The sequence below is a fragment of the Somniosus microcephalus genome, chromosome 16 (assembly GCF_052327205.1).
Source record: "Somniosus microcephalus isolate GS21.2 chromosome 16, FLI_Smic_1.0, whole genome shotgun sequence".
Taxonomy (NCBI): Eukaryota; Metazoa; Chordata; class Chondrichthyes; order Squaliformes; family Somniosidae; genus Somniosus; species Somniosus microcephalus.
In genome coordinates, this window is record NC_141002.1 from 23,419,310 (window position 1) to 23,491,398 (window position 72,089).

Sequence of the window (72,089 nt, forward strand, 5' to 3'; positions counted from 1 at the left end):
GTTTGGAGGGTCAAATCCGGAGCTTACTATTTCCAAAGTACCGTTTTGTGCGCTTTCGGTGGCTTCGCTCAACGAGCCCTCCTTGTTTGCCAATCTTTCCCCCCGATGTAAGCCCATAGTCACTAAATCACGACGTTTCAGCCAAGATGATTGATCCTTTATCGAGGCGGAAATCTCTCGCCTTTTAGCTGACGGTATCATTGAAACATGTTCATCTCCCTGGCGGGCTCAAGTCGTCGTTGTTAAAAATCCTTTGAAGCAACACAAGAAACGTCTTTGCATCGATTACTCGCAAACTATTAACCAGTATACCGACCTGGATGCCTACCCACTACCACGCATCGATGACATGGTCAATAACCTTGCCAACTACAAGGTATTTTCAACTTTTGATTTAAAGAGCACATACATCAAGTACCGTTAAAGGACTCTGAGAAAAAGTATACGGCCTTTGAGGCCAATGGTCGGCTTTACCAGTTTTGTCGCCTTCCATTTGGGGTCACCAATGGGGTGGCCGTCTTTCAACGGGCAATGGATAGCCTAGTCAAACAAGAGAACTTAACGGACACTTTTCCATATCTAGATAATATCACCATTGCTGGTCATGACCAAAAGGAGCATGATGCCAACTTCCAGAAATTTTTTGACGTTCTCCGTCGTCGCAACTTAACCTTAAATGAGTCCAAATCTGTGAAATCAGTACCATCAGTCAACATCCTTGGCTACTGGGTGGGCAACGATGTCATCAAACCGGACCCAGAGCGACTTCGTCCGCTTCAGGAGCTCCCTCCCCCTACGAATCTCGGCTCTCTTCGTCGGGCACGCGGCATGTTCGCCCATTATGCGAAGTGGATACCCCACTTCTCCGACAAGATCCAGCCCCTGTTTCACGTGAAGTCATTTCCGTTGGAGGCAACGGCTATTTCAGCTTTCAACCTCCTCAAGCGGCAACTGGAAAAAGCCACGCTTTGTTCCATTGATGAAAATCTCCCTTTCGTGGTCGAGTGCGATGCATCGGAGGTGGTGATCTCGGCTACCTTGAATCAAGGTAGTCGACCCGTTGCATTTCTGTCCAGAACTTTGCAGGGTAGCGAGCTCCATTATCCTCCTGTCGAGAAGGAGGCTATGGCCATCATTGAAGCTGTACGTCAATGGAGTCATTTTCTCGCTCGTCGCCATTTCACACTTATAACCGATCAGCGCTCCGTGGCCTTTATGCTGGATAACCGGAAATGCACTAAGATCAAGAATAACAAAATACAACTCTGGAGGATGGAATTGGCTGCCTTTGGATACACCATACATTATCGACCCGGCAAAGAGAATGTGGCCCCGGATACCCTCACGCGGGCATTCTGCTCTTCTATGTCAACTTCAACTCTTGCGGATCTTCACACTGACTTATGCCATCCTGGCGTTACCCGTATGCTGTACTTTGTGCGATCTAAAAATCTCCCATTTTCTACAGAAGATGTGAAAAGAACATGCTCCTCCTGAAGAATTTGTGCGGAATTAAAACCGCAATTCTTCCGTCCATCGGATGGCTCGCTCATACACGCTATGCAGCCTATGCAGCGACTCAGCATTGGCTTTGAAGGGCCATTGCCTTCTTCAACGCGATACACCTACTTACTTACTATGGTGGACGAATATTCATGCTTTCCCTTTGCTTTCCCCTGTCCCAATATGCTTACTTCCACAGTGATCAAATGCCTCGATCAAGTCTTTTCCCTTTGCGGTACGGCCAATTTCATCCACTCTGATCGGGGTCCCTCCTTCATGTCAAGCAAACTCAAAAGTTATCTTTCCCAATGGGGAATCGCCACAAGTAAAATGACACTGTATCATCCCATCGGTAATGGACAGGTTGAGAGATACAACGCTATCATTTGGAACGCTGTTCATCTTGCACTGAGGTTACGCAACCTACCAGACCAGCAGTGGGAAACTGTACTCCCTGACGTGTTGCATTCCATCAGGTCTCTTCTTTCCACGTCCACCAATATCACGCCTCACGAGCGATTCTTCAGGTTCCAGCGTCGCTCCACACATGGGACGTCCCTACCATCATGGTTGGCGGCTCCCAGCCCCGTGCTGCTCCAAAGATTCGTCTGATCTGCCAAAAGCGATCCCCTCGTCGACGAGGTGGAGTTAACGGATGTTAATCCCACTTACGCGCACGTGCGGTACCCTGATGGCCGGGAGTCCACCGTTTCACTCAGAGATCTGGCTCCCTGTCCAACCAGTCCCAGGGACCCAAATGATAGAGGGTCCCACGGTAATGATGCCGACACTCTGCGCTCATTTGAAGATGACGCCCTACCTGGGACATCAAGAGATCTGCCGCCTACTCCACCGGATCAACTCAGGGAGCCGAGCGCTCCCCATGGGATGGCCACCCGAAGACAGGACGCCAGTCAATCCCTGACTACCAAACAAAATGAAGCCAGCTCTGCGCCTGTGGGGACCCACACCTGGAGTCATGATCTCCCCAGTCTCCCTCAGGTCGATTAAGGCGACGCGGGCCCTGTCGACCTACCAGTACGGATCAAGCGACCCAGAGACCCAGACACGGTCCGGGGAGACGTGCCTTCCAGCCACAAGCGAAGAGCTAAAAGACTGCGGCTATTCGTGGTCCGGCTAATCCATTAAAAGGAAGTCATCGGACTTCCAAATCTTTAGGGAGGAAGAATGTTATGAATCTTATGATCCATGAAGAAAGACTCATGAAATAATACTGGACGGCCAGCTGGTGGCACCGTCCAAGGAGTAGAAATACTCGGGCGTGGGCCCAGCTTGCCCAGGACATTTTGTAAACAGGAACTAGTGAAAGATAACTAGACCTCCATGTTTTGAAGCCTTGCTTTATACTCGAATCAAGTGCGTACTGAGTTTTATTACGTCACACAGTATTCCATCACACTCCTGATTTGTGCCTTACAGATGGTGGAAAGGATTTGGAAAGTCAGGAGGTGAGACACTCGCCGCAGAATACCCAGCTTCTGACCTGCTCTTGTAGCCACAGTACTTATGTGGCTGGTCCAGTTAAGGTTCTGGTCAATGATAACCCCCAGGATGTTGATGGTGGGGGATTCAGCAATGGTAATGCTGTTGAATGTCAAGGGCCGGTGGTTAGACTCTTTCTTGTTGGAGTTAGTCATTGCCTGGCACTTGTGTGGCATGAATTTTATCAGCCCAAGTCTAAATATTGTCCAGGTCTTGCTGCATTCGGGCATGGACTGCTTCATTATCTGAGGAGTTGCGAATGGAACTCAACATTTTGTAGTCATCAGCCAACATCCCCACTTCTGACCTTATGATGAAGGGAAGGTATGATGGAGCAGCTAAAGATGGTAGGGCCTAGGCCACTTCCCCGAGGAACTCCTGCAGCGATGTCCTGGGGCTGAGAGGATTGACTTCCAACAACCACAACCATCTTACTTTGTACTAGGTATGACTCCAGCCAGTGGCAAGTTTTCCCCCTGATTCCCATTGATTTCAGTTTTACTAGGGCTCCTTGATGCCACACTTGGTCAAATGCTGCATTGATGTCAAGGGCAGTCACTCTCACTTCACCTCTGGAATTCAGCTCTTTTGTCCATGTTTGGACCAAGACTGTAATGAGGTCTGGAGCTGAGTGGTCCTGGCGGAACCCAAACTGAGCATTGGTGAGCAGGTTATTGGTGAGTAAGTGCCGTTTGATAGCATTGTCGACGATACTTTCCATCACTTTGCTGATGATTAAGAGTAGACTAATGAGGTGGTAATTGGCCGGGTTGGATTTGTCCTGCTTTTTGTGGACAGGATATACCTGGGCAGTTTTCCACATTGTCGGGTAGATGCCAGTGTTGTAGCTGTACTGGAACAGCTTGGCTAAAGGCATGGCTAGTTCTGGAGCACAAGTCTTCAGCACGATAACCGGAATGTTGTTGGGGCCCATAGCCTTTGCTGTATCCAGTACGCTGAGCCGTTTCTTGATATCACGTGGAGTGAATCGAATTGGCTGAAGACTGGCTTATGTGATGGTGGGGTCCACAGGAGGAGGGCGATATGGATCATCCACTTGGCACTTCTAGCTGAAGATGGTTGCAAACGCTTCAGCCTTTTCTTCTGCACTCGCTTGCTGGGCTTCGCCATCATTGAGGATGGGGATATTCATGGAGCCTCCTCCTCCCATTAGTTATTTAATTGTCCATCACCATTCACAACTGGATGTGGCAGGACTGCAGAGCTTTGATCTAATCTGTTGATTGTGGGATCGCTTAGCTCTGTCTATAGCATGCTGCTTCCGCTGTTTAGCATGCATGTAGTCCTGTGTTGCAGCTTCCCCAGGTTGGCACCTCATTTTTAAGTACGCCTGGTGCTACTCCTGGCATGCTCTTCTGCACTCCTCATTGAACCAGGGTTGGTCCCCTGGCTTAATGGTAATGGTAAAGTGAGGGATATGCCGGGCCATGAGGTTACAGATTGTGATGGAATACAATTCTGCTGCTGCTGATGGCCCACAGCGTCTCATGGATGCCCAGTTTTGAGCTGCTAGGTCTGTTCTGAATCTATCCCATTTAGCACAGTGGTAGTGCCACACAACATGATGGAGGGTGTCCTCAGTGTGAAGACAGGATTTCGTCTCCAAGGACTGTGGGGTGGACACTGCTACCAATGCTCTCATGGACAGATGCATCTGCGACAGGTAGATTGGTGAGGATGAGATCAAGTAGGTTTTTCCCCTCGTGTTGGTTCTCTCACCACCTGCCGCAGTCCTAGTCTGGCAGCTGCGTCCTTCAGGGCTCGGTCAGTAATGGTGCTACCAAGCCACTCTTGGTGATGGACATTGAAGTCCCCCACCCAAAGTACATTCTCTGCCCTTGCTACCCTCAGTGCTTCTTCCAAGTGGTGTTCAACATGGAGGAGTGCTGATTCATGAACTGAGGGAGGGTGGTAGGTGGTAATCAGCAGGAGGTTTCCTTGCCGTGCTTGACCTGAAGCCATGAGACTTCATGGGGTCCGGAGTCAATGTTGAGGACTCCCAGGGCCACTCCCTCCCAACTGTACACCACTGTGCTGCCACCTCTGGTGGGTCTGTCCTGCCAGTGGGCAATGACATACCCGGGGATGGTGATGGAGGAATCTGGGACATTGGCTGAAAGGTACAGAAACATAGAAGATAGGAGGAGTATGCCACTCAGCCTCTCCGCCATTTAATGAGATCATGGCTGATCATCCAAATTCAGTACCCTGTCCCTGCTTTCTCCCCATATCTCTTGATCCCTTTAGCCTTAAGAAATATATCTAACTCCTTCTTGAATGTATTTAATGAATTGGCCTCAACTGCCTTTTGTGGTAGAGAATTCCACAGGTTCACCACTCTTTGGGTGAAGAAATTCCTCCTCACCTCTGTCCTAAATGACTTACCCCTTATCTTTAGACTGTGACCCCTGGTTCTGGACTCCCCCACCATCGGGAACATCCTTCCTGCGTCTAGCCTGTCTCATTCTTCTAAACTCCAGCGAATATAAGCCCAGTCGACCCAATCTCTCTTCATACGTCATTCCTGCCATCCCAGGTATCAGTCTGGTGAATCTTCGCTGCACTCCCTCCATGGCAAAAACATCCTTCCTCAGATAAGGCGACCAAAACTGCACACAATACTCAAGGTGTGGACTCACCAGGGCCCTGTACAACTGCAGCAAGACATCCTTGTTCTTGTACTCAAACCCTCTCGCTATGAAGGCCAACATACCATTTGCCTTATTAACCGCCTGCTGCACCTGCATGCTTACCTTCAGGGATTGGTGCACAAGGACACCCAGGTCTCATTGCACTTCCCCTTTTCCCAATCTATTGCCGTTCAGATAATAATCTGCCTTCCTGTTTTTGCCACCAAAGTGGATAACCTCGCATTTATCCACATTATACTGCATCTGACCAATCACCCAACCTGTCCAAATCATCCTGGAGTTTCTCGACATCCTCCTCACAGCACACACGCCCACCCAGCTTTGTGTCATCTGCAAACTTGGAGACATTACATCTTCCCTCGTCTAGATCATTAATATATATTGTGAATAGCTGGGGTCCTAGCACCGATCCCTACGGTACCCCACTAGTCACTGCCTGCCACTCGGAAAAAGACCCGTTTATTCCAACTGTTTGCTTCCTGTCTGCCAACCAGTTCTCTATCCAAGTCAATACCTTACCCCCAATCCCATGTGCTTTAACTTTACACACTAATCTCTTATGCGGGACCTTATCGAAAGCCTTCTGAAAGTCCAAATACACCACATCCACTGGTTCTCCCTTATCCATTCTACCAGTTACATCCTCAAAAAATTCCAGTAGATTAGTCAAGCACAATTTACCTTTTGTAAATCCATGTTGACTTTGTCCGATCCTATCACTGTTTTCCAAGTGCTCTGCTATTACATCTTTTATAATGGACTCTAGCATTTTCCCCACTTCCGATGTCAGGCTTACCGGTCTATAATTCCCCATTTTCTCTCTACCACCTTTTTTGAATAGTGGGGTAACATTAGCTACCCTCCAATCTGTATGATTCTGTGAGTATGACTGTCAGGCTGTTGTTTGACTAGTCTAGGGGCAGCTCTCCCAATTTTGGCACACGTCCCCAGATGTTATTGAGGAGGACTTTGCAGGGTCGACTGGGCTGGGTGTACCGAGGTTGATGCCAGATGGTACATCCGGTTTTATTCTTATTATTGTTTTTCATAGCGGCTTGTTACAACTGAGTGGCTTACTAGGCCATTTCAGAGGGCAGTTAAGAGTGAACCACATTACTGTGGGACTGGAGTCACATATAGGCCAGACCGGGTAAGGTCGACAGATTTCCTTCCCTAAACGACACCTGAGTATGTGCTTTTTATGACTGAGGCGTTTTCTCAACACTTCTGTAGCAATAAGATCATTTCAATAAACAGACTTAGTTTTCTATGAACTAAACCTGAACCCTATATACCTCCTGTGGGTAGGATAGTGTCCTCTCAGAAAGAACTATCCACTCAGTACTATTATGTTGTTCTTTCCCCATGCCATTTGTAAGTTTGCTTTTTCAAATATTTATCCACTTCCCTTTCCAAAGCTTTCATTGATTCTGCTTCCATCATTGCGTAAAAAATAATCTTGTAGGACATTTCCACTGTGTAAAAGAAATTCTCTTAATTTCTCCTTTCTGTTACATTGTGGCACAACCACTGAATGATTCTGGCTAACTGTACATAATTCTCTTTAACGATGTTCTAACACCAGCCTAAACCTGTACCATTGTGTTAGGCATTACTGTGTTTTGTATATAAAGTTTGCATGTATGGGGCGTGGCCCCTTTAAGAGCGCGGGAAAACGCGGGCAAACGCGATGACGTCACGTCGCAAACCACAGGACTGCCCAGGCAGTCCTCGTGGCATCTCCGTTGAGTAAAGACCTGTTTAGTTGTTCTCTTGTGTCGATCTCTGTTATTCGTTGGAATTCGTTAATTCCTACAACATCATAGTTGATCTGTCACTGAAACCCTGATATAAGCCTTGTCACCTCAAGACTTGATTACACCAATACTCTCCTGGATGGCCTCCCATTTTCTTCCCTCCATAAACTTCATCTCATCTAAAACTATGCTGCTTGCATCCTATCCCACACCAAGCTCTGCAGCCCCATTCCTCATTGGCTCCTGGTCTCCAATTCATTAAATTTTAAGTTCTCATCCCAGTGTTTCAGTCCCTCTAATGGCCTCACCCCTGCTAATCTCTGCAGCCTCCTCCAGCACCATATCCCCCATCAAAACTCCTCATAGCATCATAGAAATTTATGGCACAGAAGGAGGTCAGTCCTCTAACTGTGGCCTTTTGCGCATCTTCCCTCCCTTCGCCCCATCACTGGCTGCCATAGATCCCACTTGGCAGAATTCAATCTCCAAACCTTTCCACCTCTTCATTTAAGACCACCCCTTAAAACCCATGACTTTGACCAACCCCTTCTAATTACGGAACTTATCTCTTCCTATCTCGACTCTATTTTTTCTCCCCTTGTCCAGTCTCTTCCCACCTACATCCGCGACTCTTCCGACGCCCTCCACCACTTTAACAGTTTCCAGTTTCCCGGCCCCAACCGCCTCCTTTTCACCATGGACGTACAATCCCTCTACACTCCCATCCCCCACCAGGATGGCTTGAGGGCGCTCCGCTTCTTCCTTGAACAGAGTCCCAACCAGTCCCCATCCACCACCACCCTCCTCCGCCTGGCTGAACTGGTTCTCACATTGAACAACTTCTTCTTTGACGCCACTCATTTCCTCCAAATCAAAGGTGTTGCTATAGGTACTCGCATGGGTCCTAGCTATGCCTGCCTTTTCGTGGGATATGTGGAACACTCTTTGTTCCAGTCCTACTCGGGTCCTCTCCCTCAGCTCTTTTTCCGGTACATTGATGACTGTATCGGTGCCGTCTCCTGCTCTCGCCCTGAACTAGAAAATTTCATTCACCTTGCTTCCAATTTCCACCCTTCCCTCACCTTCACATGGTCCATCTCCGACTCTTCCCTTCCCTCCCTCGACTTCGCCGTCTCCATCTCTGGGGATAGGTTATTAACCAACATTCACTACAAGCCCACTGACTCCCACAGCTACCTGGACTACACTTCCTCCCACCCCGCCTCCTGTAAGAACTCTATTCCATTCTCCCAGTTTCTCCGTTTCCGCCGCATCTGCTCCGATGATGCCACCTTCCACGCCAGTGCTTCCGACATGTCTTCCTTTTTCCTCAACCGAGGATTCCCCTCTACTGTGGTTAACACAGCCCTTGACCGTGTCTGTTCTATCTCCCGCACTTCTGCTCTCACCCCTTCCCCTCCCTCCCAGAACCACGATAGAGTTCCCCTTGTCCTCACCTTTCACCCCACCAGCCTCCACATTCAACGGATCATCCTCTGCCATTTCCGCCACCTCCAGCGTGATCCCACCACCTAATGCATCATCCCCTCACCTCCCCTTTTGGCATTCCATAGGGACCGCTCCCTCCGAGACACCCTGGTCCACTCCTCAATCACCCCCAGCACCCCTTCCCCTTCACCCGGCACCTTCCCGTGCAAGTGCAGGAGATGCAACACATGCCCTTATACTGCCCCCATTCCCACTATCCAAGGCCCCAAACACTCTTCCAGGTGAAACAGCGATTTACTTGTACTTCTCACAATTTAGTATACTATATTCGCTGCTCACGATGTGGTCTCCTCTACATTGGGGAGACCAAACGCAGATTGGGTGACCGCTTTGCAGAACACCTCCGTTCAGTCCGTAAGGGCGACCCCGAGCTCCCGGTGGCCTGTCACTTTAATTCACCGCCCCATTCCCACTCAGACCTCACCATCCTCGGCCTCTTGCATTGTTCCATGGAAGCTCAGCGTAAGCTCGAGGAACAACACCTCATCTTTCGATTAGGCACTCTACAGCCCTCTGGACTCAAGATAGAGTTCAACAATTTCAGATCATAACCTCGGCCCCTATCACATATATATATTTTCTTCTTTTTTTTTTATCCACACTTTTTGTTTGGCCCCCCGTTTTTTTTTCTTCCCTCCCACATGGCAGCTGTCCTTCATTCTGCCAGTGCAATTCACACCCCATCTAGAGCCATCCTTTGTTCCTTAACCTGTCCCATTACCACCTCCCCTTGCCTTGAATATCTCTTAATGTCTCTCAATGTCTCTTAATCTCTCCTGATTTCTATCCTATCACTGACATTCCCTTTTGTCCTTTCATCCCTTCTCCCTTTTCCCAGCCCCTAAACTTGCATTCCATTTCCTGCTTTTTTCCAGTTCTGACGAAAGGTCATCGAGCTGAAACGTTAACTCTGTTTCTCTCTCCACGGATGCTGCCTGGCCTGCTGAGTTTTTCCAGCGTTTTCTGTTGTTATTTCCCTTCTAATAACTCCTTTGGCTCTGTGTTCATTTTCCATTCGCCTCTGTGAAGCACCTTGGAATGTTATTCTGGATTAATGGCACTATATAAATGCAAATTGTTGTTGTCTGTTCTTTTGATGATGATCTTAAATTTATGCCCCTGGTTTCCTTCCAGTTTTTGGAAATAATTTCTTCCCAATTTACCTTAACTTGTAATTTTAAACAGCTCTTTCAGATCTCCTCTTAACCTCCTCTGCTCTAATGAAAAGAGCCCCAGTTTCCCTAGTCCCTCCTCACAACTAAAACCTGTCCAATATTACAGATACAACCTGTCCGATATCACAGGTAAAATGTGCATGCTTCTCCTGACCTGGGACAAGCTGGAGCGGGGCATCTTGCAGCATACGCCATTAGTTAGACTATTTTCTGCACCCTTCAGCTCAAAAATGTTTTGCACTGTAACTTGCTGGAAGTGCGAGCTGATAACAGTGCAGCAGGGGCTACAGGGCATCTGGGGCCTTAGTGAACGGTCGGAACAACAGTCCCTCTCCTTAACCAATGAAATTAAAGGATTGAGAAAGAAACAGAGGAACGATGGAGAAGGAGGGTGAATTAGAGTGTCTGAATTAGAGTCAAATCAGGTACCAAAAGAGAAATAAAGAGAGGGATAGAAAGATTGGATTAAGAGAGAACAAAATGAGACAGAAAGGAAAAGTAAGAATTTTTTTTTAAAAATTTCAAATTTGACTTTCCTAAAATCTTCAACAACAATTCACTAATGATGCTCCACAGTTTAAATTGTGCACTTTCTGGGTGGTCATTAACAATTACCACATTGTTAAAAGGGTTCTTACTGTATTAATTACTAGATTTAACTTTCTGTGGTGAGTTTAATGGGAAATTAATGTGCAAATGCTGCAAGTTCTTAAAAATAACGGGGAGGCTAAGGGTGAGATGTCATTTGTGTGAAGCAAATGGCAAACGACGTAACTCGACCAGCTAGTTCTGAAGATTCACAACTCATGCCTTATCTCGTAATCCCTCGCACTTGCTGGCCGACTTGCACATTAATAACGGCATGCAGCATTTACACGCTGTTATTTTTCCAGTAAGTTCCGGCCTCTGATGTTTAGTAAAAAACAATAGGAAATCTTGATTTTATTCCCCCCCCCCCCACTCCCTGAAATTCAGTTAATACTGATTCACCAGCAAAACAAATGCAGGGATTTATTGGTGGAAATTGGTGATTTTGAAGGCGCCTAGACATAGGCAATGTGAACGACCACTGCAGTATATAACCTAGACATCGTCTGTGGATGTGGGGTGGCTTTACTTGTAATGGGCAATTCTAGAAAACAAATGTCAACACTGTGTAACTTAAAGCAAACTGCCCACTGGGGACCAGGCTGAATTTTTATAAAGAGATTAATTTTGTCTTGATGTGGGTGGGAGTTCAGCTAATGGTCCCACATGAAAATCATGAATAGAAAACTTAAAAAAATATATTTTTTAACTTGGTGAGCACATTACATTAATGACCACAATGGGACTGATTTAAATTAACTGATTTATAGTGTGCGATGCATACAAGGCCAGAATAAATTTCTACCACTGCAGCAAGCCATCGAATGTTCAGTGACAGAGTGAAAATTACACCCAAGGAATAATGTACTTTTATAGGCCTTGAAAAAGACTCAGATTCTGCTATAGTAAGTGCAACTTTAAAGATATTAAATGGAACTATTTGCAAAAGTCAACCAATAATTCAACTGTCACTTTAAGGAAAATAATCTGATTTAGAAGCACAGAAACAATGCAATATAATGGGAACAAGTCACTTTTTGTTTCTTTTTCATTTTAATAAAACACAGTGATAAATAGCTGTAGAAAGTGATTTGGCCCTTGGGCTAATACAGGTAGCCCTCACCAGCTGGTGCGAGAGTTTTTGCACAACTTGCCTTGGATCGGAGCCAACACACATGCTGCGCTGGGTCTACAAGCTTAGAAAGTCTGCTTCCTGCACAGTCTGAGGCTTTCAGGAATGAGAAACGCCCTGGACCTTGACATACTGTTTATGTTTTACATACTCAAGGTTATTCTACAGGATAACAGTTGTATCAAAATAATACAGTCAAATCCTATTACCATTGCTCACAGAATTATAGAAATAAACTGAGAATTTAACACTAATCTCTGACAGCTGATCAAACTCACAACAAACTCAAACGAACACAGGAATAGCTTCAGGTTCAGCAAGGCAAGTAAAATTAAGAAAGAAAGAGAGAAAGAGAGATAGAAAGAGAGAAAGAGAGAAAGAAAGAAAGAAAGAATGAATGAATGTAGGAAACGTGTAGTCACTGTTGTAATGCAGAAAATGGGGTTGTTTAGAAGAATCACATAATATTGGACTCTGCAGATTTAGGATTTTTAGACTAAAAACTTGCATTTATATAGCACCTTCAATGCAGTAAGACGTCCCAAGGCACTTCACAGGAGTCTAACCAGACAAAAATTGACACCGAACCAAGGGAGGCGATATTAGGACAGGTCACCAAAGGCTTGGTCAAAGAGGCAGGTTTTGAGGAGCGTCTTAAAAGGAGGTGAGAGAGCTGGAGAGGCGAAGAGGTTTAGGTAGGGAATTCCAGAGCTTAGGGCCTAGACGGCTGAAGGCCGCTTGGGCAAAGAAACTGGGAGTTGCACAAGGGGCCAGAGTTGGAGGAATGCAGAGATCTCGGAGGGTTGTAAGCCCAGAGGAGGTTACAGAGATAGGGAGGGGCGAGACCATAGAGCGATTTGAATTCAAGGATGAGATTTTAAAATTGAGGTGTTGGTGAACCAGGAGTAAATGTAGGTAAGTGAGCGCAGGGGTGATGGATAAACTGTACTTGGTGCGAGTTAGGATACAGGCAGCCGAGTTTTAGATGAGCTCAAGTATATGTAGGGTGAAAGATGGGAGAACATTGGACTGGTCGAGTCTGGAGGTAATAAAAACATGGACGAGGGTTTCGGCAGCAGATAGGCTTGTGGCAGGAGCGGAGAGGGGCAATATTATAGAGGTGGAAATATGCGGCCTTTGTGATGGAGAAGTTACAGAGTCGGAAGCTCAGCTCAGGTTCAAATAGGACGGTGAGGTTGCAAACAGTCTAGTTTAGCCTGAGACATTGGCCAAGGAGGGGGTTGGAGTTGGTGGCTGGGGATACTGTGGTCATTTTGTGGAAATGAATGCCAACAAGAAGGCTGTACCATTCCCTTGGACACAAAAAGACAATGGCCGAAATTTTCTGTACCTGGACTGGTCGGGTGCGGGCGGTCGTTCGGCGTGGTGGGTCGTGATCCTGTTGCTGCTTCCATCCTGCTGCAGAAAATGACTTTCCGATAATGGGCCCTATTAAACCCGCACTGCGCGTTACCTGGCCCAATTAAATGGTGCGGGTCCGATGTCATCATCCATGATGCGTTTTCAGCCGGTACATTTAAAGGGGCCATTGCTACATTGCATTTGAAGGTTCATCTAGGAGTGTGCAGGCAGCACACTGGAGGTTTTCATTGCTCCAAACAGTTGGAGTGATAGCTGCACAGAGGCAGAGGGCTGCACCCAGGTTCTCCGATGACTCCCTCCATATCCTTGTGGAGGGAGTCAGAGCACGCAGGGAGGTCCTCTTCCCATCCAATGGGCTGAAGAGACCTCCCAGGTGATAAAAAGAGCCTGTCTCCAAATTGCAGAGGAGGTCAACAGCAGGGATGTGTTAAGGAGGACCTGGGTGCAGTGCCGCAAATGTTTCAATGATCTCATTAGATCTGGAAATGTGAGTACAAAGCCATACTCAACTTCATCCTGCTGTGCCTCTCATCACATCACCTTCCCAGCCCTACTCCTGCACATCCTCACTCACACCAACATACCTCGCACGTCCACCCATCCCTCTCTATCTACATTATCACATCCCCATCTTACTAGCCATCCTTCACACTCATCCTAATGCCATCATACCAACAACACACAAGGAGCCCACTTGGCATTGCCACCCCAATCCTTCATAGTCTCCCTCTATAGATGTAACCCATCCATTCCTTATACAACAACAACTTGTATTTATATAGCACCTTTAACATAGTAAAACATCCCAAGGCGCTGCAAAGGAGTATTTTAAGACAACAAATTTGACACCGAGCCACATAGGCATAAATTAGGGCAGGTGACCAAAAGCTTGGTCAAAGAGGTAGGTTTTAAGGAGCGTCTTAAAGGAGGAAACAGAGGTAGTGAGGCGGACAGGTTTAGGCAGGGAATTCCAGAGCTTAGGCAACAGAAGGCACGGCCACCAAAGGTTGAGCGATTATAATCAGGGATGCTCAAGAGGGCAGATATAGAGGAGCGCAGATATTTCGGGGAATTGTGGGGCTGAAGGAGATTACAGAGATAGGGAGGGGCGAGGCCATGGAGGGATTTGAAAACAAGGATGAGAATTTTGAAATCGAGGCGCTGCTTAACCGGGAGCCAATATAGGTCAGCGAGCACAGGGGTGGTGGGCGAACGGGACTTGGTGCGAGTTAGAACACGGCCAGCCGAGTTTAGGATGACCTCAAGTTTACATAGGGTAGAATGTGGGAGGCCAGCTAGGATTGTGTTGGAATAGTCAAGTCTAGAGGTAACACTCATTCCATCACTCTCACTCAACCTTCTTCTCTTTCCCTCCTTGCAGGAGAAGACAGCACACAATAAGAGGGAGAGGGAGAGAACTGGAGGTGGGCCTCCATCATTTGCGACCCTCACAACAGCAGAGGAGGCTGTGTTGGAAGTATCGGGAGTGGCCGAGCAGCTGGGAGTGGGAGACGGAGAGAGGAGGACATCTCAGCAACCTGGTGACAGAATTACTTATCATACAGCTACATGGCATACATCAGTCACTCATATGGGGACTGATGTCATCAGCAACTGAATGGTCATCATATGCATAATGGTATGTGCACCCATTCTTCATATGGCATATCTAACTCTTCTCTTAACTCTCCCACAGGTCCATCTGTCCAGGAAGAAGAGCAAGATGACTCCTCAGAGGAGCCTCCAGCCTCTGTGGGCGCAGCGTCACCAGACATGAGCGCACCCAGCACCAGCACAGAGACGTATACCTCGGTGGGTCCAATGCGAGATAGAGACAGGGACAGCAGTGGAGACTCCTCGCCGGAGGACGCAGGACACTTCCAGCTCTGCACAGCTGCATGCAGACGCTGAGCCTCGGGGGCCATCGAGAAAGAGGGTGATCCTGGAGGTGCAGCAAGAAGTGCAGGAGGCTCTGACAGGTTTTGCGAGCGTGTTGTCTGCAAATGTTCAGAGAATGGAGGAGTCCATCTCCAACATGAGCACCACCATGTCACAGGCGATGGGGACTGTAGGCACTTCCATGGAAAGGATGGCCACCTGCATGGAACAGCTAATGCACCACTCACAGGAGCATATGCTATCTATGGAGAATAGATGGCTATCTATAGAGCATAGATGGCAGAGGCTCATAGACCTCCTCTCTAAGAGGTATGTCAGCGTAGACATGGGTCCTCATAGCCCCACTGATGTGCAGCAAGGTGCTCTTCAGCTCCTTGCTAGCAGGGAAGTGCGGGTGGCCCATGAGAGGGATGATAGTGAGAAGGGAGATGGAAGTGTGGGCTCTTCTCAAAGAAACATAGAAACATGGAAACATAGAAGATAGGAGCAGGAGTCGGCCATTCGGCCCCTCGAGCCTGCTCCGCCATTCAATGCGATCATGGCTGATCATCCAAATTCAGTACCCGGTCCCTGCTTTCGCCCCATACCCCTTGATCCCTTTAGCCTTAAGAAATATATCCAACTCCTTCTTGAATATATTTAATGTATTGGCCTCTACTGCCTTCTGTGGCAGAGAATTCCACAGGTTCACCACTCTCTGGGTGAAGAAATTCCTCCTCATTTCTGTCCTAAATGGCTTACCCCTTATCCTTAGACTGTGACCCCTGGTTCTGGACTCCCCGACCATCGGAAACATCCTTCATGCATCTAGTCTGTCCAGTCCTGTCAGAATTTTATAAGTTTCAATGAGATCCCCTCTATTCTTCTAAACTCCAGCAAGTACAAGCCCAATCGTCCCAATCTCTCCTCATACATCATTCCTGCCATCCCAGGTATCAGCCTGGTGAATCTTCACTGAGCTCCTTCCATGGCAAGAACATTCTTTCTCAGATAAGGTGACCAAAACTGCACACAATACTCAAGGTGTGGTCTCACCAAGGCCCTGTACAACTGCAGCAAGATATCCTTGTTCCTGTACTCAAACCCTCTCGCTACGAAGGCCAACATACCATTTGCCTTCTTAACCGCCTGCTGCACCTGCATGCTTACCTTCAGTGACTGGTGCACAAGGACACCCAGGTCTCGTTGCACTTCCCATTCTCCCAATCTATTGCCATTCAGATAATAATCTGCCTTCCTGTTTTTGCCACCCAAGTGGATAACCTCACATTTATCCACGTTATATTGCATCTGCCATGCTTTTGCCCAATCGCCCAACCTGTCCAAATCATCCTGGAGTTTCTCGGCATCCTCCTCACAGCACACATGCCCACCCAGCTTTGTGTCGTCTGCAAATTTGGAGATATTACATCTAGTTCCCTTGTCTAGATCATTAATATATATTTGTGAATATCTGGGGTCCAAGGACCGATCCCTGCGGTACCCCACTAGTCACTGCCTGCCACTCGGAAAAAGACCCGTTTATTCCAACTCTTTGCTTTCTCTCTGCCAACCAGTTCTCTATCCAAGTCAATACCTTGCCCCCAATCCCATGTGCCTTAACTTTACACGCTAATCTCTTATGTGGGACCTTATCAAAAGCCTTCTGAAAGTGCAAATACACCACATCCACTGGTTCTCCCTTATCTATTACTAGCTGGAGTGCCCGGCGGTGCCGAGGGTTTTTTGAGGGCATGTTGTTGTTGGAAGAGAGAGAGAGAGAGACTGGGGGGAGAAGAGAGAGACTGGGGGGGAGAGAGCGACTGGGGGGAAGAGAGAGAGAGAGACTGGGGGGGAGAGAGAGAGAGGGAAAGAGAGAGGGGGAGGGAGAGAGAGAGAGAGAGAGACTGGGGGGAGAAGAGAGAGATGGGGGGAAGAGAGAGAGAGAGACTGCTGGATTTAGTTCGGGATTAGCCTGGAGAGAGAGGGGGGGAAGGAACGCCTCAGGCCTGGCCCAATGGACCCCTGTGAAGGAAGGAAGGAAGGAAAGAAGAAGGCGAGCTCTCTCTCCCTCTCCCACCCCTCAATCTTTCCCTCCCTCACCCTCTTTCTCTCCCTCCCCCTGTCTCTCCCTGCTTTACTCTCTCTCCCTCCCTCCCCTCTCCTCTCCCTCCCTGCCCCTCTCCTCGCCCTCCCTCCCCCTCTCCTCACCCTCCCTCCCCCGCTCCTCACCCTCCCTCCCCCTCTCCTCACCCTCCCTCTCTCCTCACCCTCCCTCCCCCTCTCCTCACCCTCCCTCCCCCTCTCCTCTCCCTCCCTCCCCCTCTTCTCTCCCTCCCCCTGTCCTCTCCTCTCCCTCCCCCTCTCCTCTCCCTCCCCCTCCTCCTCTCCTTCCCCCTCCCCCTGTCCTCTCCCTCCCCCTGTCTCTCCCTGATTTCCTCTCTCTAGCTCCCTCCCCCTCTCTCTCTCCCTCCCTCCCCCTCTCTCTCTCCCTCCCTCCCCTTCCTCCGAGCCCGGACGCGGTGAGCTGAAGCCCCCGTGTGCGGATCAGCACCTCAGGGCCGGCCGGTGCGCGGCCGAGTGCGTGAGGCCCGGCCTGACTCTCAGGTCCCGCTTTGGGCCGCCGCCGACGTTCACGCGCTCGCTGTCTCCCACCCCGCCAGCCTTTACCAAGATGGCGGCGATGGCTACGCTCAGCTCAGTGCCGCCGCGCCAGCCTTTACCAAGATGGTGGCGATCGCGGGCCGCTGGTTTGGAATCGGGCCCAGCGGGACGGGCGGTGCCTAGCTCGGGCGTGGCTGGCGAGGAGAGGCCGAGGCTTCGAGGCCTGAGGCCTGCAGGCAGCTCATCCACCGCCGAGGGGGGGAAAGCCCGAGTCCCCTTTGCAAAAGGATTTTTTTTTCTTTTAAAACCAACTTTTTTTTTGCTAGAAATCTGTATTTTAAAATAAACACACAGAAAGTGGGAAAAATAAATCAATAGTTAGGAATCAAGATGGCGGCCACTCACCTCAGCTCAGAAGGATTAGGCCCACCCACACCCGCAATGAAACGCCCCCCGTGATGCACCGATTGGTCAACCATCAGGTCACTCAACTGTAGGATTGGTCAACCATCACATCACTCAACGCTATCCCCTGTAGGATGGCCCGCCCACACACACAATGAACCCCCCCGTGATGCACTGATTGGTCAACCATCACATCACTCAACGCTATCCCCTGTACGATTGGTCAACCATCACGTCACTCAACGCTAATGAGCGGAATTTTGCCATTTTTTGAAGCTTTTTTGTATACTGCCCGAACAATTTTTGTCTGACCAAAAAGTAAATATGCCTATTAGACTCCCCTAATGAGAAGCTTTCTTTTGATATAACATATGTGTAGGTACGCTCTAGAACTTTTGATTGTATAGCCGGACAGACAGACAGACAAACAGACAAACAGACAAACTCTTTTATATATATAGATAATACCAGTTACATCCTCAAAAAATTCCAGTAGATTAGTCAAGCAAGATTTACCTTTTATAAATCCATGTTGAATTTGTCCAATCCTGTCACTGTTTTCCAAGTGCTCTGCTATTACATCTTTTATAATGGACTCTAGCATTTTCCCCACTACCGATGTCAGGCTTACCTGTAATTCCCCGTTTTCTCTCTACCACCTTTTTTGAATAGTCGGGTAACATTAGCTACCCTCCAATCCATGGGTACTGTTCCAGATTCCATTGAATGTTGGAAGATGATCAGCAATGCATCTAGTATTTCTAGGGCCACTTCGTTAAGTACCCTAGGATGTAGATTATCAGGCCCCAGGGATTTATTGGCCTTCAGTCCCATCAATTTCCCTAACACCATTTCCCTACAAATACTGATTTCTTTCAGTTCCTCCCTTTCATCAGACCCTATGTTGCCCGACATCTCTGGGAGGTTATTTGTGTCCTCCTTTGTGAAGACAGAACCAAAATATGTATTTAATTGGTACGCCATTTCTTTGTTCCCCATTATAAATTCCCCAGATTCCGACTGCAAGGGACCTACACTTGACTTCACCAATCTTTTTCTCTTCACATATCTATAAAAGCTTTTACAGTCAGTTTTTATGTTCCCTGATAGCTTACTCTCATATTCTATTTTCCACTTCTTAATTAATCCCTTTGTCCTCCTTTGTTGAATCCTAAACTGCTTCCAATCCTCAGGTTTACTGCTTTTTCTGGCCAATTTATATGTCCTCTCCTTGGATCTTAGGCTATCCCTAATTTCCCTTGTTAGCCACGGTTGAGTCAACTTTTTTGTTTTATTTTTATGCCAAACTGGGATGAACAAATTCTGTAGTTTATCCATGCGGTCTTTGAATGTTTGCCATTGCCTAGCCACCATCAACCCTTTGAGTGACATTACCCAATCAATCCTACCCAACTCATGCCTCAGACCATCGTAGTTTCCTTCATTTAAATTCAGGGCCCTAGTCTCTGAGTCAACTACTTCATTCTCCATCTTAATGAAGAATTCGATCATATTATGATCGCTCTGACCCAAGGGGCCTCGTACAACAAGATTGCTAATTAATCCTTTCTCGTTACATAATACCCAGTCTAAGATGGCCTGATCTCTGGTTGGTTCCTCGACATATTGGTCCAGGAAACCATCCCGTAAACACTCCAGGAATTCCTCCTCCACAGTATTGTTACTAATTTGGTTAGCCCAATCTATATGTAGATTAAAGTCACCCATGATGACTACTGTGCCCTTATTGCACGCTTCTCTAATTTCCCTTTTAATGCCATCCCCAACCTCCGCATTACTGTTTGGAGGTCTATATACCACTCCCACTAACGTTTTCTGCCCCTTGGTATTTCTCAGTTCTACCCATACAGATTCCACATCATCAGAGCTAATATCCTTCGTTACAATTGTGTTAATCCCTTCTTTAACCAGCAATGCTACCCCACCTCCCTTTCCTTTTTGCCTATCTTTCCTGAATATTGTATACCCCTGGATGTTGAGTTCCCAGCCTTGGCCACCCTGGAGCCATGTTTCCGTAATCCCAATCAAGTCATATTCATTTACCTCTATTTGCGCAGCAAATTCATCCACCTTATTCTGAATGCTCCTCGCATTAAGACACAAAGCCTTCAGGCTTGTTTTTTTAACGCTCTTAGACCTATTAGAATTATTATTTACAGTGTACCATGTTTGATTTAAACCGTTGATTTCTCTGACTGCCACTTTTGTTTTTCTCCTTCCTTTCCTTGTTTCCCTTTCCCCCTGCTCAGTTTCCCAACCCCTTGCCATTTTAGTTGCAACCCTCCCCCAGAGCAGTAGCAAACACTCCCCCTAGGACATCGGTCCCGGCCCTGCCCAGGTGCAAACCGTCCGGTTTGAACTGGTCCCACCTCCCCCAGAACCGGTTCCAATGTCCCAGGAATTTGAATCCCTCCCCCTCGCACCATTCCTCTAGCCACTGTGAGCTATGGGGGCGGTTTGTGGCGGATGGACGGTATGTGGCCACCAGATGGAGACAAAGTCCCCCTCTCACTCCAATTCAGGTGAAGGCCACACCCACCTCCAACACACCTGAGGCAAATCTACCCATTAGCTCAGGAGTTCAAAAGGCAAACTAGTGCATCTCTTCAGGGCCAGTACCTGAGGAGAAAGCCAGAACAAGGCCAGTACCTGAGGAGAAAGCCAGGACGAGGAGGAGGAGGAGGAGGAGGAGGAGGAGGACGAGGACGAGGACGAGGACGAGGACGAGGACAAGGACAAGGACAAGAACAAGGACAATGACAAGGCCAGGGCCTGAGGAGAGGGCCAGGACAGGGCCAGTACCTGAGGAGAAAGCCAGGACAAGGCCAAGGCTGCTGTTGGGGCCCAGCTTGCAGCTGCCACAGAGAGGTCTGCTGTTGAACCCGGGTAGAATATTGTTTAGCTCTGAGAGCCTGATGTGATCCCTGAACCGGCTGAGAAAGATCCAGTGGTAAAGTAACCCTGGCTTATAGTTTTTTTTGAGAAAACTGATTTAAGGACTGCCTTCCTAACCACCCGGGGCGGGTGATGGTTTTGTTCTTCATTTTTCTTTTTTGAACGTCATGTGTTTTTTGGATTTTGCCAGACGTGAACCTTTTTTTCCCCGTTTTCTAAAAATAAAACACAGCTAACTGCTGTTTTTCATTTACCAATCTTGTGAGTGTGCTTGTGTCCTCCACCACCTCCCGCCCCCCCCGCATCAACACACCCTTCGGTCTTGGTGGTGGTTGATTACACCACGTATTCATCTGAAATATCCTTCTATTTCTACTCTGACTAGCACGTGGCACTGGTAGCAATCCTGAGATTACCACCTTTGAGGTCCTATTTTTAAATTTAACTCCTAACTCACTATATTCAGCTTTTAGGACCTCATCCTGTTTTTACCTATATCGTTGATACCTACATGCACCACGACAACTGGCTGTACACCCTCCCCTTCCAAAATGTTCTGCAGCCGCTCTGAGACATCCTTGGCCCTTGTACCAGGGAGGCAACACACCATCCTGGAGTCTCATTTGCGGCCGCAGAAACGCTTATCTATTCCCCTTACAATAGAATCTCCTATTACTATAGCTCTACCCCTCTTTTTCCTCCCGTCCTGTGCAGCAGAGCCACCCCTGGTGCCAGGAAGTTGGCTGCTGCTGCCTTCCTCTGATAAGCCATCCCCCCCAACAGTACTTAAAGTGGTGTATCTGTTTGAGAGGGGGATGTCCACAGGGGACCCCTGCACTACCTGCCTGTGCCTAGTACTCTGTCTGTTGGTCACCCCTTCCCTTTCTGCCTGTCCAACATTTGCCTGCGGTGCGACCAATTGCTTATAAGTGTTATCCACGACCTCCTCAGCATCATGAATGGTCCAGTATGTATCCAATCGCAGCTCCAGCGCTGCAATTCGGTCTGCCAGTAGCTGCAGCTGGACACACTTCCTGCACACATAGTTGTCAGGGACACAGGAAGTATCCCTGAGTTCCCACATAGCGCAGGAGGAGCATGCCACGGGGCCGGGCTCTCCTGTCATGACTTACCCTTCAATTGAAATTAAATTAAATCAAATCAATCCCACCAATTACACGACAGTTAAATGGTATATTTAAGGGCCCTGGTTTACCAACTGTCCCCGCTACACCACAGAGACTTTAGAAACTATAAACCACAGAGTTAAAGTTTAAAAAGAGAGAAAAAAACATACTCACCTGCTTTCTGGTGACGTCACACTTCGGTTACTTTTTACTTCTCTCCCTCCCTCTGAGTTCGGAGATTGGAGATTAGTACGCTCTGAGTCCTACCTGGTTTCTGGCGCCTCTTTTAAACTCGCCGCTCCGCCTAGATTCCCGTCGCCGCCGCTCTGGCCACTCTGAGCACTCACACTTCTCCCCTGTTGCCGCCCCCTCAGTCAGAGCCCCAGATGGCTCCTCGGCTCGTGATGTCATGAGTCTGCCCCTGCACAGTTGCAGGAGCAGCAGACTTTGGCCGGGCCATCACAGGCTCCAAAGCCCAGAGGACGTCCGCCAAGAGTGTCTAAGCAGTCACAGCAGGGAAGTGAGAAGACTGCCTCTACCTCTGCTGAAGCCACAGGGGTAGCACCTTGTAGAAAGACGCGGAAGAGAAAGATGACACATAAGTAGATTCGCAAGGGTAGCCACTTGAGTGTTTTAGTCAATGTTAATGGCAAGATTCTGTTAATGTATTGTCAACCATTAAAATCTTTATTTTCACCACTTTGCCATCTTGGACACATTTGTGTGCACCATTGGAAGTGGTTTAGTGAGTTGCAGTGAATAGTGAGACATAACGGAACCTCCAGCAATGATGGTCAGTGTGAAAGGAATGGCTTGGTTATTGTAGGATTCCTTTATGGTGTTGCTGTGGGGTGGTGCCAACCTGGCGCAGCATGTGGCAGCCATATGTGTGTACAACGTAAAGTTAAGTAAATCTGCACATGATGAGGCCATCTCTGGCCTCCTAGGCAGCAAAGTGCTTGGGTGCTGATGCCCTCTGTCCTGTGCAACATCAGGTGGTTGCAGAGAAGGTTGGTGGTGTTGTTGGTGCTGTTGATGTGCCTGGGGCTGCTGGTGTTGGGGCTCATTGTGGTCCAATTCTAAGGACCAAGGTGAGACAGTTGAAATGGCACCCATGCTGATGGAATAGATGGCAGGTCAGGTAGAGTTGACAGAAGTAATTTGTCAATGGTGAGAGAGGCTCTTCCAATGAGGTAACACTGGATAGAGACTTTGCTGGAAACACTTGCAGCCTGCAGAAAGTTAAATCTGTGCTGGCAATATATTCAACAACAGTTTCTGCCTGAGGAAAGTGATCAGCTATGAGGTCGGAGCTTTTATAGTATACTAGCTGGGGAGCCCCGCGTTGCGAGGGCAATTTTGGGGCGCTTGGTCTCCCTGCCCCTGTGTGCCCCCCCTCTCCCTCTCATGTCCTCTCCCTGTCCTATCCCTCCCTCCCCTCCCCTCTCTCCCTCCTCTCCTCTCCCTCCCCTCCCCTCCCCTGTCTCCCTCCCCCACCCCCACACCTACCCTCCCCCACCCCCTCCCCTCGCCCACCCCCTCCCCTCCCCTCCCCCCCCGCGATTTCCCGAGGCTCTCCCCCCCCCCGCGATTTCCCGAGGCTCTCTCCCCCCCCGCGATTTCCCGAGGCTCGCCCCCCCCGCGATCTCCCGAGGCTGTGTGCTGGCGTCACGGGGGCCGTGCGCATGCGTGCCGGCGTCAAGGCGGCTGTGGAACTGGCGTGACGGGGTGGCGGGCCGTGCGCATGCGTGGTTTCAAGACCGCCGGCGTGCCCCGTTGCCGGGGTAACGGGGGCCGTGCGAATGCGTGCCGTCGTCAAGGCGGCCGCGCAACTGGCGGCCTCTTCTTTTTTTAAAACTCATCAGCTCTCCACCCCCCGCGATTTCCCGAGGCTCTCCCCCCACCCCCCGCGATTTCCCGAGGCTCTCCCCCACCCCCCCCCCGCGATTTCCCGAGGCTCTTCCCCCCCCCGCGATTTCCCGAGGCTCGCCCCCCCCGCGATCTCCCGAGGCTGTGTGCTGGCGTCACGGGGGCCGTGCGCATGCGTGCCGGCGTCAAGGCGGCTGCGGAACTGGCCTGATGGGGTGGCGGGCCGTGCGCATGCGTGGTTTGAAGACCGCCGGCGTGCCCCGTTGCCGGGGTAACGGGGGCCGTGCGAATGCGTGCCGTCGTCAAGGCGGCCGCGCAACTGGTGGCCTCTTCTTTTTTTTAAACTCATCAGCTCTCCCCCCCCGTGATTTCCCGAGGCTCTCCCCGCCCCCCGCGATTTCCCGAGGCTCTCCCCCACCCCCCCCGCGATTTCCCGAGGCTCTCCCCCCCCGCGATTTCCCGAGGCTCTCCCCCCCCGCGATTTCCCGAGGCTCTCTCCCCCCCCGCGATTTCCCGAGGCTCTCCCCCCCCGCGATTTCCCGAGGCTCTCCCCCCCCGCGATTTCCCGAGGCTCTCCCCCCCCCGCGATTTCCCGAGGCTCTCCCCCCCCCTATTAAATTGTTATTGAATTCCCTAACACATCATTAAAATATTTACCTTAGTTCCCTAACACACAGAAAGTGTGGGGGAAAAAATCGTGAAAAATCAAGATGGCGGCCACTCACCTCGGTTCAGAAGGATAAGGCCCGCCCACACACACACCGATTGGTCGACCGGTCAGGTCACCGAAGCGTAGGATTGGTCAATCGTCGAGTCACTCGACACTCAACTGTAGGATGGCACGCGCCCGTCCGATTGGTCGACCTCGACATCACACGGTCGCTAATGAGATGCTAATGAGCGGAACGCTGAACGTTTTTCGGATACCGCGGGCGCGGTTTTTGTCCGGCCGAAACGTAAATACGCCTATGACCGTCCAGAATTGCAAGCTTTCCTTTGAGGTGACGCGCGCGTCGGTACGCTCTGTAACTTTCAAACATATAGAGAACGGACAGACAGACATCGGGACAGACAGACAGAAGAGCCGCTTTATATATATAGATTTGAAGCTGTCAAGTAATCAGCTGGAGCAATGTAGAGGGAAAAAGGCTCCTAAGTGTCTGACAACAAGCTTATAATGATTTCAATTAGGTTGCCCGCCTCTGCCGATCAGGTCACTGCCGCACCGGCAAACATGCCCGAGGGAAAGGCGCATGGGGACGGGATGACGGCAGGTTCCCGATCCGCTGACTTTTTTCAAATTTCCTATCCGACCCGCCTCTGATTGTGCCCGCACGTTCCCCAGAAAATTCCGGCCAATGTTCTTTCACAATAGGAATGATCAGAAATTTTCACTTTTACATGACATGGATTATTTTGCTTTTGGGTGATTTTTATATACTACTGTGGTCAATTTTATTTTTGAACATAAAAATGGCGACATTAAAAAGTGCCTAGAAATTCAGTGGCTGCTAGAGTAGGTCAGAGGCTGGGTTGTCTGTGGTGAGTGACTCTCCTGCTGACTCTCCAAAGTCATCCTCACATATTTCAGACTGCACCTTGCCATGCTGCAGTACTGAATCAGCACATTTAATCCCAGCCCACATGTGGTTTGTTTACCTCCAGTTCGAGGCTTCCCCTCTCAGCTAATAATGTTCCACCAGCCATAATGGCTCTTACTAGAGTGATTAAGAGTCAATGGAGCTCTTAACGAGACATTGGAACAGCAGGGATAAAGCTTATGTGAAATTCTCATGACAAATTCTAGCATTAATTTCTTGTGGTGTTAAAACCAAATTAAAACCAGTTTTAATGAAGAACCACTGCTAAAGTGCTCACAGAAGCATATTCCATTCAAATAGCTCATGCAATAGAGTCTCCCACCAACAAAACACTGAGATGGGGAGAAAGTAGCAAACAATAAAATCTGTGTGAAGAAGGAGAAACTGTTTCCACTGTCCCGAGGGTCAATAACCAAAGCACACAAATTGAAGATAATTGGCTAAAGAATCAAAAGGTGAGGAGAAATGATTTTTACGCAGTGAGTTGTGATGATCTGGAATGCACTTGCTGAAAGGGTAATGGAAGCAGATTCAATACAGGTTGAGCGTCCTGAATCCGGCAACCTCGGGACCGAGGCTGAGTCGGTTTTCATGTTTTTCCGGACTTCGGAACGTGTTTCTGATGTCCGAAGTCCAGAAATATTGCAACCTGGGCTTGGGCGTTTCTGGACTTCGGACATCAGAAACACATTCCGAGTCCGGAAATGCCTGGGCCCAGGTTGCGATATTTCTGGTTTTTGGACGTCACCTTGTAGTTCTTCTCCTCGCAGGCCTTGTAGTCCTCGCTTCTTCGCAACGCATGGTAAGCCTCCCTCTCTTGTTTTTGCAACGCAGTACTCTGTAACTGTACTTAATGTGAGCTTCCCGGCCTGTATCTTTTGCTCCCATCTTCAAATTTGAAAAGGAATGTACAGTACTCAAAGCATGAAATATAATAAAGTTTTTTATTTGTAAAACAGTTAAGTTATGAAATATAAAACAGTAAATGAAGGCTTTTATTTGTTAAACAGAGTAAAAATAAACAGGTACAGTTACAATTGGCTGGAGGCTGTGCTTGAGGTAGAGGGCCCAGCTATGATGTCTGGGGCTGATGATGGGCTGGCAATAGGATTATCAAATGTGGAAATTACTGGTGTAGTTGCAGCTGTAGGTCTTGGGCCTTCTGTTGTGACATCTTTTGAAAGATATTTAATATTGTTGTTTGTTTAAATAATTTGGGCTTTTCTTTCACTAATCTTTCCCGAATTCTGCAGACCTGCAGTATTTCTTCTTCACTTATGAAGCTTCATTGCTCTAAGGCGTGAATTAATTCTTGACAAAGATTGATTGCTTTGGCAATCGGCACTTTTTTGACTTGATCACAGGCATCATCATCATCCTCACTGCCTTCATCCTTTTCTTCTGGATGCAAAACCCTCTGTTGCGTCCGTGTATAATAAGACACAGACTGCAGAGAACGGTACAACAGGTGTTTACTCAACGTGGCTCACACTGAACTGATCTGTACAGATTACTACTCAGTGCTATATACAGGTGTGGTCACTGCCGGTACTACAGTATACATGAGCTGTAAAAAGTAGTCCCCCCCCTTAAAGGTATATACATTACAATTCCTCCCCTTTTAGATTAACAGTACCATAACACTCATTTAACAATTAAATATCAAAGTAATTACAATTAACACTTTTAACATGCAACATTAGCTGAAAATAGTCTATTTATATATTCAGTCTTTGGGGAGGCTTCCTGATCCTTTCTGGATAGCGCCTTTCCCGAGTGTCTTGCTCTTGGTGCGGAGGCGATTCTGGCCCCCTGTCGTCGGTTGGTTCATCAGCTTCCGATGCTACTGTTTCTGGGGTAGATGCGACCTGTACGTCGGGTTCATCACCAGGTACGTATGGGCAAGGCATGGGGTTGACTTGTTCCTGTGACTCTAGGATCTGGTCAGCATGGCGTCTCATGATGCTCTCCCCAACATCCACTGTGTACATTAGTGGGCCCTGCCGTGTGCATATCGTTCCTGGCTGCCATTTTTCTGTTCGGTAGTCGTGGGCCAAGACTGGTTGCCCTACATTGAAGCTCCTTGTTGGCTTCTCATGGATGTGCTGGAATTGCTTACTCTCAACATCTCTTCGTATGTTTGGTCTGAGCAAATCCAGGCGAGATCTTAACCTTCGGTTAAAGAACATCATGGCTGGGGCCTGGTTGGTGACTGCATGTGTCGCATTCCGGTAGGTGAACAGGAAATTGTCCACCTTGTGCTGCAGCGGAATGTTGTCATTGTACATAGCCTTTATTGCCTTCTTAAAGGTTTGTACGAACCTCTCAGCCAATCCATTTGTGGCTGGATGATACGGGGCGGATGTGTAATGCCTTACCCCATTCTTTTTCAAGAACCTCCGGAACTCTTCGGACACAAACTGTGGTCCGTTGTCGGAGCAAATCTGTTCTGGCAAGCCATTCCTAGCAAAAATGGTCCGTAGGACTGCAATCGTTTTCTCCGTGGTGGTGGAGGACATTTTGATGACCTCAGGCCATTTCGAGTGCGCATCCACGGCTATTAAAAACATTGAGTCCATGAATGGACCAGCAAAATCAATATGCACCCATTGCCATGGAGATGAGGGCCACTCCCATGGGTGTAGAGGGGCCTGTGGTGGTGCATTTTGGACTTTCTGGCATCCTGAGCAGCTCTTGGTCAGGTCCTCGATTTGTTTATCGATTCCCGGCCACCACACATAAGCCCTGGCTAGGCTTTTCACTTTTACCCCTCCCAGATGACCCTCATGAAGCTCATTGAGCACTCTATCCCTTAACTTGGGTGGAATTACCACGCGGGATCCACACATCAAGGTCCCCCGGCACACTGACAGCTGTTCTCTCCTTGTCGAGAATGCTGGCAACAGTGAGTCGCCATGTGCTGGCCATCCCTTCACCGTCAAATCATATACCCGAGACAGTGTCGGGTCATTTCGGGTTTCCTTTTCGATACAAGTGTTAGTTACCGGTAGGTATTCAACTATAGTCGAATGGAATATTTCAACAGGATCCACTGCTGGTGCTTCCTCCGCAGTAGGCAATGGCAGGCGTGATAGCCCATCAGCATTTCCATGCTGTTTCGTGCCCTTATATTCAATCTCATAGTGGTGCGCCCCTAGAAAAAGTGACCATCTTTGTAGTCGTTGCGCAGTCATCACCGGAACGCCCTTCTTCGGATTAAAAATGGAGACAAGAGGCTGGTGATCAGTCAGCAAGATGAATTTCTGCCCGTGCAGATAGTGATTGAACTTTTTCGCTCCCCACACTAGGCTGAGGGCCTCCCTGTCAATCTGGGCGTAGTTACGCTCGGCTGAGGTTAGTGATCGGGACGCGAAGGCTATTGGCCTCTCTGAGCCGTCCGAGAATTTGTGCGACAGCACCGCTCCAATGCCGTAGGGTGACGCATCACATGCCAACCGAATTGGTAATGCTGGGTTGTAATGGGCCAATACTTCTTTCGATGTGATTAGCGTTTTGCTCTTCTGGAAAGCTCATCTACATTCGTCACTCAACTTCCACGGCACCCCAATTTGCAGTAGGGTGTTCAGTGGGTGTAGTATTGTAGACAAATTTGGCAAGAACTTATGGTAGTAGTTTACCAGCCCGAGGAACGACCTCAGTTGTGACACATTTTCCGGTGCTGGAGCCTTGACTACTGCCTCAATCTTCTCTGGGGACTTATGTAACCCCTCTTTATTGATAACGTGGCCACAATACGAGATCTGTTTTCTAAAAAACTCACATTTGGGGCGGTTAGCTTGGAGCCCATATTCCTGCAATCTAGTGAGCACCTGCTCCAGGTTGGCAAGGTGATCACTGTCATTTTCGCCCGTGACCAGGATGTCATCCAAATAACACTGGTTCCCTGGGATCCCTTGCAGGACTTGTTCCATTGCCCTCTGCCAAATAGCCAGAGCTGATGCTACCCCGAATACCAGCCGGTTGTATTGGTAGAGACCTTTATGGGTGTTGATTGTGAGGTATTTTTTTGATGCTTCTTCTACCTCCATTTGCAGATATGCCTGGGCCAGATCAATCTTAGTGAAGCGTTTCCCTCCAGATAGCGAGGCAAAAATATCTTCAATCCGCGGAAGTGGATATTGTACGGTGTGAAGGACCGGGTTCACTGTTACCTTAAAGTCCCCACAGATGCGAACCTTCCTTGGTTCCCCAGGCGTGCTGCTTAACGACTTTTTCATCACAGGGACGATGGGTGTAGCCCACTCGCTCCAGTCTACCTTGGACAGTACACCTGAACGTTCCAGACTCTCCAGCTCTGCTTCGACGGCTGGGCGGATCGCATAAGGTCTGGCCTTAAAAAATTTTGGGCTTGCATTTTCTTCAATTTTAATTGTCGCTGTCATGCCTTTTAGTGTTCCGAGTCCTTGCTGGAACACTTCTTTCGTGTCAGTTAGGATCTTTGACAGTCGCCCAGGTGTGACGTCGTCATCCTTTTTGTCAGCCACAGTCAGTGCCTGAATGGAATGCCAATCCAGTTGTATTTTCCGGATCCATTCACGTCCCAGTAATGGTGGTCCTCCATCTTGCAATACATACAGGTCTAGTTTTGGTGTTTCCTTACCGTTATATATAACGGCCACCCTTATTTTTCCTTTGGGGTAGACTTTTTGCCCCGTGTACGTCTTCAAAATAATTTTAGTGTCTCTCAAGGGTATGTGTGAGAATAGCCGCTCGTAGTCCCATCGGTTTATGACTATTAGTGCTGATCCTGTGTCCAATTCCATCTTTACCTGGACTCCTGCTATCTTGAGAGTGACCGAAATGGTTCGGTGATCCTCCGTTGTGATCACATTATGTAGTTTCAGACAACTCAGTTCCCTGCTTTCGGAGTCATTATCACTCTTTTGTTCATCTGAACTATTCTCCGTCATCTTATGTACCTTCTTGTACTTTCCTTTGGTAGGTTTCTTATTGCTGGTTTTCTTTCCCGACCTGCAGACTCGTGCTATGTGTCCTACTTTTCCACACTGTCTGCACACTTTGTCTTTGAACCAGCAATCATTCTGGTCATGTGTTGTTCTGCCGCAGCGATAGCACTTCTCTGTTCCGTATGACATTTCGTTTGTGCCATGTTCTTGCGGTCTCTGTTGTATCTCTGCAGCGCCCCGTGCTGCTGCTTCATATGATACCGCAATGCTGAAAGCCTTTTCCAGCGTAAGGTCCTTTTCAGATAAAAGCCGTTTCTGGGTTCCTTCACTTTGAAGCCCACACACAAACTTGTCCCTTAAGGTATCTGCCAGTCCCACTCCAAACTGGCAGTGTTTCAATAGGTTACGCAGTTCTGTTAAATAATCAGCATTGCTTTCATCCTTATGCTGGTTCCATTTGTGAAACTTGAATCTTTCTGCTATCAGCAGTGGTGTGGGGTTTAAATGTTCCTTTAGTATCATTACTATGTCTTCAAAACTCTTTTCCATTGGTTTCGTTGGGGTTACTAGATTTCGTAATAAACCATACGTCTTTGCACCCATTAAATTTAACAATACCGACACTTTCTTGTCATCTGACACCTCATTTGCCTTGCAGTACACCTCTATTCGTTCGACATATGTAGTCCAATCTTCGACTTCATTGTCAAATGCAGTGATACTGCCACTCTTCGGCATTTTGGGTGTGGTTTAAAATGGCGTCTCCCGATGGCTTAAAATGGCGTCTCCCGCGCTTTCCTTCCTCCCCCGCTGCTGCCAACACTGCTCCCGGCGGTTCTCGTGGCAATGGCGGCGCCCTGTAGGTTTCGCGTGCTTCTCCTATACTGCTGCCAACGCCGCTCTCGGCGGTCCTCGTGGCAATGGTGGCGCCTTGCGGGTTTCTGCGCGTCTCTCTCTCCCTCTCTCCGACGCTGCTCGGCCCCTGAACACCGGCTGCGCCCTGTGCGCTCTGCCCTCTCTCTCTCTCCCCCCCGTCGACGCTGCTCGGCCCTTTGCTGTGCCGCTCGGTCGGGCTCTAGCCCGCCGCTGTCCGGGAAGGGTCTGCGCATTACCTGTTGCCAGCCCGTTTCGCTGGACCACCTCGACTGGAAAGCCAAGCCTGGCTCTCGACAGCCTCCCCCGCAATTCTCGAGTCTCTGCTGGATGACTGGGCGGTTGCCCATGGTCGACGCCCAAGTCTCTGGCCTTGACCTCCAACCACTGATCTCCAGGAACGAATCCCCGGGAGGTGATGCAGAGTTGCAGGTAGGTTCGATCCTGCCTCGTCGCCAATGTTGCGTCCGTGTATAATAAGACACAGACTGCGGAGAGCGGTACAACAGGTGTTTACTCAACGTGGCTCACACTGCAACTGACTGTACAGATTACTACTCAGTGCTATATACAGGTGTGGTCACTGCCGGTACTACAGTATACATGAGCTGTAAAAAGTAGTCCCCCCCTTAAAGGTATATACATTACACCCACTGCATGATTTCTTCATCTGTCACTGCATGCACAATGGAAGCATCATTATCTATGTCCATGACTTCTACGACATCGTCCTCATTCAATTCCTGCACAGCTTTGCAAGTCAGCCCTCTTGCATAATCTAAAAGTTGAGCAATCATTGCTTTCTCCCTGGACACACGAAAGCCTTGAAAGTCCTGAGGAGCATCATCAGCATCATCACCAGCAAACATAGTTGATGGCCAGATGTTATGCCGAGCATTGACCAAAGTGTCTGCAGTTACCAAGTTCCATGCATCCGCAGCTGTCCATATTGCGTCCTTGATAGAGAAAGCTTTTGAGAATGCTTCTATTCCCATGCCTGTGTTCACAGCATTAAGTAAACACCTCATAAACTCGTTTTTGTACAGACACTTCATCGATCTCAAAATTCCTTGGTCCATTGGCTGTATCAGTGATGTAACATTTGGAGGTAAGTAGATTCCATGGACATTATCCTTTACCAAAAGCTCAGCATCGGGATGTGCTGAGCAATTGCCTAGCAGCAAGTATATTTTGCAGTTTTCCTCAAGGCCAGCTTCCGTGCGATGAGCACGCGCCTGAGGGACAAAATTCTTCTCAAACCAGTTCAGAAAGATTACCCTGGTTACCCATGCTTTCCTATTAGAGTCATAGAGTCATAGAGTAATACAGCACGGATAGAGGCCCTTCGGCCCATCGTGTCCGCGCCGGCCATCAAGCCCTGTCTAATCTAATCCCATATTCCAGCATTTGGTCCGTAGCCTTGTATGCTATGGCATTTCAAGTGCTCATCCAAATGCTTCTTAAATGTTGTGAGGGTTCCTGCCTCCACAACCCTTTCAGGCAGTGAGTTCCAGACTCCAACCACCCTCTGGGTGAAAAAGTTCTTTCTCAAATCCCCTCTAAACCTCCCGCCCTTTACCTTGAATCTATGCCCCCTAGTTATTGACCCCTCTACTAAGGGAAAAAGCTCCTCAGCATCCATCCTATCTATGCCCCTCATAATTTTGTACACCTCAATCATGTCCCCCCTCAGCCTCCTCTGCTCCAAGGAAAACAAACCCAATCTGCCCAGTCTCTCTTCATAGCTGAAGCGCTCCAGCCCTGGTAACATCCTGGTGAACCTCCTCTGCACCCTCTCTAACGCGATCACATCCTTCCTGTAGTGTGGCGACCAGAACTGCACACAGTATTCCAGCTGTGGCCTAACCAGTGTTTTATACAGCTCCATCATAACCTCCTTGCTCTTATATTCAATGCCTCGGCTAATGAAGGCAAGTATCCCATATGCCTTTTTTACCACCTTATCCACCTGTTCCGCCGCCTTCAGGGATCTGTGTACTTGCACACCCAGATCCCTCTGACCCTCCGTCTTGCCTAGGGTCTTTCCATTCATTGTGTATTCCCTTGCCTTGTTAGTCCCCCCAAAGTGCATCACCTCGCACTTTTCCGGGTTAAATTCCATTTGCCACTGTTCCGCCCATCTGACCAACCCATCTATATCGTCCTGCAGACTGAGGCTACCCTCCTCGCTATTTACCACCCTACCAATTTTTGTATCATCCGCGAACTTACTGATCATACCTTTTACATTCATATCCAAGTCATTAATGCAGACCACAAACAGCAAGGGACCCAGCACCGATCCCTGTGGTACCCCACTGGCCACAGGCTTCCAGTCACAAAAACAACCTTCGACCATCACCCTCTGCCTTCTGCCACTAAGCCAGTTTTGTATCCAATGTGCCAAGGCACCCTGGATTCCATGGGCTCTTACCTTCTTGACCAGTCTCCTGTGCGGGACTTTATCGAAGGCCTTACTGAAATCCATGTATACCACATCCACTGCGTTACCCTCATCCACACACCTAGTCACCCCCTCAAAAAATTCAATCAAATTAGTCAGACATGATCTTCCCTTGACAAAGCCATGTTGACTATCCCTGATTAATCCTTGCCTCTCCAAGTGGAGACAAATTTTGTCCCTCAGAATTTTTTCCAATAATTTTCCTACCACTGATGTTAGGCTCACTGGCCTGTAGTTCCCCGGTTTTTCCCAGCACGGTGGCATAGTGGTTAGCACTGTTGCCTCACAGCGCCAGAGACCCGGGTTCGAATCCGGCCTCGGGCAACTGTCTGTGTGGAGTTTGCACATTCTCCCTGTGTTTGCGTGGGTTTTCTCCGGGTGCTCCGGTTTCCTCCCACAGTCCAAAGATGTGCGGGTTAGGTTGATTGGCTATGATAAATTGACCCTTAGTGTTAGGGGGATTAAATAGGTGGGGTTACAGGGATAGGGTGGGATATATGTTGGGGTTACAGGGATAGGGTGGGATATGTGTCGGTGCAGGCTCGATGGGTCGAAATGGCCTCTATCTGCACTGTGGGGTTTCTGTGTGATTCTGTGATACCCTTCTTGAATAATGGTACTACATTAGCGGTTCTCCAGTCCTCTGGCACATCCCCTGTGGCCAGAGAGGTCCTGAATATATGTGTTAGAGCCCCCGCAATCTCTTCCTTTGCCTCACACAGCAGCCTGGGATACATTTCATCCGGGCCTGGGGATTTATCCATTTTTAGGCCAGCTAAAACCGCCAATACCTCCTCCCTCTCGATGTTAATATGTTCGAGCATATCACAGTCCCCTCGCCCTATTTCTATGTCTACATCGTCCTTCTCCATAGTGAAAACAGATGCAAAAAATTCATTTAGAACCCCCCCTACATCTTCCGGCTCCACGCACAGATTGCCACTTTTGTCCCTAATGGGCCCTATTTTTTCCCTAGTTATCCTCTTACCCTTAATATACTTATAAAACATCTTAGGATTTTCCTTTATTTTGCTCGCCAGTGTTATTTCATGGCCCCTCCTTGATCTCCTAATTTCTTTTTTAAGTATCCCCCTGCACTTTTTGTACTCTTCTAGGGCTTCCTCCGTCTTGAGCCTTTTGTATCTACCAAAAGCCCTCCTTTTTTTCCTAATCCATTCTCGTATATCCCCTGACATCCAAGGTTCCCTGTGGTTTTTGGAACCACCCTTGACCTTTACGGGAACATGTTGCCATTGTATGATCTCAATCTCCCTTCTGAAAGCCTCCCATTGCTCCGATGTGGATTTTCCTACAAGTAGCTGATCCCAGTCCATTTTGGCCAGATCCTGCCTTATCCTATTAAAATCGGCCTTCCCCCAATTTAGAACCTTTACTTCCTGCCCATCCCTGTCCTTTTCCATGACCACCTTAAATCTTACCATATTATGGTCACTATCACCAAAGTGCTCACCTACTAGCACTTTTTCCACTTGGCCGGCCACATTCCTTAGAATTAGGTCCAGTACCGCCCCCTCTCTTGTTGGACTTTCTACATGCTGGCTCAAAAAGCTCTCCTGGATGCACTTTAAGAATTCTACACCCTCTGAGCCTTTCACACTCTGACTATCCCAGTTAATATTGGGGAAGTTGAAATCCCCCATTATTATTACCCTATTATTTGCACATTTCTCTGAGATTTGCCTACATATCTGTTCCTCTATCTCCCCCTGACTGGCAATACTCTCAAACCCTTGAAACATCTTAGACGCTGGCTGCTCCCAATGACCATAAGCTTACACTTATGTGTCCCAGCCGCATTTGCAGCAGCAAGCACAGTCAACCTATCCTTGACGTCTTTAATACCTGCTGGCTGCATTTCTTCTGCTGCTGCTAATGTCTTTTGCGGTACATAGCGCCAAAACAGTGCTGTCTCGTCAGCATTGTACATTTGCTCAGGTGAAAGGTTTTCATCAGCAATTAGTTTGATGAACTCATCAATATAATTTTCAGCTGCCTCATGATCTGCTGAGGCTTTCTCGCCACATACTTTCAGTTGCCTGATGCCATGACACCTTTTAAATTTGGCTAGCCAACCAGAAGAGTGCTCGCATGGAGTTTCAATCCCCAGTTGTGCATGGAATATTTTAGCTTGTTGCACCACCATTGGGCCAGACAAAGGAACCTTTTCACTTCACCTCTGTCGCCACCATTCCATCACTGCTCGATCCAAATCATCACATTTCAGCTTATGCATACTTTTTCTCTTCCTCATTTCCTTATGAACATCACTTTCCGCATAAAACTTCATGAGCTGTTCTTTCTGTTTTCTAATATCATAGATGGTGGAGAGTCCAACACCATACTCCTCACTCGATCTTCTCACCGAAGCACCTCTATCTAATCTCTGAAGTAACTCAACCTTCTTTGGCAATTGAAAGTGAACTATGCTTCCTGTTTCCTTTATCTGAACCCATTGGGGTATCTGTTGGCCTTTTTGACATGTTTGCAATGACAACACAAATTCACAATCTTTACCTGTGCAGATCTTTAAATCAGGAAAAACACCACAGCAATGGAGTCAGGTTGGGTGGGGTCTGATCATGGGATGTAGGTGGGTCAGCTGGGGTCCCAGCATAGGGTGTAGGTGGGTCACCTGGGGTTGAGTCTGGCCAAAGGGACTTGTGTGCTGTGCAGAGTTGATTCTGGCCGAAGCGACTTGTGTACTGTGTAGAGTTGATTCTGGCCGGCGACTTGTGTGCTGTACAGAGTTGATTCTGACCGGGGACTTGCGCGCGGGAGCTTGGTTGGTTCTAGCCAAAGGGACTTGTGTGCTGTGCAGAGTTGATTCTGGCCAAAGGGACTTGTGTGCTGTGCAGAGTTGCTGCGGACCCAGGAGCAGCAGTGCGGTGACTGTGAGGACCTGGCCTGGAACGGTTGGATTGGCGTTTTTATTCTAGCAATTTTTGTCACTGTTCAGTAGTTGGATTTAATTTTGTGACTTTTCACTGGGTCTGGCTGGCGGCGGAAACGGTTTGACAGGGTGTCCGGATTCCGGAACATTTTACGGATTCCGGACGACCCTGGCACCAATCGTCTCAGAGTCCGGATTCTGTAAATTCCGGATTCTGGAACTTCAGATTTTGGACACTCAACCTGTTGTGTATGTACCTTTAAGAGAATAACTGGTCTCAGACTGCAGTACCGGCAGTGACCACCCCTGTATAAAAGGCGCTAGTAAGCCTCTGTAGTTTCAGTTTCCCGATTGACTCCTTTCAGTAAAGACTTGTTTTGTTCAACTCCTGCTGTCCGTGTCTCAATCATACACGGACATAATACTGGCGACGAGCAGATACGAACTTACCTACAGTCTGCACCACCTCCTGGGATCCATTCCTGCAGCGAAGTGAGCAGAGGTCGAGGCCAGAAGGAAGAAAGAAGCAGTAGAAATGGGCGTTGACTGTGGGCATCCGCCCCTGTGTTAGCGGATTTGAAGATTGCTGGAGAAGCTGTCGAAAGCGGGGCCTGGTTCCTGTCGATGGTGCTTCAGCTAATCGGGCTGGTGGCAGGTAGTACACTGATCCTTCCTGGGCTCCGGCGGTCGCGAACTCGAGCGGGTGGCTTGCAACAGGGCCGAGCAGCGTTGTCGGGAAGAGGAGAGAGAGAGGGTGGAGCACACAGGGCGTGGCCGGTGCTACAAAGCCGGGCTGCGTACAGACCCGAGAAGAGGGAGGCAAGAGTCCCACAGGGTTGTTCCACGACGGGAAAATAACATAAAAAAGAAATATTAAACGCGCAGGAAACCACGAGGAGCTGCAGGTTGCAACGGAAACCGCGGAAAGCAGCGCTAGCAACAGCGGGGAAGAAGGCAAAGCACGGGAGGCACCATCTTAATCAGCGGGGAAGAAGGCAAAGCGCGGGAGGCGCCATTTTGTTAAATCGGGGAAGAAGGCAAAGCGCGGGAGGCGCCATTTTAGATTTTCAAGATGCCGAAGACTGGCTGTATCACTGCCTTTGATAATACAATAGAGGACTGGACCACGTATGTGGAAAGAGTCGAGGTGTATTGCGAGGCAAACGAAATAGCCGATGAGAAAAAGGCATCGGTATTGCTAAACTTAATGGGCGCTAGAACGTACGGCCTATTGTGGGACCTGATTTCTCCAGCCAAACCGAAGGCGAAGAGTTTTAACGAAATTGTTGCTGTCCTACAGGAACACCTAAACCCTGCACCGCTGTTGATAGCAGAAAGATTTAAATTCCACAGGAGAACTCAGCATAAAGATGAGAGCAATGCTGAGTACCTTACGGAACTACGCAAGCTATCAAAGCACTGCCAGTTCGGAGCAGGACTGGCAGATACCTTACGGGACAAATTTGTCTGTGGACTCCTGAGTGAAGGAACACAGAAGAAGTTACTCTCAGAGAAAGAGCTGACGCTAGATAAGGCTTTCAGCGTGGCAGTATCGTATGAAGCAGCAGCCAGGGGAGCTGCGGAAATTCAACAAAAGCCACAGGAATACGGCACCCACGAAATGACACGGGGATTTGCAAAATGTTATCGCTGCGGCAGAACTAACCATGACCAGAAGGACTGCTGGTCCAAGGACAAAATATGCAGGCAATGCGGAAAGATGGGACACATTGCACGAGTTTGCAGGTCTGGGAAGAAGACCAGCGACAACAAAAAGGCTACTAAGGAACCGTACAAGAAAGTACAAAAGATGACGGACAGTAGTTCCGAAGACCAGATGAGCGATAGTGAATCCGGGAACAGGAGACTAAGCTGTCTCAAACTTCACAATGTAATCGCAAAAGCGGATCACTGAACCATTTGGGTCACCCTCACGATAGCAGGGTCCCAAGTTAAAATGGAATTGGATACAGGATCAGCGCTAACCGTCATGAATCGGCGAGACTACGAGTGGCTATTCTCACACATACCCTTGAGAGAGACATCCATCGTCTTGACGACGTATACGGGGCAAAAAGTATACCCCAGAGGAAAAATAAGGGTACCTGTCGAATACAACGGCAAGAAAATATGGAAATTGTATCTCTACATACTGCAAAATGGTGGACCACCGTTATTGGGACGTGAATGGATCAGGAAGATAAGCTTAGATTGGCACTCCATTCATGCAATGACGGTGGACGGTAAAAAAGATGAAGACGTCACTCCTGGACGATTGTCAACAATCTTAGCTAATGCCAAAGAGGTATTTCAACAAGAACTGGGCACTCTTAAAGGCGTAACCGCCTCGATAAAAATAGAAGAGAATGCAATTCCCAAGTTTTTCAAAGCAAGACCGGTACCATATGCAATTCGCCCAGCCGTCGAGGCAGAGCTGGAGAATCTGGAGAAGGCAGACGTGTTGTCTAAGGTCAACTGGAGCGAGTGGGCAACACCCATCGTTCCTGTCATGAAGAAAATGTTAAGCAATAAGTCTGAGGAGCCAAGGAAGGTTTGCATCTGTGGGGATTTCAAGGTGACGGTGAACCCAGTCCTTCACACAGTACAATATCCTCTTCCAAGGATAGAAGACATCTTCGCCTCACTGTCTGGAGGGAAGCGTTTTACAAAAATTGACCTAGCACAAGCATATTTGCAGATGGAGGTTGAAGAACCCTCCAGGAAGTATCTCACGATAAACACTCACAAAGGTCTTTACCAGTATCATCGGTTGGTATTCGGAGTAGCATCGGCTCCGGCGATATGGCAAAGAGCGATGGAACAAGTCCTGCAAGGGATTCCGGGGACTCAGTGTTACTTGGACAACATCCTTGTGACAGGTGAAGATGACAGTGAACACCTTAACAACCTAGAACAGGTGCTCACTAGACTACGGGAACATGGGCTACGAGCCAACCGCCCCAAGTGCGAGTTTTTTAAGAAACAGATATCGTATTGTGGCCACGTGATTGATGAAGAGGGGTTACATAAGTCCCCTGACAAAATTGAAGCAGTTGTTAAGGCCCCAGCGCCTGAAAATGTGTCGCAACTGAGGTCATTCCTCGGATTGGTGAATTACTACCATAAGTTTTTGCCGAATTTGTCGACAATCCTGCACCCACTGAACGCCCTGCTACGAATGGGAGTAGCATGGAAATGGAGCAATGACTGTAAGCGGGCCTTTCAGAAGAGTAAGGACTTAATCACTTCAAGAGAAGTATTGGCTCACTACAACCCAGCACTGCCGATCAGACTGGCGTGTGATGCGTCTCCCTACGGCGTTGGGGCGGTATTGTCACATAAATTCCTTGATGGTTTAGAGAGGCCGATAGCTTTTGCGTCACGCTTGTTAACTTCTGCTGAGCGTAACTACGCCCAGATTGACAGAGAGGACCTCAGCCTAGTGTGGGGGGTGAAGAAGTTCAATCACTACCTGCACGGTCAAAAATTTACTCTACTAACCGATCATCAACCTCTTGTCTCCATTTTCAACCCTCAGAAGGGCGTACCAATAATGACAGTGCAACGGCTGCAGAGGTGGTCCCTTTTTCTAGGGGCACACCAATATGACATCGAGTACAAAGGAACTAAACAGCATGGGAATGCTGATGGATTGTTACGCCTACCGTTGCCAACGGTGGAAGAAGAAGACCTTGCAGTGGATCCAATGGAGTTATTCCACTCGACCATAGTCGAATGTCTCCCTGTGACGAATGCAAACATAGAAAAGGAAACACGGAATGACCCGACACTATCATGGGTCTATGATTTAACGGTGAAGGGATGGCCAGCACATGGCGAACCACTGCTGCCAGCATTCTCGCCGAGAAGAGAACAGCTGTCAGTGTGCAGAGGAACTTTGATGTGTGGACCCAGAGTCGCAATTCCACCTAAGTTGATGGATAGAGTGCTCAATGAGCTTCATGAGGGTCATCTGGGTGGGGTAAAAATGAAGAACTTAGCCAGAGTGTTTGTGTGGTGGCCAGGAATCGATAGAGAAATCGAAGAGATGACCAAGAGCTGTGCAGGATGCCAGAAGGTCCAAAACGCCCCACCACAAGCTCCTCTACATCCATGGGAGTGACCCTCATCTCCATGGCAAAGGGTGCACATTGATTTTGCTGGTCCCTTCATGGACTCGATGTTTTTAATTGCAGTGGATGCACATTCAAAGTGGCCAGAGGCAATAAAAATGTCCTCAACCAGCACAGAAAAAACGATCACAGTCTTATGAACCATATTCGCCAGAAATGGGCTACCTGAACAGATTTGCTCTGACAATGGACCACAGTTTGTGTCTGAAGAGTTCCAGAGGTTCTTAAAGAACAATGGTGTTAAGCATTACACATCCACCCCATATCATCCAGCCACTAATGGATTGGCCGAGAGGTTTGTTCAAACATTCAAGAAGGCTATCAAGGCAATGTGTAATGAAGATATACCCCTACAACACAAGGTGGACAACTTCTTGTTTGCCTACTGGAATGCGACACATGCGGTTACCAACCAAACTCCAGCCATGATGTTCTTCAATCGAAGACTACGATGCCGCTTGGATTTGGTTAAGCCAAACGTCCGAAGAGATGTGGAGAACAGGCAGTTTCAGAATATGAATGAAAGGCCGACCAGGAGTTTTAAGATAGGTCAACCAGTTTTGGCCCGGGACTACCGCACTGAGAAATGGCAGCCAGGAACGATTTGTACACGGCAAGGACCTCTCATGTATACCGTGGACGTTGGAGAGAGCATTGTAAGACGCCATGCTGACCAGATTCTAGAGTCACTGGAAAACGTCAACTCCACACCACGATCTGATACACCTGGCAATGAAATCGACGTACCAATTGCAGCTACCGCAGAATCGGTGATATTGGAAGCAGATGAACCAAACAACGACATTGATCCCGACTCAACCTTGCCAGAGGAACCTGATACCCCAAAGAGGCGTTATCCAGACAGAATCAGGAAGCCTCCTCAAAGACTGAACTTATAATTGCTTAAACTTAACCAATGTATCTAGCAACCGTAATTGTGATTGTAATTAGTTATCATTTAGTTGTTAAATGAATGTTATGTACTGTTTATCTAAAAGGGGAGGAATTGTTGTGTATGTACCTTTAAGAGAATAACTGGTCTCAGACTGCAGTACCGGCAGTGACCACCCCTGTATAAAAGGCACTAACAGCCTCTGTAGTTTCAGTTTCCCGATTGACTCCTTTCAGTAAAGACTTGTTTTGTTCAACTCCTGCTGTCCGTGTCTCAATCATACACGGACATAATACAACTGGTAGTAACTTTCAAAGGGTACTGGAAACATATTTGCAAAGGAAAAATTTGCAGGTCTATGGGGGAAAAAACAGGGTAGTTGGGCAAATTGGATAGCTCTTTCAAAGAGCCGGCATAGGCACGATGGGCCAAATGGCCTCCTCCTGTGCTGTAAGATTCTATGATTAACTGACTCCAACTGAAAGACAAAGCCTAGGTTCAGTCGACAACACTTGAATTAATTATATTAGCCCGGAGTTCGCTTCAGCGGCGATATTAGCAATGAACACCAGAAGTTAGACCGTTGAGCTCACCGATCCTCCAGGGGGGAACTTACGCCACAATTTGCTGGAAAAATTAGTGGAATACACCGCAGCGATCATAGCATGGATTGGGAGTGGTGCGGCCAATGTAGGACACACAACTGACATAGAACGAACAACAAAAATCAGCTAGTCAATTGGTGCAGGTTTCCCATTTTCAAATTTAAAAATTGATTAGTGTAAATAAAGTTTTTAAAATTATTTTGTGATTAATTCTCGTTGTTTCTAATCGGGACAGTGTGAAAGGGTGCCAATCTGTCAAAACAAGGGCCTCTCAGTGTTGTTGCAAATCCCAGTGTCTGGTTATTGCCACTTCTGACAGTCTGTCGTCAGTAAAGGACCGGTTGCTTCATTTTAAACTAAGTTTTGGGGTTAAAAGCAGATTTGGCAGAGAAAGGCTGAAGCTGTTATCTCCTCTCACACCTCCATACAACATCGCTTTACCTCACTCCCATTCTACCCCACTGACCTAACTCAGGGGTTGCAGGGTTTCCAGACACTTTATTGGCCAAATGCAGGGCGTTCACTTCTTTACAAACTGCACGTCTTTAACAAAGATCAAATGCATTTGGTAAAATTGTTCGGATTTCCTTTCCTGATAAGGTGGACGAGTGTGAAGGTAGACTCCTCGAGCCCACACTGAACGATTTCACAAAGTCCTTGCAGCTCCCATTACTACACTTCACATAAATCAGTGCTATCCCTCGACACGTACAGTAATCAGGTTGTCTCAAAATAGCTGCATTTGTGTAGAACTTTCCTTCAACATTTTGGACCCAGGGAATTTTATTTATAGGGAACAAGCGTCAAAACCTGATGAGCGACTGAACACTGGTTCTGAGCCCGCCAGCGCCATCCTGCAATGGTCCAAGTACCTGGACACAGTGGCCTAATCCAACAAACTCAATCTTGCCGTTGATTTTAATGGGGGACGGAACTGTTCAACTATCTTCGTGAGGCTCTCTGTGAAGCAGCGTAAAAGTTCTAGCAAATTCCGGCCTGAGCAGTAGGTAGCAGCGTAAATGGCGCCACGACTGCCGGCAATTCTCGCACCATCAAAATGGCGTACTTCATAGAGGCACCATTACTGGCCAATCAGGGGCCGCTTTTGGACTTCACGATACACCAGAGCCAATCAGAGCTCCCAAGCCAGGGCCCCGAGCCAATCAGAGCCCCCGAGCAAATCAGGGTCCCGGAGCCAGGGCCCCGAGCCAATCAGAATCCCCGAGCCAATCAGAGCCCCGAACCAGTCCCCACCCTCCCCGAGCCAATCAGGGCCCCCGAGCGGATGAGCAATAGGTTTAAGGATAACAACAGAAAATGCTGGAAACTGTCAGCAGGCCAGGCAGCGTTCATGGAGAGAGAAACAGAGTTAACGTTTCAGGTCTGTGGCCCTTCGTCAGAACTGGAAAAAGTTGGAGATGGAACAGGTTTTAAGGCAGGGGCGGGGCAGGGAAAGGGAAAGAGGAGGAGAGGAAGGAAGGAATTGAAGGCATAGTCTGTGCTAGGATTGAAGGCAGGAGAGATTAAATGTTGCAAATGGGGATGGCAGAATCATCAACAGCTGCCACCTGAAAAAAATGGGAGGTTTATAGTCTGAAATTGTTGAACTCAATATTGAGTCCAGAAGGCTGTAAAGTGCCTAATTGAAAGATGAGGTGCTGTTCCTCGAGCTTTATTGGAACCGTGTAAGAGGCCGAGGACAGTGAGGTCCGAGTGGGAGTGGAGCGGGTAATTAAAGTGACAAGCGGCCGGAAGCTCGGGGTCACCCTTACGGACTGAACAGAGGTGTTCCGCAAAGTGGTCACCCAATCTGCGTTTGGTCTCCCCAATGTAGAGGAGACTGCATCGTGAGCAGCGAATGCAGTATACTAAATTGCAAGAAGTACAAGTGTTGCATCTCCTGTGCTTGCACGGGACGGTGCCGAGGGGAGGGGTGTTGGGGGTGATTGAGGAGTGGACCAGGGTGTTGCGGAGGGAGCGGTCCATTCAGAATGCTGAAAGGGGAGGGAAGGGGAAGATCTGTTTGGTGGTGGGGTCACGTTGGAGATGGAGTATGATCCGATGAATGTGGAGGCTGGTGGGGTGAAAGGTGAGGACAAGGGGAACCCTATCGTGGCTCTGGGAGGGAGAAGGGGTGAGAGCAGAAGTGCGGGAAATGGAACGGACACGGTCGAGGGCCATGCCAACCACTGTAGGGGGAATCCTTGTTTGTGGAAAAGGGAAGACATATCGGAAGCACTGGTATGGAAGGTGGCATCATCAGAACAGGTGCAGCGGAGACGGAGAAACTGGGAGAATGGAATAGAGTCCTTACAGGAAGCAGGGTGGGAGGAAGTGCAGTGCATGCAGCTGTGGGAGTCAGTGGGCTTGTAGTGGATGTTTGTCGATAGCCTATCACCAGAAATGGAGACAGAGAAGTCAAGGAAGAGAAGAGAAGAGTCGGAGATGGACCATGTGAAGGTGAGGGAAGGGTGGAAATTGGAAGCAAAGTGAATGAAATTATCCAGTTTAGGGCGAGAGCAGGAAACGGCACTAATACAATCATCAATGTACCGGAAAAAGAGGTGAGGGGATGGGGACCTGAGTAGGACTGGAACAAAGAAGGTTCCACATATCCCACAAAAAGGCAGGCATAGCTAGGGCCCATGCAGGTTCCCATAGCAACACCTTTAATTTGGAGGAAGTGCGTGGAGTCAAAGGAGAAGTTGTTCAATGTGAGAACAAGTTCAGCCAGGCGGAGGAGGGTGGTGGTGGTGGATGGGGACTGGTTGGGCCTCTGTTCAAGGAAGAAACAGAGCACCCTCAGGCCGTCCTGGTGGGGGATGGGAGTGTAGAGGGATTGGACGTCCATAGTGAAAAGGAGACGGTTGGGGCCAGGAAACTGGAAACTGTTAAAGTGGCGGAGAGCGTCGGAAGAGCTGCGAATGTTGGTAGGAAGAGACTGGACAAGGGGAGAAAAAATAGAGTCGAGATAGGAAGAAATCAGTTCTGTGGGGCAAGAACAGGCTGAAACAATGGGTCTACCAGGGCAGCCCTGTTTGTGGACCTTGGGAATGAGGTAGAAGCTGGCTATGCGGGGTGTGGGGACTATGAGGTTCACAGCCATGGCGGGAAGATCTCCAGAGGAGATGAGGTCAGTGACAGTCTTGGAAACAATGGCTTGATGTCTGGTAGTGGGGTCATGGTCCAGGGGGAGGTAGGAGGAGGTGTCAGAGAGTTGGCATTCAGCCTCTGCACGGTAGAGGTCGGTTCGCCAAACAACAACGGCACCACACTTGTCAGCAGGTTTAATGACAATGTTAGGGTTGGATCAGAGAGAACGGAGTGCTGCAATTTCAGAGGGAGGTAGGTTGGAGTGAGTGAGGGGAGCAGAGAAATTGAGACGGCCGATGTCACGGCGGCAGTTAGCAATGAAAAGATCTAAAGAGGGTAAGAGGCCAGAGGAAGGGGTCCAGGTAGAACGACAATTCTGAAAGCAGGAGCAAGGGTCAGCCGTGCGGGGGGAAGACTCCTGGCCAAAGAAATGGGCACAGAGATGAAAGCGACGGAAAAAGGGCTTAGCATCGTGCCGAGCTCGAAATTAATTGAGATGAGGGCGTTAGGGGATGAAGCTCAGGCATTTGTTGAGGACTGATCGTTCGGGGTCAGAGAGGGGAAGGTCAGAGGGGATAGTGAAAACACGGCAGGGGTGAGATTGGAAGAAGAGATGGGGTCGGAGGAGAGTGAAGAGGAAGAAGGCTCCCTCTGCAACACCCTGGTTCACTCCTCAATCAGCCCCTCCCGTCCCCACAGCACCTTCCCATGCAAGCGCCGGAGATGCAACACCTGCCCTTTTACCTCCTCCCTTCCCACTCTCCAGGGCCCCAAACACCCCTTCCAGGTGAAACAGCAATTTACTTGTACTTCTTGCAATTTTGTATACGGTATTCGCTACTCACGATGCAGTCTCCTCTACATTGGGGAGACCAAACGCAGATTGGGTGACCGCTTTGCGGAACACCTCTGTTCAGTCCGTAAGGCTGACCCCGAGCTTCCGGTCACTTATCACTTTAATTCTCCCCTCCACTCCCGCTCTGACCTCTCTGTCCTCGGCCGCTTACACTGTTCCAATAAAGCTCAACGTAAGCTTGAGGAACTACACCTCATCTTTCGATTAGGCACTTTAAAGCCTTCTGGACTCAACATTGAGTTCAACAATTTCAGACTATAACCCCCCAATAATTTGAGGTGGCATCTGTTGATGATTCTGCCATCCCCATTTGCAACATTTAATCTCTCCTGCCTTCAATCCTAGCACAGACTATGCCTTCAGTTCCTTACTCCCCTCCTCGCACCCCCCTTTTCCCTGCCTCTGCACCTGCTGAAAACCTGTTACATCTCCAACTTTTACCAGTTCTGACGAAGGGTCACAGACCTGAAACTTTAACTCTGTTTCTCTCTCCACGGATGCTGCCTGGCCTGCTGCGTGTTTCCAGCATTTTCTGTTGTTATTTCAGATTTCCAGCATCCACAGTATTTTGCTATTGTAATAGGTTTACGGAAGGTGGTTTACGGACGGAGGTAAATGGATCTCGACTTTGTCAAGGGGCCCCAAACTGAGACTTTTCATGGCGTCCTTCTAGAAACATAGAAGATAGGAGCAGGAGTAGGCCATTCGGCCCCTCGAGCCTGCTCTGCCATTTAATGAGATCATGGCTGATCATCCAAATTCAGTACCCTATTCCTGCCTTCTCTCCAGATCCCTTGATCCTTTTGGCCCGAAGAAATATATCAAACTCCATCTTGAATATATTTAATAAATTGGCCTCAACTGCCTTCTGTGGTAGAGAATTCCACAGGTTCACCACTCTCTGGGTGAAGAAATTCCTCCTCATCTCTGTCCTAAATGGCTTACCCCTTATCTTTAGATGGTGACCCCTGGTTCTGGACTCCCCCACCATCGGGAACATCCTTCCTGCATCTAGTCTGTATAGTCCTGTTAGAATTTTATAAGTTTCAATGAGATCCCCTCTCATTCTTCTAAACTCCAGCGAATATAAGCCCCATCGACCCAATCTCTCCTCATACGTCATTCCTGCCATCCCAGGTATCAGCCTGGTGTATCTTCGCTGCACTCCCTCCATGGCAAGAACATCCTTCCTCAGATAAGGTGACCAAAATGGCACACAATACTCAAGGTGTGGTCTCACCAAGGCCCTGTACAACTGCAGCAAGACATCCTTGCTCCTGTACTCAAATCCTCTCGCTATGAAGGCCAACATACCATTTGCCTTCTTTAACCGCCTGCTGCACCTGCATGCTTACCTTCAGTGACTGGTGCACAAGGACACCCAGGTCTCGTTGCACTTCCCCTTCTCCCAATCTATTGCCGTTCAGATAATAATCTGCCTTCCTGTTTTTGCCACCAAAGTGGATAAACTTGCATTTTTCTAATTGTACTGCATCTGCCATTCATCTGCCCAATCACCCAACCTGTCCAAATCATACTGGAGTTTCTCTGCATCTTCCACACAGCACACACGCCCACCCAGCTTTGTGTCGTCTGCAAACTTGGAGATATTACATCTAGTTCCCTCATCTAGATCATTAAGATATATTGTGAATAACTGGGTTCCTAGCACCAATCCCTGCGGTACCCCACTAGTCACTGCCTGCCACTCGGAAAAAGACCCGTTTATTCCAACTCTTTGCTTCCTGTCTGCCAACCAGTTCTCTATCCAAGTCAGTACCTTACCCCCAATCCCATGTGCTTTAACTTTGCACGCTAATCTCTTATGCGGGACCTTATCGAAAGCCTTCTGAAAGTCCAAATACGCCACATCCACTGGTTCTCCCTTATCAATTCTGCCAGTTACATCCTCACAAAATTCCAGTAGATTAGTGAAGCATGATTTACCTTTTGTAAATCCATGTTGACTTTGTCCGATCCTGTCACTGTTTTCCAAGTGCGCTGCTATTACATCTTTTATAATGGACTCTAACATTTTCCCCGCTACCTATGTCAGGCATACCGGTCTATAATTCCCCATTTTCTCTCTACTACCTTTTCTAAATAGTGGAGTTACATTAGCTACCATCTAATCCATGGGAACTGTGCCCGAGTCTATAGAATTTTAGAAGATGACCAGCAATGCATCTACTATTTCTAGGGTCACTTCCGTAAGTACCCTAGGATGTAGATTATCAGGCCCTGGGGATTTATCATAGAAACATAGAAGAGAGGAGTAGGCCATTCGGCCCCTCGAGCCTGCTCTGCCATTCAATGCGATCATGGCTGATCATCCAACTTCAGTACCCGGTCCCTGCTTTCTCCCCATACACCTTGATCCCTTTAGTCTTAAGAAATATATCCAACTCCTTCTTGAATATATTTAATGAATTGGCCTCTACTGCCTTCTGTGGTAGAGAATTCCACAGGTCCACCACTCTCTGGGTTAAGAAATTCCTCCTAACTTCTGTCCTGAAAGGCCTACCCCTTATCCTTAGACTGTGACCCCTGGTTCTGGACTCCCCGACCATCGGGAACATCCTCCCTGCATCTAGTCTGTCCAGTCCTGACAGAATTTTATAAGTTTCAATGAGATCCCCTCTCATTCTTCTAAACTCCAGCGAGTACAAGCCCAATCGACCCAATCTCTCCTCATATGTCATTCCTGCCATCCCAGGTATCAGCCTGGTGAATCTTCGCTGAACTCCTTCCAAGGCAAGAACATCCTTCCTCAGATAAGGCGACCAAAACTGCACACAATACTCAAGATGTGGCCTCACCAAGGCCCTGTAAAACTGCAGCAAGACATCCTTGTTCCTGTATTCAAACCCTCTCGCTATGAAGGCCAACATACCATTTGCCTGATATAGTAATCTGGGATGTTATGATTAAGGTTATCCACCAGGTGGTGCTATAGCCAATGCTGCTGCTAAGGTCAGAGGTTTGCTTCCTGTTAAGGTCAGAGGTTTGCTTCCTGTCAAGGCCAGCAAAGGTGAAATGCCAGGATGCAGGCATGATATTTGTTACTCTGTTTGTGAATAAAGTACTCGTGCTAATTCTACGATATCGCCTCTTCGAGTCCCTGTCTCACTACATGGATTTATCACATTTGGCGATGAGGCAACTAAAGGACCCTGCATAAAGAAGAAAAGTCTGCCGGGACAAAATTACGAGCTACGGTTAGCTACCAGCTGGAAGAGAGCATGGCTGCCACGGTAGGAACGGTTTCTGCTTTTGATAGTCAAGCACAAATCTGGGAGGAATACTGTGAAGTGTTGGGTTATTTTTTCGAAGCAAATGAAATAAATGATGCCAGAAAAAGGAAAGCCATTCTGCTTAGTTCAGTGGGAAGCCAAACCTACAGTTTAAGAACATAAGAACATAAGAAATAGGAGCAGGAGTAGGCCAATCGGCCCCTCGAGCCTGCTCCGCCATTCAATAAGATCATGGCTGATCTGATCCTAACTGCCAATCCACTATCACAGAACCATCTCCTGCATCTAACAGAATTAGACACATGAAATAGGAGCAGGATCAGGCTACACGGCCCCTGGGCCTGCTCCGCTACCCACAGGGCCATGACCGATCCGAACCTAGACTCATGTCCAAATTCCTGCCCGCTCCCCGTAACCCTTAATTCCCTTTACTTCTAGGAAACTGTCTATTTCTGTTTTAAATTTATGTAATGATGTAGCTTCTACAGTTTTTTGGGGCAGCATATTCCATGGACCTACCACCCTCTGAGTGAAGTAGTTCCTCCTCATCTCAGTTTTGAAAGAGCAGCCCCTTATTCTAAGACTATGCCCCCTAGTTCTAGTTTCACCCATCATCGGGAACATCTTCCCTGCATCCACCCGATCCAACCCCTTCACAATCTTATATGTTTCAATAAGATTGCCTCTCATTCTTCTGAACTCCAATGAGTAGAGTCCCAATCTACTCAACCTCTCCTCATATGTCCATCCCCTCATCCCCGGGATTAACCGAGTGAACCTTCTTTGTACTGACTCGAGAGCAAGTATGTCCTTTCTTAAGTATGGACACCAAAACTGTATGCAGTATTCCAGGTGCGGTCTCACCAATACCTTGTACAACTGAAGCAATACCTCTCTATTTTTATATTCTATCCCCCTAGCAATGAAAGCCAACATTCCATTGGCCTTCTTAATCACTTGCTGCACCTGCATACTAAACTTTTGAGTTTCGTACACCAGGACCCCCAGATCCCTTTGTACTTCAGTACTTTCCAGTTTCTTGCCATTAAGATTATAACTTGCTCTACGATTTCTCCTGCCAAAGTGCATAACCTCACACTTTCCAGTATTGTATTCCATCTGCCAAATCTCTGCCCACTTACTTAGCCTGTCTATGTCCCCTTGAAGGTTTTTTATGTCCTCCTCACTCACTACTTTCCCCCCCATCTTAGTATCATCTGCAAACTTTGATATGTTACACTCAGTCCCCTCCTCCAAATCATTAATATAGATTGTAAAGAGTTGGGGACCCAGCAGTGACCCCTGCGGAACACCACTAGTTACTGATTGCCAGTCTGAGAATGAACCATTTATCCCAACTCTCTGCCTTCTGTTAGATAGCCAATCCTCTATCCATGCCAGAATATTACCCCCAATCCCGTGATTTTTTATCTTAAGCAATAATCTTTTGTGTGGCACCTTGTCAAATGCCTTTTGGAAGTCTAAATACACTACGTCCACTGTTTCCCCTTTATCCACCCTATATGTTACTTCCTCAAAGAACTCCAGCAAATTTGTCAAACATGACTTCCCTTTCATAAAACCATGCTGACTTTGTCCTATTAAATTATGATTATCCAAATGTCCTGTTACTGTCTCCTTAATAATGGACTCCAAAATTTTACCTACCACAGATGTTAGGCTAACCGGTCTATAGTTTCCAGCCTTCTGTCTACAGCCCTTTTTAAATAAGGGTGTTACATTAGCAGTTTTCCAGTCTGCCGGGACCATTGCCGAGTCCAGGGAGTTTTGGAAAATTATTACCAATGCATCCACAATCCCTACCGCCACTTCCCTCAAGACCCTAGGATGTAAGCCATCAGGCCCAGGTGATTTATCCGCCTTGAGTCCCATTATTTTACCGAGTACCACTTCCTTAGTGATTTTGATCGTGTTTAGCTCCTCCCCCGCTTTAGCCCCCTGTTTGTCTAGTGTTGGGATATTCTTAGTGTCTTCTACTGTAAAGACTGATGTAAAATATTCATTCAGTGTTTTTGCCATCTCCATATTTCCCACCATTAATTTCCTAGTCTCATCCTCTAAGGGACCAACATTTACTTTAGCCACCCTTTTTCTTTTTATATAACTATAAAAACTCTTACTATCTGTTTTTATATTTTTTGCTAATTTACTTTCATAATCTATCTTCCCTTTCTTAATCAAACTTTTTGTTATTTTTTGCTGTCTTTTAAAGTTTTCCCAATCCTCTATCCTCCCACTAGATTTGGCTACCTTATATGCCCTTGTTTTTAGTCGAATACTATCCTTAATTTCTTTACTTAGCCACGGATGGCTGTCTTTTCTTTTACACCCTTTTCTTTCCAGCGGAATATAAATTTTTTGGAAGTTGTAAAATAACTCCTTAAATGTACACCACTGATCATGTATCGTCTTACCCTTTAATCTATTTTCCCAATCCACTCTACTCAATTCCGCTCTCATACCTTCATAGTCACCTTTATTCAAGCTTAGCATGCTTGTTTGAGATCCAACCTTCTCACCCTCTAATTGAATATGGAATTCAACCATGTTATGGTCACTCATTCCAAGGGGATCCTTTACTAGGACATTTTTAATTAATCCTGTCTCGTTACACAGGACCAGATCTAAGGTTGCCTGCCCCCTGGTCGGTTCAGTTACATACTGCTCAAGAAACCCATCCCTAATACACTCAATGAACTCATCCTCAAGGCAGCCCTGCCCAATTTGATTTGTCCAATTAATATGATAGTTAAAATCCCCCATAATTATAGATGTTCCCTTATTACAAGCCTCAACTATTTCCTGATCGATACTCCGTCCAACAGAGTTGCCACAGTTCGGAGGCCTATCGACTACGCCCACTAGTGTTTTTTCCCCCTTATTATTCCTTACCTCCACCCAAACTGTTTCATTGTCCTGATCTTTTGACCCAATATCATTTCTCTGTATTACAGTGATTCCTTCCTTTATTAACATAGCCACCCCACCTCCCCTTCCTTCCTGCCTGTCCTTCCTGATCGTTAAATAACCTGGTATGTTTAATTCCCAGATATTGTCACCCTGCAGCCATGTTTCTGTAATGGCCACAAGATCATACCCATATGTAGTTATTTGTGCCATTAACTCACCTATTTTGTTACGAATGCTACGTGCATTCAGATAGAGAACTTTCAAAGATGTTTTGTGACACTTAGTTCCTGCTTTTGCCCTTTTTATTACTTTACCTTTTACTCCATACCTTCTGCCCCTTCCTGACATGCTCTGGTTTTTAATTTCCCCACTGCTACCTAAGTCTATGACCTTCTCTGTTGTCATTTTTATTATTTGCTCTCTAGGAACCTCCCCCCCACTAGTTAGTTTAAAGCCCTCTCTACAGCCCTAGTTATATGATCCGCCAGGACTCTAGTCCCAGCACTGGCCAAGTGAAGCCCGTCCCAACGGAACAGCTCCCTCCTGCCCCAGTACTAGTGCCAGTGTCCCAGGAAGCAAAACCCATTTCTCCCACACCAGTCTTTGAGCCACGCATTTAACTCTCTAATTTTATTTGTCCTAGCCAAATTTGCTCGTGGCTCAGGTGATAATCCAGAGATTATTACCCTTGTGGTTCTGCTTTTTAATTTGGCCCCTAGCTGCTCAAACTCCCTCAGTGGACCCTCCTTCCTTGTCCTATCTATGTCGTTGGTACCAACATGGACCATGACAACTGGATCCTCCCCCTCCCACTCCAAGTTTCTCTCCAGTCCAGAGGAGATGTCCTTAACCCTGGCACCGGGCAGGCAACACAGCCTTCGGGACTCTCGCTCTCGGCTGCAGAGAACTCTATCTATCCCCCTAACGATACTATCCCCTACCACTACAACATTTCTTTTAACTCCCCCCACTTGAATGGCCCCCCGCTCCACGGTGCTGTGGCCAGGTTGCTCATCCTCCCCGCAGTCCCTGTTCCCATCCTCACAGGGAGTAAGAGCCTCGAACCTGTTGGACAAGTGCAAGGGCTGCGGCTCCTCCAACACTACCTCCAGGATCCCCGTACCTGCCTCACTTCTAGTCACACCATCCTGACCCTGGCCACGGACTACATCTGAATTAATTAATCTAATTGGTGTGACTACTTCCTGACACACAGAGTCCAGGTAACTCTCCCCCTCCCTGATGTGTCTCAGTGTTTGAAGCTCGGACTCCAGCTCTTCAACACGGAGCCAGAATTCCTCGAGCAGCCAACACTTACTGCAAATGTGATCACCGTGAGCATCAATGGTGTCCACCAGCTCCCACATATTGCAGCAGCAACACATCGCCTGATCTCCCATTCTATGTAATTAATTACATTTATTAATATTATTCTTAAATACCCTCTGCCTCGATTCTAGATGGTGAATATCACACCTTAGAAACTATAAACCAAGGAGATTTAAGCTTAAAAAGGGAGAAATACTTACCAACCAATCACTTACCCGCTTTGTGGTGACTTCACACCTTGAATACTTTTTACCTCTCTCCTTCCCTGAGATTGGAGATTGATGAGGCCTACCTGAGCTTCTGGGGCCTCTTGTAGTCGCTCTGCCGCTCAGCTCCGCCTCCACCCGCTGCCGATGCCGCACTGGGGCCTACCTGAGCTTCTGGGGCCTCTTGTAGTCGCTCTGCCGCTCAGCTCCGCCTCCACCCGCTGCCGATGCCGCACTGGGGCCTACCTGAGCCTCTGGGGCCTCTTGTAGTCGCTCTGCCGCTCAGCTCCGCCTCCACCCGCTGCCGATGCCGCACTGGGGCCTACCTGAGCCTCTGGGGCCTCTTGTAGTCGCTCTGCCGCTCAGCTCCGCCTCCACCCGCTGCCGATGCCGCACTGGGGCCTACCTGAGCCTCTGGGGCCTCTTGTAGTCGCTCTGCCGCTCTGCTCCGCCTCCACCCGCTGCCGATGCCGCACTGGGGCCTACCTGAGCCTCTGGGGCCTCTTGTAGTCGCTCTGCCGCTCAGCTCCGCCTCCACCCGCTGCCGATGCCGCACTGGGGCCTACCTGAGCCTCTGGGGCCTCTTGTAGTTGCTCTGCCGCTCTGCTCCGCCTCCACCCGCTACCGATGCCGCACTGGGGCCTACCTGAGCCTCTGGGGCCTCTTGTAGTCGCTCTGCCGCTCAGCTCTGCCTCCACCCGCTGCCGATGCCGCACTACAGTTTGATGAAGAATCTGCTCTGTCCTGAAAAGCCTGGAGACAAATCATTTGTTGAATTAGTGGCTTTGCTAAAAGAACATTTCCACCCTAAGCCTAGTGAGATTGTACAGCGGTTCAAGTTTACTTCAAGGAACAGGAAAGAGGAAGAGAGCGTAATAGACTATGTAGCGGTGTTGCGTAAATTAGCACAAGATTGCAATTATGGGAACAGCCTGAAGGAAATGCTGCGAGATAGACTAGTTTGCGGAATTATGGACGACCGAATGCAGCGTAGATTATTATCTGAGACTGGGCTTACTTATGAAAAAGCATTGGAACTTGCTCAAGCCATAGAGACAGCGAACCGAGATGTAAAAGAAATACAGGGTTCAGACAGAGCTAATGCTACGCAAGTTGCGGGTCAGGTTGTTGTGCACAAGTTGAACATGCATCAGAAACCACAACGTGAGCATGTGAAGGCATGTTATAGATGCAAGGGCGATCACCTGGTGAGTGAATGCCGGTTTCTGGAGGAAAAGTGCTACAAGTGTGGGAAACAAGGACACGTAAAACGAGCTTGCAGGGCGAAATCACCTGTGGAGGAATCCAAAGCAAAAGGGGGAGGACAGCAAAACCAAGGGAGAGAAGTGAAAAAACATGGAGCACACCACATCAGCGGGGAAGCTGGGGATGAAGATGACATGTTCATAATGTATAGCATGTTAGAGAACATTCCAAAAGTGGCTCCTATCACATTGCAACTGACAGTAAATGACTCTAAGGTGAACTTTGAAGTGGATACAGGGTGCGGCGTGACCATAATGAACAAGGCAGAGTACTCAAAATTGTGGAACCGTGCAAAAGTTCCAGAGTTAAAGCCTTGCTCCCTGCATCTTAAAACATATACAGGTGAACGAGTAGCGACATTAGGTACAGCTAAGGTAATTGTGCAACACAGGGACACAGTGGAACAGCTACCTGTAGTTATAGTATCGGGTACCGGACCAAACTTGTTAGGTCGGGGCTGGATAAAAGAACTTAAATTAGACTGGGGAGCAGTACATCAAATAGATGTGGGCAAACAGTTGACTTTGCAAGAAGTGTTGAGTGAACATGAGAGTGTGTTCAAGGAGGAACTTGGCACATTTAATGGCCCCCCAGCTAAGATTTATGTAGACAAGGAGGCACCGCCAAGGTTTTTTAAACAACGACCTGTGCCTTATGCCATGAAGCCAAAGGTAGAGGCTGAGCTTGACCGTCTATTGAGAGAGAACATACTGGAGCCGGTGAAATGTTCGGAATGGGCAGCTCCCATAGTACCTGTTTTAAAACCGAACAATTCGGAAAGACTCTGTGGAGACTATAAATTGACTGTCAATCGGGTGTCCAAACTAGAGCAGTATCCTATTCCCAAAACAGAGGATCTCTTTGCAAACCTGGCTGGAGGAAAGAAATTCACAAAGTTGGATATGAGTCATGCCTACTTGCAGATTACACTAGATGATGAATCAAAGAAGTATGTCACCATAAATACACACAAGGGCTTGTTTACATATAACCGCTTACCGTTTGGTGTCTCATCTAGTCCAGCTATCTTCCAGAGGACAATCGAAGGTGTACTGCAAGGGATTCCACATGTTTCCATCTATCTGGATGACATGCTGGTGATGGGAAGAACCGACCAGGAGCATCTGAGCACTCTGAGAGAGGTACTACAGAGATTGGAGAGGGCAGGGTTCCGACTCAAGAGGAGTAAGTGCACTTTCCTGGGGAATGAGGCAGTGTTCCTGGGACACAGAGTGGATGCCACCGGGCTCCATCCACTCAAGGAGAAGGTACAAGCACTGCAGGATGCCCCTGCTCCTACAAATGTGGCTGAGTTAAAAGCTTACCTGGGACTGCTGAACTATTATAACAGGCTTTTACCAAACTTGTCAACTGCGTTAGCACCTCTTCACAAACTACTGCGCAAGGAGACACAGTGGCAGTGGGGAGAGGAGCAGGGGGTTTCATTTGAACAGTCCAAGAAACTGATGCTGTCGTCGGATGTGCTGGTTCACTACAATGCAGAGAAAGACATCATTCTCTCTTGTGATGCTTCACCTTATGGGGTGGGGGCAGTTCTTTCACACTGCATGGAAGATGGAACTGAAAGACCAATAGGGTTTATGTCCTGAACTCTAACACCAGCGGAAAAAAACTATTCCCAGTTAGACAAAGAGGGGTTAGCAGTAATGTTTGGATTACAGATGTTCCACAAGTACATATATGGCAGGAAGTTCACCATATGCACCGATCATAAACCTCTTCTCTCTCTTTTCAATGAAATGAAGCAGTTCCACAGATGATGTCACCCCGGATCCAGAGGTGGGCAGTGACATTGAGGGCATATGAGTATGTCATCGTCTACAAGGCGGGCAAGTACCATGGGAACGCAGATGCCTTGAGCCGTCTTCCACTGCCAGACACACCTATCCGTGCAGCTCCAGAGGACAGAGTTTTGATGTTGGAGGACACTGACACGGCACTTGTGACTGCAGAGCAAGTAAGAACATGGACAGGTAAAGATCCAGTACTGTCTAGAGTTTGAGAATATGTGGTGAGGGGATGGCCACAGCATCCGGAAGGGGCTGACTTCACACCCTACAGTGTCAGGAAAACAGAGCTGAGTGTGCAGGATGGTTGTGTGTTGTGGGGAGCACGAGTGATTATTCCACAGCCAGCACAACAGTCTATCCTAGAGCAACTACATCAATGTTATCCTGGGGTCTCGCATATGAAAGCCTTGGCTAGGAGTTACTTGTGGTGGCCAAAGCTAGATGAGGAGATAGAAAATCTAGTCAAGACATGCAGCACTTGTCAGGAACACCGGAAGGCACCAGCAGCGGCTCCTCTCCACCCCTGGGAGTGGCCGGATAAACCATGGAGAAGATTGCACTTAGATTATGCGGGTCCATTCATGGGGAAGTTGTTCCTCATAATCATTGATGCACATTCCAAATGGATGGATGTTTATCCTGTAAATTCTGCTTCCGCCACTACTACTATAGACTGCCTGTGTCGGAGCTTCAGTAATCAAGGGCTACCGGAGATCGTGGTGAGTGACAATGCCACTTGTTTTGTGAGTACAGAGACAAAAGAGTTCTTGAGAAAAAATGGCATAGTGCAGGTGACCTCGGCTCCATATCATCCGTCCTTGAATGGACTTGCGGAGAGAGCCATACAAACATTTAAGGAGATGATGAAAAAAAGTGCAGAAGGGAGTTTAGCAGCCAAAGTGTCACGGGTTCTGTTCAGCTACAGAATAACACCTCAATCCACCACAGGACTCTCTCCTGCTGAGATGTTATTAGGTCGTAGACTACGCTCTACTCTTGACCTTGTCCACCCAGACCTAAAAAGGAAAATGGAAAACAGACAAAACAAACAAAAAGAGAACCATGACAAAAGAACAAAGAGCTGAAGTTTTGGAAAAGGAGATGCGGTCCGTACCAGGAATTTCAGTTATGGACCAAAGTGGATTCCTGGCTTCATAGACTCAATGACAGGTCCAGTATCATACAAGGTCATGTTGGGAGATGGTAGGGTAGTACGCAGACATTTAGATCAGATACTTCCCAGACAAGGGGAAATTGAAATGAAGGTTCCAGATGCAATGACTGAAGACAGGGTTGCCCCCAGTTATCCAAGTGCATCTGTGGTGCCACCACCAGGGACAGAGCCAATTCCACAGGAACCTATTCATCAAGAGGAAACCATCGTTGCAGAGTCAGATACTCTGAGCGCTGCTCAGGAGCAGCTGGTGGCTTCACCACAAACAAGCAGGGACTTTACTGTTAGACATTCACAAAGGCCTCGCAAGCCACCAGAGAGATTGATACTGAACTGTTAGATTCATCAAGTATGGAACATGATGAATGGGGAGACTCCTTATGTGACCCTCAGGAATGGTTGTTTGTTAAGAAATTCATACTGAAATCTTAAGGGCGGAGGGATATAGTAATCTGGGATGTTATGATTAAGGTTATCCACCAGGTGGTGCTGTAGCCAATGCTGCTGCTAAGGTCAGTGGTTTGCTTCCTGTTAAGGTCAGAGGTTTGCTTCCTGTCAAGGCCAGCAAAGGTGAAATGCCAGGATGCAGGCGCGATGTTTGTTACTCTGTTTGTTAATAAAGTGCTCGTGCTAATTCTACGATATCGCCTCTTCGAGTCCTTGTCTCACTACATGAATTTATCACACCTTCTTAACCGCCTGCTGCACCTGCAGGCTTACCTTCAGCAACTGGTGCACAAGGACACCCAGGTCTCGTTGCACTTCCCCTTCTCCCAATCTATTGCCATTCAGATAATAATCTGCCTTCCTGTTTTTGACACCAAAGTGGATAACCTCACATTTATCCACGTTATATTGCATCTGCCATGCATCTGCCCAATCACCCAACCTGTCCAAATCATCCTGGAGTTTCTCAGCATCCTCCTCACAGCACACACGCCCACCCAGCTTTGTGTCGTCTGCAAATTTGGAGATATTACATCTAGTTCCCTTGTCTAGATCATTAATATATATTGTGAATAGCTGGGGTCCAAGGACCGATCCCTGCGATACCCCACTAGTCACTGCCTGCCACTCGGAAAAAGACCCGTTTATTCCAACTCTTTGCTTTCTACCTGCCAACCAGTTCTCCATCCAAGTCAATACCTTGCCCCCAATCCCATGTGCCATAACTTTACACGCTAATCTCTTATGTGGGACCTTATCGAAAGCCTTCTGAAAGTCCAAATACACCACATCCACTGGTTCTCCCTTATCTATTTTACTAGTTACATCCTCAAAAAATTCCAGTAGATTAGTCAAGCACGATTTACCTTTTGTGAATCCATGTTGACTTTGTCTGATCATGTCACTGTTTTCCAAGTGCTCTGCTATTACATCTTTTATAATGGACTCTAGCATCTTCCCCACTACCGATGTCAGGCTTACCGGTCTGTAATTCCCCGTTTTCTCTCTACCACCTTTTTTTTTGAATAGTGGGGTAACATTAGCTACCCTCCAATCCATGGGTACTGTTCCAGATTCCATCGAATGTTTCTGTGCTGTACTACTCTATGATTCTAAGTATGAATCTCTTGCTTGCGACTTTCTAGTGTTCGCAAACCATTTTGCATCGGTTACCACTGGTGGACAATAAGTCATTATACTTAGGGTCATTAACAAAGGTCATTACCAGATGTGAAGCTGCTTGAGTCCACCTCGCGTTTCATTGGATGTTTAACTTACCGGAGCAACAAATTACAACGTGAAAGAATTGCTGAGTCCCACATTGTCGCTTGGGTAGTAGATGTGGGTAATTACCCCACACTTACCACCAAGCAGCAGAAAAGGCAATTCCAGCACAGGTCATTAGTTTGCATCATTTAAACGTGCGGGTGATTGCACAGCTAATTTTACCTACAGCAAGTTGATCGCTGGGCTGAAAATGGAAGTTAGTGCTTTAGACGAATGGTTCAGATTTCAGCTGGTTTAATGCCAAAAGGAATAAACAGAATTTTAAAAAACACACACACAAATGTCTCACTGATGAGGCAGGCAGGTGATCTATACCACTGCTGCTTTAAAACCGGCTTCTGAGGCCATGGTATTCAGTGGTCGAACTCCAAACCATCGTCAACACCTTCACCGAAGCATACAAGAGCATGGGCCTTACACTAAACATCCGTAAGACAAAGATCCTCTACCAACCTGCCCCCGCCACACAGTACTGCCCCCCGATTATCAAAATCCACGACAAGGCCTTGGACAATGTGGACCACTTTCCATACCTCGGGAGCCTACTGTTAACAAGGGCAGACGTTGACGACGAAGTCCAACACCGCCTTCAGTGTGCCAGTGCAGCCTTCGGCCGCCTGAGGAAGCGAGTGTTTGATGACCAGGCCCTCAAACCCGTCACTAAGCTCATGGTCTGCAGAGCAGCAGTGATACCCGCCCTCCTGTATGCCTCAGAGACATGGACCATGTACAGCAGGCACCTCAAAGCACTGGAGCGGTACCACCAACGCTGACTCCGCAAGATCCTTCAAATCCATTGGCAGGATAGGCGCACCAATGTCAGTGTTCTTGCTCAGGCCAGCATCCCCAGCATCGAAACATAGAAACATAGAAGATAGAAGCAGGAGTAGGCCATTCGGCCCCTCGAGCCTGCTCCGCCATTCAATGCAATCATGGCTGATCATCCAAATTCAGTACCCGGTCCCTGCTTTCTCCCCATACCCCTTGATCCCTTTAGCCTTAAGAAATATATCCAACTCCTTCTTGAATATATTTAATGTATTGGCCTCTACTGCCTTCTGTGGTAGAGAATTCCACAGGTTCACCACTCTCTGGGTGATGAATTTCCTCCTCATTTCTGTCCTAAATGGCCTACCCCTTATCCTTAGACTGTGACCCCTGGTTCTGGACTCCCCGACCATCGGGAACATCCTTCCTGCATCTAGTCTGTCCAGTCCTGCCAGAATTTTATAAGTTTCAATGAGATCCCCTCTCATTCTTCTAAACTCCAGCGAGTACAAGCCCAATCGACCCAATCTTTCCTCATACGTCATTCCTGCCATCCCAGGAATCAGCCTGGTGAACCTTCGCTGAACTCCTTCCATGGCAAGAACATCCTTCCTCAAATAAGACGACCAAAACTGCACACATAGAAACATAGAAGCATAGAAGACAGGAACAGGAGTAGGCCATTCGGCCCTAAGAGCCTGCTCCGCCATTCAATGAGATCATGGCTGATCATCCAAATTCAGTACCCTGTCCCTGCTTTCTCCCCATATCCCTTGATCCCTTTAGCCTTAAGAAATATATCCAACTCCTTCTTGAATATATTTAATGAACTGGCCTCCACCGCCCTCTGTGGCAGAGAATTCCACATGTTGACCACTCTCCAGGTGAAGAAATTCCTCCTCATTTCAGTCCTAAATGGCTTACCCCTTATCCTTAGACTGTGACCCCTGGTTCTGGACTCCCCGGCCATCAGAAACATCCTTCCTGCATCTAGTCTGTCCAGGCCTGACAACATTTTATAGGTTTCGATGAGATCCCCTCTCAATCTTCTAAACTCCAGTGAGTATAAGCCCAATCGACGCAATCTCTCCTCATACGTCATTCCTGCCATACCAGGTGAATCTTCGCTGCACTCCTTCCATGGCAAGAACGTCCTTCCTCAGATAAGGCGACCAAAACTGCACACAATACTCAAGGTGCGGTCTCACTAAGGCCCTGTACAACTGCAGCAAGACATCCTTGTTCCTGTACTCGAACCCTTTTGCTACGAAGGCCAACATACCATTTGCCTTCTTAACCGCCTGCTGCACCTGTATGCTTACCTTCAGCGACTGGTGCACAAGAACACCCAGGTCTCTTTGCACTTCCCCTTCTCCCAATCTATTGCCATTCAAAAAATAATCTGCCTTCCTGTTTTTGCCACCAAAGTGGATAACCTCACATTTATCCACATTATAGTGCATTTGCCATGTTTCTGCCCAATCACCCAACCTGTCCAAATCATCTTGGAGTTTCTCAGCATCCTCCTCACGGCATACCCTCCCACCCAGCTTTGTGTCGTCTGCAAACTTGGAGATATTACATCTAGTTCCATCGTCTAGATCATTAATATGTATTGTCAATAGCTGGGGTCCTAGCACCGATCCCTGCGGTACCCCACTAGTCACTGCCTGCCACTCGAAAAAAGACCCGTTTATTCCAACGCTCGATCAGCTCCGATGGACGGGTCACATTGTCCACATGCCCGATGTGAGACTCCCAAAGTGCTCTACTCGGAGTCCTGGCACGGCAAGAGAGCCCCAGGTGGGCAGAGGAAATGCTTTAAGGACACCCTCAAAGCCTCCTTGAAAAAGTGTAACATCCCCACCGACACCTAGGAATCCCTGGCCCAAGACCGCACAGAGTGGAGGAGAAGCATCCGGGAAGGCGCCGAACACCTCGAGTCTCTTCGCCGGGAGCAAGCGGAAGCCAAGCGCAGGCAGCGCAAGCAGTGCACACCAACCCAAGCACCCCACCCACCCGCCACAGAGAGTGGTGAACCTGTGGAATTCTCTGCCACATAGGGCAGTTAAGGCCAATTCATTAAATATATTCAAGAAGGAGTTGGATATATTTCTTGAGGCTAAAGTGATCAAGGGATATGGGGAGAAAGCAGGGACAGGGTACTGAATTTGGATGATCAGTCATGATCTCATTAAATGCCGGAGCGGGCTCGAGGGGCCGAATGGCCTACTCCTGCTCCTAATTTCTATGTTTCAACCACCGTCTGCCCCACCTGTGACAGAGACTGTAGGTCCCGCATTGGACTCATCAGTCACCTGCGAACTCATTTTTAATGTGGAAGCAAGTCATCCTCTGTTCCGGGGGACTGCCTAAGAGAAGATTCATAATATATCCCAAGGATTTGCTTGTGGCCTACCTCCTTCCCCCACACTAGTAGCCCTCAGCCACCCTCCCTCTCCTGATGCCCTCGGTGCTCTGCTTTTCCGAGTGACTGTAGGCCTGAATTCAGAGCCCACCAGCTTTGGGATGTCGTAGAGAGAAAAAAAATGTTAAAAGTTTAACAAAATTAGCACCTGGCAATGCTCAGTAGACCAGTTAAGCTTTGAAAGAGCAAGACTGGATAACAGTTCATTTGGGGATCTTCCATCTGAACTGAAGATCCCACCCTAAATGTTAACTCCTTCCAATGCTCTAAATTTCCAGCATTTTCTGTTTTTATTTCAGATGTTCAGTTTTTCTCTTCCTCTGTGTAAGTATGTGCAGTTGGTTTATGGTTAGTTCTGTGAGGAGGACCCTTGAACAAGCAAGTGACCGCTGGGTACAGTGGCCCTTGATAAAACATTAGCGAGCAGCCCTGCTCCAGGAGGGTCCTGGACAAGCTAGACTTCTGATCTTCCGTCCTGGACAGACCTGGCTCGGTTCAATTCTAATCGCCATGGGGATGGTTTTGCATGGGCAGAAAATTACCTTGGGCAAATTCTGATGCTTTCACAGTTGATCAGTGTTTGAATACTATAGTGTAGAAGAACAAAAGCAGCTTTTATTTAAATATACTGCACTTTCAGCCCATATAACAATGCCCTGGAAGCTATGGAGAGCATTAACATTTCATGTTGATATACTGCCACATTAATACTGGCAATATGTTGCTCCTTTCAAAATGATGCAATAGCGTTATACTGGAAGGCACCCTGATGTGTTGAATTAATTTGAACTCTTTTTCCCTTTCTGCTTCTGACCTAGTGTAAATCATTATCAGAATTCCTTTTATTCTGCACTAAACGTGTACAATTCCAGTACTTGGAGAGGTTAGAGAGTCTCGCAATCAGGATTCTTTCTGAAAGCCAAGCGGTCAATGAATTTTAGCAGTTCGGAGGGGGCTGGCATGGGGCATTCTTACTTAATTCTTCCACTTTTCCATTTCGTTTTTGGTTTAAGACACAAGCGCCGAGGCCATCGCCATGGAAACAGGCTAAGGGGATGCCCAGAACCTGGCAATATAAGGAAGCAGAGTCTTATCAGCACACAGCCTGGATACCTCTACTACTGTGGGACAAAGGCTCTTTTACAGTTAATTTAACTCCCTCTCACTTTTGGCCTAAATAAATTCATCCAACCAAGTTCCAGGAAGATGTAATCAACTTTGCATTTTGAGGAGTATCAACACAAACGGGGGAATAATAAAAGTATGAATTGAAAGGGAATACCAGTAATGCTCCCTCTTTACATACTGTAGGAAAGGATTATTTCAAGGCAATGAACAGATAAAAAAAGAAAGACTTGCATCTTATATAATGTCTTTCACAACCTCAGGATGTCCCAAAGCACTTTACAGCCAATTAAATACTTTTTGAAGTATAGTCACTCTTGTAATGTCGGAAACGCAGTAGCCAATTTTCACACAACAATGTGATAATGAACAGATCATCTGATTTAGTAATGTGGTTGAGGGATAAATGTTCCCTTTAAGCTGCGTGGGCACACAGCTGCCTGGAGCTCCCGCGTAGGCTGCTTGCCGGCTTTACAATAGGAAAAACTGCGTGTGCGCGGGAATTTGAATGGGCCGCGCAGCCCATTAAAGGGGCCGGCACCCCAAAAACAAATTAAAGGGATAGTTGGCCAGGACACCGGGGAGAACTCCGCTGGTCTCTTTGAAATAGTGCCATGGGATCTTTTACATCCACCTGAGTGGGCAGACGGGGCCCTCAGTTTAACTTCTCATCCGAAAGATGGCACTCCCTCAGTACTGCACTGAAGTGTCAGCCTGAATTAGGTGCTCAAGTCTCTGTAGTGTATCTCGAGTCCACAACCTTCTGACTCAGAGGCGAGAGTGCTACCACTGCGCAATGGCTGACACCTACACTTACACCGTAATATTTTAATTACCTTTTAATCAACAAAGCAGTGCAATGAATAACATAGGAGTGGAATGAGGGCATTCCTTAGACCGGGGACGGGGACGGGGATGGGGAGGAAGAAGTTATGAAAAAGGATGGAAAGTCCTAAAAGGAACTCATTTAATCAGAAAAGCGAATGGGAGTGTAGGAAAACAAGAAGGTTAGATGAGAGATTGATAACCATTAGCACTCTGTATTGCATCTCACCTGCACTGTTATGTGCCTACTTGATCCTGTCACTTGTTGCAAAGAGTTTCCATTTCATCCACACTGTCATTTGTCACCTTGATAAAAGAAGAAGCAAGGGATATCACCCATGGAATGGGAGAAAAACGAGATTAAAAGAATGCCGCCGGACTTTGACTGCGGATAACAAGGAAAGCAATGTCTGCTGTGGGGACTTGCTGGAGGCAGATAATGAATGCAGGGCTGCCTTTATAAAATGGTGGAAGGAGATCATGTTGAACAATGTCCTCTTATTTACCCAATTCCTAATGGGATATTTTCCCCTGGGATATCATACAAACAGATTGGACAAATTAATAAAAATATTGTAGGAACGTGGGTTCCGAACTAAAAGACTGAGTTCTACTCAGGTGATCAAACAAAATGAACTTTAATGAAACAAACAGGCTTTAACAAGAAACTGCAGGATAACATCGAATGTAGGTCTGCTCTCTCTGGAAGCTCCATGAGGACTGCCCCTGCAGTCCTGTGGCTGACGTCATGACGTCATCACATTTTCCCGCCAGTGGGGGGATCACGTGATGAACGGCGTGACGTCATCACGTTTTAGCCACGCTGTTAAAGCAACCACACTCTGTACAGTTAAACAGCATAAATAAAGATACAGACTCAGACTGTAGCTAACATGTTGTTAAAGGAATTATGTACAAACGATCTGAGTCCTTCGGTGGCTCTGCCACATGCGCCCCCCCCAGAATTGTCTTTAACAGCAAAAGTGAGACGTCGGGGAGGCCTGACAAGTCTGTCCGAGTGACTTCGGTAACCTTGCAGAGGAAGCTGATGGACAGTGGTCGAGCTGGCGGGCGGTTGTGGTTGAGCTGGCGCGGTGAGTGTGGTCGAATTGGCGGGTGGCTGTGGTTGATCTGGCATGGCGGCTGCGGGCGGTCGGCCACATTTCAGCGGTTGAGCGACGACGACTGGGCGGTCCAGGTCCAGGTGAGCCGGCTTCAATCGGTCCACCGAAATGTGATCCGGTTTTCCTCCGATGTCGACCGAAAAGGATTTGTCTCCTGATTCGATGACGCGGAAGGGACCAGGGGCTTGAGCGGATCCTGGTGAGCGTCATGGTGGATAAATACATACTCAGCATTCTTCAGCTCCGCTGGCACGTGGGAGTTCTGTAAGCCGTGATTTGATGTAGGCACCGGAGTGAAGCATCTGGCTGCTTCCTGGTGGCTGACGAGTTGCTGGGAGGCAGACCATGGCTCTGTGGGAGAAGGGAGGAAATCCCCTGGTACTCGGAGAGGCTGGCCATAAACAAGTTCGGCTGAGGACGATTGCAGGTCTTCTTTGGGCGCCGTACGAAGACCCAAAAGGACCCATGGAAGTCTGTCCACCCATCCTGCACCTTGAAGACTGGCCCGAAGGGCGGCTTTAAGCGACCTGTGGGATCGCTCGCAAAGGCCATTCGCTTGTGGATGATAGGTGGTGGTGCGATGAAGTTTGGTGCCGAGCCCCTGAGCTACAGCGTTCCAGAGCTCCGAGGAAAACTGTGGCCCACGGTCGGAAGAGATGTCCGCCGGTACCCCGAAACGGGCAATCCAACAGGAGATGAAAGCTCTAGCGACGTCTGCCGAAGTGGTGGAAACCAAAGGAATTGCTTCTGGCCACCTAGTGGTGCGGTCCACCATGGTGAGGAGATGCGTATAACCATGAGAAGGCGAAAGTGGCCCCACAAGGTCCACATGCACGTGGTCGAAACGACGCTCCGGAACAGCGAATGTAGCCACTGGAGCTTTAACGTGACGCTGGACCTTGGCTTTCTGGCAGACTACGCAGGTGTTGGCCCAGTCACGGACATCGAGGTGCATACCCTTCCAGACGAACTTTGCCGACATTAGCCGTTGTGAAGCCTTCATACCAGGGTGCGACAACCCGTGTATGGCATCAAACACCTTCCGGCGCCATGCGACTGGCACAATAGGTCGGGGAACGCCCATGGAGGTGTCACAAAGGAGCGTGGCACCTGCGGCCTGGAAACTGACGTCGGTCACTTGGAAACTAGAAGGGACGGTTCTATATGATTGGACCTCTGGGTCCGAGGCCTGATCCGCAGCCATGAGGGCGTAGTCGATCCCCAGGTGAACTGCATGGACCGTCGCACGGGAGAGACAATCCGCCACCAGGTTATCCTTACCAGACACATGTTGAATGTCCGTGGTAAATTCAGAAATAAACGTCAGGTGACGTTGTTGACGAGTGGACCACAGTTCGGCGGTCTTGGCCATGGCGAACGTTAAAGGCTTGTGGTCGACAAAAGCCGTGAAGGGACTTCCTTCCAATAAGAACCGGAAATGGCGAATGGCTAGGAAAAGGACCAGTAACTCCCGATCGAAGGTGCTGTATTTTTTTTCATTTTTCCGTAGTTGACGGCTGAAAAACGCCAGCGGTTGCCACGTGCCGTTCAACCACTGCTCCTGCACTGCGCTGATGGCATAGTCTGACGCGTCTGTGGTAAGGGCGATGGTGGCACCTGGAATTGGGTGCGCCAGCATGGTTGCGTTGGCCAAAGCGCTCTTGGTGTTGACGAACGCCTGGTCCATCTCGGCCGTCCAGCTGATTGGATCCTTACCAGACTTGCCCTTGAGGGCCCCGTACAAGGGTTGCATTAGCTGAGCCGCCTTAGGGATGAATCAGTGATAGAAGTTGACCATCCCCAGGAACTCCTGCAGGGCCTTGACGGTTGGCGGGTGCGGGAAAGAGGTAACAGCTTCTACCTTCGTCAGTAAGGGGACGGCGCCGTCTGATGTTATGCGGTGTCCCAAGAAATCGATCCGCTGCAGGCCGAACTGGCACTTGGCCGGGTTGATGATTAAACCGCGCTGGCTGAGGCGTGTAAAGAGGGTACGCAAATGGGAGATGTGCTCTTCCTTGCTAGCGCTGGCGATGAGAATGTCGTCAAGGTAGATGAAGATGAAGTTTAGGTCTCGGAGCACGGAGTCCATTAAGCGCTGGAAAGCCTGTGCTGCGTTCTTCAAGCCAAATGGCATCCGCAGTAACTCAAAGAGGCTGAAAGGGGTGATGACTGCGGTTTTCGGGACATCTTGCGGGTGCACGGGAACCTGGTGATACTCTCGAACGAGGTCGACTTTAGAGAAGATAGAATTTCCCGCCAAATGGGCCAAGAAATCCTGAATATGCGGGATCGGGTACCGATCAGGAGGGGTGGCGTCGTTCAGGCGTCGGTAGTCACCGCATGGCCGCCAGCCGCCGCTCGGTTTCGGAGAGGTGAAGACCAGGGACTATTAGACCGGCGAATAATCCCAAGCTGCTCCATCGTGTCGAACTCCGCTTTCGCAGCCGCAAGCTTGCCGGGTTCGAGCCTCCTAGCCCGTGCATAAACCGGGGAGCCAGTAGTGGTGATATGATGTTCAACACCATACTTCGTGGCCGAGGAGGAGAAAGTGGGTCTTGTCAGCTCCGGAAACTCTCCGAGGAGCCGAGTGAAGTCATTCAGAGAAGGGAAAGCACAGGCGATAGAGCGCGCCACGGTGTTAGCGTGATAGCACGGAATCGAGTGGAAGGTGGCCGCGTTGATCAACCGGCAGTGCCGGACATCGACGAGGAGGCCGTTGGCACACAGAAAATCTGCCCCTAGGATGGCCTGCGAGACTGTGGCCATGACGAATTCCCAATAGAAGCGCTGACCGCCGAAACAGGCTTGGACCGCTTTCGGAAAGTTCGAATGGCTGCGCCATTAGCCACCATGAGGGAAAAAACGTGGTTCCCAGCTTGCACATCGAGATTCGACGCAGGTAGAATGCTACACTGCGCCCCGGTGTCACAAAGGAAACGTCGACCCGATTAATCGGTGATGTAAAGAAGCTTCCCCGTAGATCCGACGGCCATCGCAACCGCGGAGCGCCCGTTAGACCCGGTTCTCCTTCGCCAGGAATGCTGCAGGAGCTTTGTTTTTTTTTGGGTGAAAAACTGCAGGGAGAGCGGCAGCGTCGTGCTTTCGCGCCAAACCGGGTGTGGTAGGAGCACCAGCCGCTGCAGGAGGAGCTGGAACCGCGTCTGTGGGGGATGGGCGCCTCGTGGCCACACAGTACTGCTGGGTTACTGTGAAAATCTTATCTGCTTCGGCAGCAATTTCGGCGCAGTCTGTAATCTCGGATCTGGCTAGGGCAGCCTGCACCTTCTCCGGCAGTTGGCAGAGGAAAAGCTCCCGGAAGAGGAAGCATTCCGGTTCGGCACCCAAGAGCGTGAGCATTTGGCTCATGAGCTTGGATGGTTTGGAGTCCCCGAGGCCAGGCATCGTGAGGAGCCGGCGAGCGCGTTCTGACTTTGAGAGCCCGAAGACATGTAGCAACCGCGCCTTTATCGTATCATACTTGCTGTCAGTAGGAGGACTACCGAGGAGGCTGACGATCCACGAGGCAGTAGCGCTATCGAGGGCCGAGGCCATGTAGTAATAACGGGTCTGATCCGCGATGATGTTCCTGATGGCGAACTGGGCTTCAGCCTGGATAAACCAGGCGTCTGGTTGTTGCTCCCAGAACTGCGGCAGTTTCAGAGTCACGGCATTCGTGTCCATGCTGAAGACCTTCCGCGAAAACTGTTCACGAAAGTCGGGGTCACCAATGTAGGAACGTGGGTTCCTAACTAAAAGACTGAGTTCTACTCAGGCGATCAAACAAAATGAACTTTAATGAAACAAACAGGCTTTAACAAGAAACTGCAGGATAACATCGAATGTAGGTCTGCTCTCTCTGGAGGCTCCACGAGGACTGCCCCTGCAGTCCTGTGGCTGACGTCATGACATCATCACGTTTTCCCGCCAGTGGGGGATCACGTGATGAACGGCGTGACATCATCACGTTTTAGCCGCGCTGTTAAAGCAACCACACTCTGTACAGTTAAACAGCATAAATAAAGATACAGACTCAGACTGTAGCTAACATGTTGTTAAAGGAATTATGTACAAACGATCTGAGTCCTTTGGTGGCTCCGCCACAATGTAATGTTAAATGGCAAAGGATCTAATGGGAGTTGACATCAAATGGGTGACACAAGAAGCACTCAGTGTATCAATGGCACAATTCAAGGTTATTCATCTGCTTTTCCCTATTGCAATCTGAGCAGCGGCAGATATGGAGGATGCACAAAGCCATTAATCATTGGTTTAAGGTTGGTATAAAATACCACTGTCCAACATCTCATCTTCGAAACTGTGTTATGAATTGAACATGTATGGATTTCAGTGACCAAAATATACAGTGCTGGTGTCGTTCAGTACATTACTAGTCTTTGCAGACAGAAGACGAAAGTGCTAGACTAGACTGAATGAGACTAACATATGGAGCACTCAGCAGGAGATGGCTGACCTCACGAGCTGTCTGTAAAACACAGCCAAACAGCAGCAGCACAGAAATGGAACCCTGGACACAGACCTTGACTGTCACAGAACTGAAGGAGGAAGGTTGTTTTGAAAGCCCCTGGTTGGAGTTCAGTCACAGCAACCTCAGTCGTGGCGGAGTAGCTTGCCCCATCACAGACTTTGTACACAATGCACCAGGGTCTCCCGCTGGATTCCTTGCCAGCTGTCCTCACTTGGCCCGAGTCATGCTACTTTGCTGACTCGCCAACACCTCGTCTACCCAAAGGGATTGATGATGTTGACCCCCAACAAGGGCATTTATCCTTTCGTTTGACAGGATATGAAAATATAATGCTACAAACTGTCCTCGATGCCAAAAGGTTTCTAGTAAATCAAAGCCACTGACAATTTCACTTAAAGTAATGAAATCTGCTTTCATATCTCACGGGCATCATAAACTGAATTTCTATATAATTTCACAATGCAAAAACATTTTTCTTCATCTACTGTGTGCATGAAATATACCAGGCACAAAACAAATATTACAGAAGATGATAGGAATAAAAACATTGAGCGAGATTTCTCTCTCTCCTTTCCAGCCTCCAGCCTTTCTCTCCATTGTAAACTTTCTTCTCTCTCCGTTTTATCATACTATGTCATCTCTTCCCAGTTACCTCTGAAATTACAGAAATGCCAGTGTACATGTTCTTCCTCTAACCGTTTTCGACTCTGGCCTCTTCTTTCCCAGCACCTCATGACTATGGAACTCCTTACATCCCAAGCCTTCATTTCTACTTCAATCTTCAAGAGTTTGACACTGATGCTTAATTGCAACTAATCATTATTTATCAACAACTTGCATTTATATAGCGCCTTTAACGGAGTCAAATGTCCCAAGGTGCTTCACAGGAGCGTAATCAGTCAAAAGAACTGACACTGACTGAAGTGGAGCAGTGGCGCCCTTCAGGAATTAAGGGGTTAACAATGCAGCTTGCACACTAGACAGAGATCAGACATGTTGACCACAAGGTCTTGATGCTTCTGCAAGATTAGATGAAATGAGCTCAGAAGCACCAACCACAAAATATTGAAGTAAAACCACATGGGGCACAGCAAGACAGAAGTGCAGTCATGTGGTTTTACCAAAGGTTACAAAATATAACAACAGATGAGATCATAAAGATCATGTGACAATAAAATAAGGCGAAAGATTGTGTGATGTGAGATAGGTAATTAGCCAAACAGTAACTGTGCATGCGGGCTTTAAGCCAAT

The 72,089-nt window shown here is 48.2% G+C and overlaps 1 pseudogene; it reads right to left on the reverse strand.

Annotated features, from left to right (window-relative positions):
• Positions 1-32,067: 32,067 nt before the first annotated feature.
• LOC147106015 (uncharacterized) lies at positions 32,068-46,020 on the reverse strand (annotated as a pseudogene).
• Positions 46,021-72,089: the final 26,069 nt, after the last annotated feature.